Source organism: Magnolia sinica, chromosome 2, assembly GCF_029962835.1.
Source record: "Magnolia sinica isolate HGM2019 chromosome 2, MsV1, whole genome shotgun sequence".
Taxonomy (NCBI): Eukaryota; Viridiplantae; Streptophyta; class Magnoliopsida; order Magnoliales; family Magnoliaceae; genus Magnolia; species Magnolia sinica.
This window is the reverse complement of record NC_080574.1, coordinates 115,153,332-115,225,420: the sequence shown is the minus strand read 5'-3', so window position 1 is coordinate 115,225,420 and position 72,089 is coordinate 115,153,332. Positions and strand designations below refer to the sequence as shown.

At 38.2% G+C, this 72,089-nt stretch overlaps 1 protein-coding gene across 1 annotated transcript; it reads right to left on the bottom strand.

Moving 5' to 3' along the window:
• Positions 1–36,584: 36,584 nt before the first annotated feature.
• LOC131237428 (uncharacterized) lies at positions 36,585–51,972 on the bottom strand. Its single transcript, XM_058235175.1, has 7 exons — positions 51,597–51,972; positions 50,194–51,000; positions 46,095–46,450; positions 38,827–39,038; positions 38,181–38,437; positions 37,385–37,563; positions 36,585–36,941 (listed from the first exon to the last, which is right to left on the bottom strand). The coding sequence occupies exons 1-7, from the start codon at positions 51,862–51,864 to the stop codon at positions 36,861–36,863; spliced, it is 2,160 nt and encodes a 719-aa protein (XP_058091158.1). The 5' UTR covers positions 51,865–51,972; the 3' UTR covers positions 36,585–36,860.
• Positions 51,973–72,089: the final 20,117 nt, after the last annotated feature.

Sequence of the window (72,089 nt, the reverse complement as noted above, 5' to 3'; positions counted from 1 at the left end):
AACCCATCCATAAGGCAGTAGAGGTGTACCTGAGTCGAACTAAGTCGAGCTTGGCACAACTCGATTCGGCTCGGCCACTAACTAACCCTAGCTTAAACTCGGCTCAGCTTGGCTCGGTTCAGTCAACAGCTAGAGCTAGTTCGAGCCAAGATGGAGCCTCTATGGCATTTTCTCAAACACTTGGAGTGCACCTTCAATTTCTCATGGAATGTAAAGCAGCAACATTGGTTTACTGGTATTTCATCAAACACTCAGTAGGCAACATAAAAATCAAGATACGAGGGTATTTGTTTCATATCCATACCTTCCTTGCCACCAGCTGACACTTAGTTGAGTCATTTCATCAAACACTTGCTGAGCAACATCAATATCAAAATAACTGAGTCACTGAACTGGTTTGATCCGGGTTCGAATCGAGTTGGGGTTCCATCTAAGTCGAGTCTAGCTCGAGCAAGCTCAAACTCGGCTAGAAATTTTTTCAAGCTCAAAAAATCGGCTCGGCTCGACTCGGCTCAAACTCAGTTTCGAGCTGAGTCGAATTGAGCTTTTTCGAGTCGAGTCAAGCGAGCTAACCGAGCTAACTCGATTTGTGTACAACTTTATAACGTAGGTCACCCTTTTTTGGGCTTGATCTCAAAAATCAGGATGGTTGAACACTGCACTACACCATAAAATTATACATGAAGACATCTAAATTCATAAGGTATGGACCTCATACATTTTAGAATACTGCAATTTTTTAGGTAATTATTTCATCATGAGGAACATCACACGAATGGATTCGATTGCATGTGAGATTGTAACGCCCCGGATTTTGGGGGTCGAGTAAATACTCAAATCTTGATATCCCGGGTGACACTTATGCTTTGTGGAAGCGAGATTATATAGTTCGTTTCACCTAGCATTTGAATAGTTCATAGAATTAAAACATACTATGCGATGTACCCTAGAATAAATATAAATTTTAACGCAAGTATATCAGTTAGCAAGTAAAATATGTCTATCCAGAGTATGAGACTATGGTTAAGAAAAATTTACAGTTTCAAAAGTACAAAATGTGTCAACTCTAAAATCTCATCGACGTCATGCAGATGTTCAACATCGGCCCACCCAGAAGCTAAAAGTCCGAGGACTACTCCTCGAGTCTATGTGCGCCTCCTCCCATGCATCAGACTCTATAGTACTTGCATTTATAACAATGTCTGGTTGGTATTTTAAAATACTATTTCAGAGTGGGAGTGAGTGATCAACTCAGTGATTCCATTAACTTTAAGTTACACATGTTATCGATTCCGCTAGCACAAGTAATGATAAAACAACTTAAACACCTAGTTCCTAAATACTATTATTAATGCACATATATGATGTATGAGATGATGCATGCCCTCATAATCCAATACTCCCTCCTAAGTAACTCTGACACCACATTCGCAAGTGCCAACACTCCCTCAACATGCGACCACAACTCCCAAGTCACCACAGCCTGAACTAATGCGATGTGATGAATGTTCGTGTTAGCCAAGTGAATTAATTAAGCTCATTTATCCAACAAAATTGGGGAAGCTGGAACATCTCCATATAATCAATGACCTTATCCAGATTACTAGCCCCAGGATGGCCGTAGCAACTTTGTGCCTGCAATACTCGATCCATATTAGGGTTTACCCCCCAGACGACAACTCCTCAATCAATGTGAGGCAAACACTAGCCCGACCAATTGGCCCGACCGATCACTCAAGACGACATAGCTCGGACGCACAAGGTTAAGCCGCCCATCGACAGGTGGAGGGCGCCTATAAATGATGTAAGGGTCGTCACTCAAACACAATTGTGGAATGGTCGCAACATCTTTACAATTTGATGTACTAGGTTCATAGCCTTATTTGTTGCTCATTGGTCACTACAGGGAGGCTCGTCACTCTAGCGTAGGCCGCTGCACGAACAAAGTGTCTCATACCACCATGCCCGGCTCTTGAGACTTGGGGATTGTATCACTAACGGTTATCAGTAGTCCTCTCCACGGTATGAGGGTGCTTCATATTTGAGCAGACGTGATCATACATGGCGGACACACATGGTTGGTCAGCTAGTAGACTAGTTCGGTGGACTCGGCGAAACCAGCACTGGCTGCAAGCATCCCATGTAGTCCAATTAATGTCGGTTGTCCGTGTTCAGCCCGGGTCAATTGGACTAGTCTAGGGCGGCTGACTTAATTATGATTGCCCTCATAAATTTATGGTTTTCTGGCTAACCCAATTAACCAAATAGCCGCAATTAATCAATATACTAATAAATTAATTATCACATCTACAAGGAAGTGTACAAACAGCAAATCAGGAAAATTCTACTTTGTTTGGGTATTTTATCGAACATGCAGGTGAATAATAAGAAGCATGAACAACAATCTAGCAATTTCAACTTATTCTAACATCCAATCAAACATATAGGTTTCATTACACATGGATAGCAATTCATGGAAAGTAAACAAGCCATACGAGTACACACAGGTGAGCATGCATTCATCCATTCATAGCAAAAATTATTAATCATGACATGGGGTTCGATAAATAGCAACCTATGGGTAATGGTCCGCACCTTGAAGTGGTACGTTGACCTTCGGATCTGCTCCTAGGGCTAAGGTACCGCGGATCAGCTTATCGGTGCCCTACACCAGCACGTTTAGCTGGTAAATGTACATGCAACTGGCCCTCAAGGCCCAAATCTCAAAAAAAAGGCTTGTTAGTTACCTTTGATTGTCGTCGAGGCAATTTCGGCAGTGCGGCGTGGTTGCGGCTACATCACAAGCTAGCAGGGATGAGGTGAATGCTCCAAATCTAACCCTTCCTACACCTTCTCCTCTTCTCCTCCTTTCTCTCCCCTCTTTTTGCAAGTAAAAATTCATATGGGAGTGGGAGAGTGAGAAATGGGGGCTATTTATAGTGTCAGATGTGCACAAATAGCCCCAGTGCCCCTTTTTTCATTAAACTTGCCCCAGGGAGGATCTTTTTAACTTAAAGGGTCTTTAGGCCCACTGGCTCATCCACACCAGGGGGTAGGTGCCCCACTATGTGGTTTATGGTTTCTCAAAATAGGGCAGCAATCGAACGCTTCGATTAATCGTGGGGACCCCACATGCGATGGATGATCATCGATGATCGATCGGGGACGCAGCTATACAGATGCAATTGGATAAGTATCATTGCCTCGTACCTCGAGTTTGGTCGTAAACTAACGGTCAGAAGGTCATAACTTTGTGAAACAGTGAGGAGTCTATTTCACTTAAGTTTTTCAATTTCAGCCTAGGGGATTCGCACGTTTTAAGCACTTGGCTTCCTGTCCAAGTTAAGCAATTCTAGGAACTTCTTTGATTCACCAACCGCGATGGACGTCAAGCCCACTTAGACAAACCTCTTTCATAGCCTCGGGTTTAGTAGCACACTTGTAAGACCCTAACCCGTGTGTGTATGTCATTCCTTTAGGTCTCACGGTCCTATCGGTCGAATCCCGGTGACCCGCGACCTAAGGATAGTGTTTGCAGTCATCCTCAAGTTTGGTCATGTCGACCCGACTCAGATTGGCCCGAAACCTATGCCATTACGTCCGCATCGGCATCGCGGTTCCAACGATGCATCCTGTGCATGAATCTGACGTGTACATCACAAGTTATGGGCCACGCTCGATATATGGACCATTGATGTGTGGTTGGTGGACCCCACCCTTGCTCCACACATTTTCTCATGTGATGGGTGATGTCATACCTAAGTGTAGGTTTCTAGAAACCCTATAGCTAGAGCCTACAACGCTATCAGCTTTGGTTGTATCTCCCTAGCCCTCCTGATTGTATTTCTCTAACATAGGAGCCTCTTTTAGAGAGAGCAATGATTACTTTCCTACAACCCTCCTAACTCTCTCTTTCCCACTCATTTTTCTCTTTCTCTTTTCATTCTCTCCCTTGCTAGAGAGCTAAGACGTCCAACCCCTCCATATCCTCTAGCCCTTCTCTCCCAAATACCCTTCAATCCAACCCTTCCTAACTCATCTCACCCTTAGAATCATCTTCATTGGAACTTCTAGATCAAGGTGGTGTAGTTTTGAAGCTTGATCCTTAGGTGGGTGTGCATGTATTTTACAATTTCATATTCTTTAGTCTCTTAGTTGTTCTTCATCTTTCTTCCATGTTAGAGCTTGTGGGGCCCATCAAATGATGGCGGTGGCCCTCAAGACTTCATGGATGTGGCTTGTAGCCCATCCTATATTGCATGCATGTTCCATGCAAGGGGCCATTTTTCATGGACCCCTTCATGGATTTTTCTTCCTTTGATCAGGGATCTTTGGGTCATGTAAACCCTTGATCCTTGGTGGAGATTGCATCTCCACCATAGATCCTAAGTAGAAAGCCTTTGATCATGTAGATCCTTGCATGTTTTGCCATAGTGGATTGTGCATATTTGTGTGATAAGGGGAAGGCCTCAATGTGGCAGAGACCCTTCCTTTGTGGCTGAATCTTTATTTTCCTTTGTTGATAACCTTCTGATCATGAGTGTGTGACCCACCTTGTGGACCAAAAATATCCAAACCATCCATGGAAGGTGGATGTCCATGACAGTCCACACTTGGACATTGGAGCCCCCTAATCCACCTATAAGGGGCATATGCAAAGGGTATTTTGTAATGGGAAGGGTCTGGATGTTTGTGGGGCCCACTGGGGTGGTCCATACCATAATTTTCTTGGATTAAATCCCCCTTTGAATAGTGTTTATATTTATTTATTTTTAGTTATATGTTGCTGTCCAAAACTGTCTGGACAGATTTTTAGGTCATCTTGAGGCCAGTTTTTTGGATTTTTGGTGGGGTGTTTGGTTCCATGTAATATATGTTTCTTGAAGGTGTGGATCCCACCTATAAGCTTGCCAAATTTCAGCCTCAACTGACCTCATTCGAGCCTCTAAAAGGCTAGGCCAACATGATTGGACTGCTAAATTTTCTGCTGTACAGTCCAGCAACATTGCCTCATGAAAACCTTAATTCTTAAATTTTTCTGGCATAGATGGGTCATTTTTCTGAACTCCCTCTTGTTGTATACATGATGAGGGACCTTGGCCCTCAATTTTCAGAATTTTAGAGGCCATGGACCTACTCCAATTGAGTGCCCAAATTTAGGACAACAACATGCATTCCAGAATTTTCTTGTACATTGTTGTCCCCTTTGTTATTGTAGAACTTTTTGGGCCCCAGCCCATTGAGCTTTGTATATGATTATTGGGGACCTGTCTCTGATGTTCTAGGGCCCATTGGGGCCATGATTGTGAGGCCCATTGAGCTGGACCAGCGGTCCATGCTGGACATCCAGCTAGGGACGTCCAGCATGGGGCTGGCCGTCCAGCGTGCAAGCCCACCATGTATATGTGTTTCATTTAGCCATCCCTCATGATGGGTGGCCCATGTGGGAGGGTCCACCCTAGGTGGACATCCCCTGTGGGGCCCACCTTGATGTATGCCTTGGGCTGGACCGTCCAGGCCTTGGACCACCCAAGCCTCATGGGACGCCCATTGCTAGTGGGCTGCTGCTGGACTTGCAATCCAGTAGCAGGCCCACTTGATTTTATGACAAATCTCATTCTCCAATTTGGTGGGGCCTCCCTCTAAGTGTTGCTAGCCCTCATGACTTAAATTTCTATATAGTTTGGCACATTTCTGGACTTCAGCGGGCCCAGGAAGTTGGGTGGGATGAAAGTCCAGCAAGGGGGCCCAAAAGTACATGGTTATGGTTGAATTTGTGTTGGTTGTGGGGCACACCACATTGTGAGATTTGGGTACATGTTGCATGCCTTCATTCTAGATATTCGTAGGCTTAATTAATGCATAGTTGGGCCTCCATTGATGATCATTTGTGGGACCCAAATATAGACCAGATTTTGGGACTTTCTAGTCGACCCAATTGGGCTGGAATGTCCCAGCTTGGCCCAGCAATATGTAATGGCTGCTTCCACCATTTTGTTGGACTTATGGGCTGAGGTGAGGGTGGAATTGGGCCCTTGAGTGCACTTAAATTACCAGTTATTGGGCTGATGTTGTGAGGCCCATTTCACCTAACTTAGACTTGTTTTTGAGCCATGTATTTGTATACATGGGCTGCCCACCAATTCCAACCTAATGCATGGATTCTATGGCCATTAGGACTTAGGCCTTGGGCCTTGATTCCCCTCTTTGGCCCATGTTGTTGAAGGTAGTACTGGACCCTTTTTCTTATGCCTTTATGTGGGGCTTATGTATGTGGTTTGGATGTAGGCCTTGGGCCTTGAAGCTATATGGATTATGATTGGTTATGCTTTTTGGGAAATGGTAGTTGCATGTCCCCATTATGGACCCCTCTAGGCCCGTTTGTATCTAAGTGTGGTTGAATGCCTACCTTAGACTCTTGCTAGGGCCATCTCTATATTATTTAGGCTTGTAGCTTGTATGTTTAGTCTCATAGGCTACCTCAAGTAAATGGGCCCCCAGAAGAGGTTGTATTCCTTATGAGGAATTGGTTAAGTACCTAAACCCTTAATGGTTAGGTAGAGAGTTCATCTTCATCTCATTGGCACTCCTATTCATCTTCATAGCCCACTCCCATATGCATCATATGCATGCTTGGTTGAGGTATGATTGGCCATGGTTGTGTTATTGTGTAAGACATGTTAGTATCTCCTCGAGGGATAGAGTTTCCCCTCTTGAGCACGATGGATACTTGGGATTGATGCATGGGTGATTGTGTGATTCATGCATCTGGCATTGCATAGTATGTAGATAATCCTCCTTGCTTCGTCAGGGCCATAGCCTCCACAGATATATCGTGGATGGCCATGTGTAGACACTGGAAATAATACTTGAGCATTTGGGGCACATAGGATGTCCCTGGGTGAAAACCCTTAAACCTTCATGTTACCAAAGAAACACCTCAACGCCGAGACAGAGTAGAAAACATGAGTGTCCGAGTGCCTTATACCATTAGGTCGTGACTCCCACTACTGCGAAGTCAGTTGAGATGGGGTTTAGACTTACCCACCTGAGTGAGAGGGGCATAGCTAGGCTGAGTTTGACCAGCTCATGAAATGGGTCCACTACCGTCGAGTCTCGCTGGTGATTGGCTGTCCACATGCGGGTAGTGAGGTCTACTACGCTAGTTTGACTATGCAGGTCTTAGAAAGCAGCAGTCATCCTGCAGTGTACTTGACCCCGGTGGATTCCTTATGATGGAACTGTACTTGATGTGTGGATTGGATACGAGGACTGGCATTACTTCGCATTACATTGGCATCGACTATATAAGCCTTATGTTGCATTGCCTTGGTATGGCGCCCAGTACTCATGTATTGCATTGCATAGCCCTGGGTATGGCTTATTGCCTTCATAGCTTAGCCTCGGTATAGCTAGTGGTATTGGTATCATTCATGGTTCCCTCTACATCCTCTTATTTCTTCTGAGCACCATTGTCACATACCTTCACCGCCCTCTAAGCTTTCTATAAGCTTATGCACGATTGATACATGCAGGAGATCCTAGGTCGGCGTAGTAGCGGTGGAGCATTAGATTAGAGCGTGCTGAGGACCCGTTGTAGACTTTTCTCTTCCCTTCTTACCTTATGTATTTCCTTTTGAGCCATATGTACCTGTAAAAGTTTAAATTTCTAGTGGATTTTGCAATGTGTTCTTATGATTACTTTCTGAGATTTACTTGCTATGATCTTAGGTATGCTCGATTGAATCGAATTTATGATATAGAAATCCTCCTTGTAGGACCTGTCTCAAGAGCCGATAATGGGGTACTACGAAGGATATTGTAGCCAGAACCGGCTATTAGGTTCCTTGTGAGTCTGGTCACCGAGTCCGGGGCGTGACACCACTAATGAGCGATCTAGAGCTAGTTTAGATAATCGGGGCATTTATGGAATGAATTGGATAGGGAGATTTCTTGTGCGCAACTATTAGGGTCTCGATTAGCTAAGTCAATAGTATGGCCTATTCGCAATTAGCGAATATGACGATTCGGTCATAATCACTCTAAACTGTTAGTTCTTTAGCTAAAAGGATAATTTGGTCACTTTGGTTCGTTAATTAAGATCCGACCCCTAGTTGTCTCGGCTTTGGGTATATCTTTATTTAGTTGTGGTTGTCTTGATTACTTAGTGATATGTCGACTAAATTTGGGCCCTATGTGAAGAAATCACGGGGCTAAACTCGATGTTTAAGTGATCGGTCAAATTCGTTGGCTTTCTATGATTGATTAATCAAATTTGTGCGGTTCTTTACCGGTATCACCCGCGTATAGCCTCACTTGAAGCATAAAAGGTCAATAAGTAATAATGTAGGCTAGTTATATATATATAAATTCAAGGATTTTTATTTATTTTTGGAAATCCAAAATAAAGAAAATCCAGGACATTACAGAGACCATGGTGGGCCCAAAATAGAACTAATGGTTAACATCCCAAACCAAATCTTTCCTATGGCGAGTCCCACCTGACTTCTGGATAGTCATGATTTTAGGATTCCAAGGGGAACATCATGCAACGTACCTGATGAACATTTTGGATCGCATGAAATTCCACCTGCGTGGCTCTCAATGCACGAGTTAACGCTACCGTAACATAATATAAAACTCGAGGATCGCTGGAATTAAGACATTCGACACACATCAATCAGATATATCACATAATCTAGCCATTGATTTGGGTTTTTCCCAATGACTCAAATCATTTATTTGATTGGGGATGCTAGAAAAATAAAAGTGATTGAATATTACAACCCTTCTATTATGCAGAGTTACGGTGATAGTTTATATTCAAGCTGTGCACAAGCTATCGTCGGAATATAACCTTCAGTGTACAGTTCTCTTTATAGGAAAACCTAACATCATATTGATCAAACCCACTCTCCTTCAATTGCCATGGAATGAAAAAATATATATATATTTGAAAATGAGTTATTCTCGTTAAGAACTCTGACAATGGGAAAAATCGCTTTTTAAGAACCTTAAACAAGCTGTTACTATAACGATTTCAGATTGTTGAGGTGACTAGAAAATTTGGAGACAGTTCTCGCAGTGGAAGCTGAATGAGTAAGTGGGCCACATTTAACCTTTGTAAAAATGGGTTAAAATGATATTTAAAAAAAATAATAATATGTGTTTTCCCTTCATCCAAGTTTATGTGACCCTATCAAAAGGCTTAATGGCAATTATAGAGAAATTTTCTACTGTAAACTTCACTTTTAACCAATCAGTTTTTTTAAACCTCTAAAAGTTGACTTTCCATTTCTAAACATATGTCATACGGATTGAATTTTTTTGGACGAAAATACCCTTATTTTTTGTAACACCCCGAATTTCGAGGGTCGTGCATAGCTCAACTCCCGAGATCCAACGCATCACTTATGCAGCATAGATAATCATGTTTAAATGTTGTCCATGTTAGTGTATTAAACATGAGGGGGATTATACTAAAACGGCATATCATACTTCAGAGACAATTTAATTTAGCAAGCGGAAGACCGAAACACATATAAGTACGTGAGGGTGTCGCAACCTCTAGAGTATGCGTATGATACCGAGCTCCATATAAACATGTATTGTTTTAAAATTTACAAAATATCAAAATGTACGTGTCCGACTAATCCATATAATCCCTATGATCCCGTTGATCAGCGCATGGTCTACATAGACCCGCCTGATAGCTGTACATAGGAGAACTCCTCCTCCTCGTCAAAGAAGTCCATCTCAGATGTATAGACTTCGTCATCACCTGCATTTGGTTGGTGTTTTAAAACACTGTCCAAGAGTGGGAGTGAGTGATCAACTCAGTGGTACTCTAAGGCAAAGGTTAACATGTTATCAATTCAATCAATCAGTAATGATAAAGCAGTATGACAATCATATCCTAAGTATTCTTGTTAATGCAAAGATGGTATGATGTAATGATGCATGCACTCATACGAAGCTCCCTCACAAGCGACTCCGTCAACCATTCGTGCATGAAAAACTCCCTAAACATGTCTTTCATCGCCAAAGCACATGCAATGCGGTGCATGGTCGTATTAGCCAAGTACTTAATTGGGCTTATTCATACAGCAGATTTAGGAAGCTAAGGTACCTCATTTTAAATTATTTACCCAAACAAAGGATCCATCTAGGGTCATCAATCCTAGTTAACCACATACGATAGGTAACTTGTAGGGCATCACCCTTTAATGAAGAACAGTGGATGAGCAAGTTCAAGAGTTTATACTCGAGGTCACTACGGGGAGGCTCGTCACCTCAGCACAGGCCGACAGCTTGAATACAGTGTCCCATACCACCGTATTCGGCTCACGAGTTTTGGGTTGCTCACTGGTACTACGGAGAGGCTTGTCACACCAGCGTAGGCTGATAGCTCGACCACAGTGTCCCATACCACCCTGCCCGACTCATGAGTCTTAGCGAATCGTGGTACCATAGTAAAATTGGGTCTTTTCATTGGTAGGTGGTACCTTAGATTTAAGCAGGAATGTCCATACATGGTAAACACACAATAGGCCAATCGGTTTTGTTAGATAAGTTCGGTTGGTACAAGCACACACTGAATTAATCAACATGGAGCGCATAAGCACTCCATGTGACCTAACCACTGTCGACAATGGTCGTACAACGTGGATTCACCGAACGTATCGAATGTGACGAGACTAATTCCGCCACTCAAACAAGAATTGTTACTGATTGCCTGGGCCAGGTTATGGCCCCAATCTTACTCAAGTGCAACAGGCAGACACATGTGATAATCATATGAGCATTTAACGAACAATCCAAATACAACACTCATTTGAGCATTTTGTGAACACATTGAACATGTTACCAAATATTTGCATTTCCTCCATAAATTTCGTAATCAAAACTATAATTACATGAAGGAAGCTATACATATAGATAAGGTAATTAAGAATCCTATCTTAATACCCTTACTAAACACAATCCATCAATAATTTCTCATTCAGATATTTTATCAAACACTTGAACTACACATTACTAAATACATAGACTAGATTAGTTACGACAAGAACTATAGCAAAACCTTACACAAATTAGGTTATAAAGCATATGACAAACATTAACCTTAGTTTAGAAATCATGGCAAGCATAAATCACAATTTCACGTTCAATCAAATATTTCAACAAACACATGGAATGCACCTTATATTCTACATAGTTCACATGTGTATAGTATATCGAAAATGTTGTAACTAAGATCATATGGCAGCAATCAAGTCAGACATAAATCATTGCTGACATTGAAAGCCTTGAAAACCATAACCTAAATGTTTATAGTCTGCACCTTCCGTCAGAATCCTCATTTCGAATGTGGTTCGAATCCTACGTTCCCGAATACAGAACAACGAGTACCTAAATCACGAAATAGGTTAGCTATTTCATTGATTACTCTATTTGGATTCCTAAATCAAGACTAGGGTTAGGATTTCTTACCAAAATCATAGTTGAAACGATTCACGTAGCGATAGTGGGGAGGTGAATCAGCACGTGGAGTAGTGGGAGTGAATCCCGACAACGATCTCCCGAATTATCTCTCTTCTCCTCACTCTTTTCTCTTCTTTTATCTCTTCTCTCTCCTAGGGTTATAGAAATTCGTATGGAATGAGAATGGGGTGGTTTAAGGGCATTATATAGGCCCAGAACTGATGTCAATGGCCCTAGGGCCATGGTATACATAGTTTATAGCCAAAGGGTGTCTGTTTCGGGCAAACGGGACACGTTTGGAGGTCCATTACCTATTTATGCCATAGAGTAAGTTCCCTGACAATGGATCTAGGCCAGGATGCGATTTCAGCGCGTTTGGATAGGCCGATCAACCGTGACAGACCTGTATCAGATCAACGGTCGTTGTCACTCGATTAGGGCCACAAGTATACCGATATGTGCAGGGAAATTTCCCTGATCCATGGGTGAAGTTCAGTCAGAAACTAATGGTCTAAAATCTTCAATTTCACCCATAAGCCAATGGCCCAATTTACTTAAGTTCTGGTTCATTTTTTAAAGATATTCGCATTTCTCACATACTTTGCTCAGGGCTCAAGTTGTGCGTTTCTTGATACTATCTGGGCTAATTCCCGCATTGGTTGTCAAACCCAATAAGACAGTCATAACCCTATAGTTTCGTGGTCATCAGACTTTCGACGTGCAGTCGAGGTCCGATACGGAGTTTCAATGTGTTACCAAGAGCAACCGGCTTTGGAATTTCTCCTAGGCTTTTAAGTAGTGTTGAGTCAGTGATTTTGACGGGTTTGGGTCTTACCATTCGTATATATAGTGGTTCAAGCTAATTCACCAATTAATTCAGTTTAGTACTTAATTAATTTTCGTCTAATTTCTACAGAATACAGTACTTAGGGATTTCTGCCTGAGGTGGTACTCGGGCCTTTGTATGGATTTTTTCGAGACATTACATTTTTTTGGTTATATTACTTTCATTCTACTTACCCAAAAAACCAAAAACCCATATTCTTCTCAGCATTTTTCTTCCTAAAATCTCTGGTTAAATCTTCAATTACCATCATTTTACATCTGCAATCTTCCATAGGGTTCTATTCATTACTTCAAACCGATCGCATTGATAAACTTAGAATCTTCGAGGTTTTGTCCATAAGAGTTTTTTGCAATATTTCTCAAGAACCTATTTTGAAATCGTGATTCACTTCACCACACTCTTCTTCTTCTTCTTCTTGAACTCACTAGAACGGCGACTGTGGGAGGTAAGAATAAAGAATGAATATGCAAATTCATGGAGTACAAGTGATTGACCAAGTACAAGTGAAAATTCACTGAGTACTCGATCAAATTAACTGAGTACATGTGCAAATTCACAAAGTACAGGTGATTGACCGAGTATAAGTAAAAATTCACCAAGTAATCGGTCAAATTCACTGAGTGCAGGTGATCGACTATGTACATGTGCAAATTCACTGAGTACTCGGTCAAATTCACCAAGTATAAGTGAAAATTAACCGAGTGTAGGTGAATATTGACCGAGTACATGTGCAAATTCACGGAGTACAGGTGATTGACCAAGTACAAGTGAAATTTCACTGAGTACTCATGAATATTGACAGGGTACAGGTAAAAATTCACCGAGTACAGGTGAATATTGACTGAGTTCTCACCTATGCTATGCTCTTATTGTGTAACTATTCACTGAGAATATTTTTACGTGTTTGTTTTCAGTTAATGGCTGCAATAATCATCGTATACTGTTATGGTGGGGAGTTAATATATGAAAATAATGGATACACGTATGAGGGTGGAAAATCCAAAAATATTGCCTTGAGTGTCGGGACTACATATGAGGAGCTTCTATCTAAAATGTACAGAATTATTAAGAGTATACCAAATGATTATGATATTATGATGAAAGTATTGTACCCATGTTCAAACTTATCAATCCATCCATCTAAAATAGAAGACGATGAAGATGTGCGAATGTTCCTGGTAGCACAGTCGAAGTATTCAAATACATACATGCATTTAATCATAAAGACAGTGCAGCACATTAATGAGACAATACACGAAGACCCCGTCGGTTGTGGTGGTGTTAAACATGATGCCCCTACAGTTGGAAATCCATGTGAGAAACATGGCATTAGCTAGACAGTTGACCTTAACGTGAAATATGAATATATGGCATCACCTTTAAGAGTATGTCTAAGTGAAACTCCACTGCTCGAGCTGCCTCAAACATCAAACTACATGACTGGTCAAGTTAGTGTCCCTTTTAAGGATGAAAATCTGGGTGAGGAATGTGGTGTTAGCTGGCTAGCTGACCTTAACCCCAAATGTGAATATATGACATCACTTTTATCTATAAGAGTACATGTGTAACATCCTGAATTTTCACGGCCAGAGTTTATACTCGTGCTCGAGAAAACCAAGTGTTAATCATGTAAAACTTGGATGCATTAGAAATCGCACCTTATTTATTTTTATTTTTTAAATCGCATCTGGATACACTCATGAAGGTAACATTCACAAGAATAAAATCGACTGAATTGATTATTTCATTAGAGTAAAGAAATTCAATAAATAATCAAATGCCTTCTCAATGGAAGCTTATTACATTAATTGAATTCGTAATGGAAGTATAAAACTAAATCATAAAATTGTCTTCTTATTCTTTCAGTATAGTCTTCCATAGGGAGATGGTCTTCTAGGTCTTCAATCTATACATCACATACATCATCTGTACGGTTGGAGAGGGTCAACGCCCTACTCATAATGATGGTTATCCTTTAAGATTGACAATAATTCAATAGATTCAAAAAAGTAATGTAAGGGTTCTGATACGTCCCGTACTCCGCTAATATGAGGGTATCAGCATGCGCAAATAACCTACATGAGATGCATGCCTAGCAAAGCGTGTGTGGGTCATCATACATAGTGATCATTACAATGTGGAATACATTTCATAGGAAACCTGGATTACCCCGCATTCTCACGCTACAGAGATTCACCAGAATGTCCGACACTATCATGGAATTACGTGAACACCTCAAGGCGCACATACATGAGTCGGATGAATTACATGATACGATTTGTTCGTTAAGCGACTATTTGTAACATCCAATCCTGAAAGTGATGTGACACTGCATTTACAAATTACACATATCGATTTGTGCACCACTATCCAAAACTCATGGAATTACATGACAACCAAGAGGGTCACTACCCAGAGCGCATTACGTCCATTATAAATTATTTGAATCAATAGTTGTGATACATCTTAACACATCACTTACACTTATAGATAATATAAACTAATTCATGGGAACTTTGAAATATCAAGACACATACTCAAGCCTTAAAGATAAATAGCAAAAGGCCAATATAATAATGAGAAGAGTGACAATGGTCAACTCAACAAAGATAAAAGTGGCAATGGCCAACATAACAAAGAGGAGAGTGACAATGCTCAACTCAATAAAAGAAGAGTAGCAATGGCAAACTCAACAAATAGACGAGTGGCAATGGCCAACTCAATAATAAGGAGAGTGGTAATGACCAACTCAATAACGAGGAGAGTAGCAAGGGCCAACTCAATAAATTGATAAAGGCAAGGGCAAGGCTTGTATCCATCGCCCCACATAAATTCATAAAGATCTCATGAAATCAACATTATACTATAATCTCAAAGGGAAAATAATTGATGGTAAAACATATAATTATAGAAAAAATTCACAATAACATAAAACATAGTATGTAAAAGACAAGATAATAACATATCAACTTAAATTACTGTAAGCTTAAAGGATAAAACCCTTACCTTAAGGTCAACTCACCCTCCTCTCTTTCTTTCATTCTCTCTTTCTCTTTCTCTTTCCTTTTCCATTCTTTTCTTTACTTTCTTTTCTTCTCTTTTCTTTTCTTTATTTCTTTCTCTCTCTTTCCTTCTCTTTTCTTTTCCTTTCCTTTCCTTTCCTTTCCTTTCTTTACTTTTCTTTTTCCTTTGCTTCTTTCTTTCTTTCTTGCTGATACGTCCAGCAGGGAGCTAGACGTTGCTCTCTCTCTCTCTCTCACGTTTTTCCTTCTTGTTTCTTTTCTTGTTGTAAGTTTTCTTAAATCGTGGGACGTGAGGGCCTTTTATAGGCCAAGGGATTTGTTTGATCCCTCCTGTGAAACCTTACGCAAGCCTGTGCGGAACTTTCATATGCACTCTGCTTCTACGTAGCAGAAATCGAAATGGAGACATACGATCTCCCTTCTGATCCTTTCAATCAGCGTGGGAGGCGTCAGATCGCTTCTCGGAGGGCTTAAATGGGTAGGATGGGTTGATAGGTGCGATCCGTTTCCCCCGCTACGAACGTGTTTTTCGCATGGTGCGGATACTGTACATGCCAAAACAGTGGAACAATCCTTCCTGTTTCCATTTTCCTCTTTCAACATCTACGGGATGGTCAGTTTTGGTCCCTCTATAGGACGAACGGCTTGGATCTTCCGGGTCAGTCGTGATGGTGGCCCACAATCATGTCAAACATGGGAAGTTTCTTTTTTCGGAACCCATCGCATATACCCTTGTTGGCATGTGTTTGTACACAGGCACATGTGCATGGGTTCGTCTGGATGACATGGTTCTACTCGAACCGAGTCCCTAAACAGGATGGGCGGCTCAAATCATCCTGAAGGACAATCATGATGGGCCACGACTCATCCTAGTGGACACTGTCTGTTTAAATTTCCAACGTTGGGAAACCATGTGCGGTTTGAGATCAATTGGGCCTTGATTGGCGATGAGACCTATGTGGTTTCGGTTGGATTCTCCCTCCGGATAAGATGGACGGTCTGGATCTCCCATCACAATCACAAGGGGTGGGCCACGATGCATTCCAATGGACGATCGTCCGTCGGATGCGGAAGGAAGGAAGCTTCCTTTCTTTTTCAGGTTTTCGTCGGGTCAAAATATGTTTGACCCGATCTCTGTTTGGGTGCACGGCTAGTGCACATGCGTGTGCACCCTCGCGATCATATGTGGGGCTCATAGTGATGCTCCTGGGAAATCTGCACCGTCCATTCATTTTTTTCATTTAATTTAAGGGGTTGAGCCCAAATTGGAAGCATATCTAAAGATCAGATGGGCCATACTACATGAAACGGTTAAGGGGCTGATCTGTCAATTGGGTCACTTTTACAATGATTCGAGGGCTAAAATTTTATGTGTATGGTTAATTTAGGATTCATAGGCATAGTATAAAATTTCACATTAAACGGATAGTGAGAACTATGTGATCTAGAATTCAGGGATATGGGTTTGTGGCATTTTCGTATTTATTGTCAATCTAAGAGTTTTGAGAAATCTAAGGGTTCTATAGGGTTGTATGCGCCTTTCTAAACAATTCTTACAAATGGACTTATATCTAGATCATTACGGAGGAGTTATTCACCAATTCATTTAAGGAAAGGTAAATACGTTAAATCACATGATGGAGGGTCTTGTCTTGAAATCAATGGTCAGATGGCTTGATCTATTGAATGAAGGTCATTCCCAATAGTTAGATTCATGTCAAAGAATAGATTTAAGGTTAGGATAGTTGGTTTGGTATCGTACACATGTACGTATTACATTAAATTTTATGGTAACACTCAAGAACTTTCAATACTCGGGTATTAAAATGTTCGAGGTGTTACAACATGTGCCGTCATCCTCCACCACCGGTGATGAATGTATACGTCTAAGATACATTCCACTACCTAAGCTACCTCAAATATCAAACTTTACAACTAATTAAGTTAATGTGCCTTTCAAGGATGGTACATTTATCAATGCATATCTGTCAGAATATTTGGATTCATTGGATGACCCATTGAGATAGTCGTTGGATAATCGTTTAAGGATAAGAGCTAGTACCAGTATGTTATGAGTTAATTTGCAATTCGCAAAAACTTCCAATATAGGGTCTTGTACTCATCATTTAAGAGATTCACCATGGTCGAAGAAAATTGTAAAGTAGGGTGAATGATGCGAGGATATTCAAGATAAGGACTTATACGTTCAAACACACATGTGGCGTGTCTGAATGAAGAGCGATCACCGACAAGAAAGTATTAAGTTAACCAGTGAATTGGTTATTAGTCGTATTGAGCAACGCATGGGATTAAGGCCGAGTGACATTATATTGGCTATGTATGAAAAATATAATATTCTTATCAGTTATAAGACGGCATGACGGGCTAAGGAGATCGTAATCAAGCACGTAATGTGATCCTGTAAAGACTCTTACAATGAACTTCCAGTCTATTTACATGAGCTGAGTGCCAACCCAAGGACTGTGACTGCCATGCTTGTTAACCCACAATGAGTTGGTTCGAGAGATGTTTTACTACTCTTGGACAATACTTTAAAAGTTTTCAAAATTCTTTACGAAGGATATTAGCCATCGACGGGACGTACCTAAAAGATAAATACAAGGGTTTTCTATACATAGCTACAACTTTGGATGAAGACAATCATATCCTACCAGAAGCATTTGATATCGGGGAATTGGAAAACAGTAGCAATTGGAATTGATTCCTTGCCCACATCAATTGTACGTTAGGTCATCTTCCGAGTCTTGTCATTATATCAGATCGACATAAAGGTTTAATGAAAGAAGTCCTCGAAATCTTCCAATATACAATCTATGGCTACTACGCCTACCATATATACAAAAACTTAGTTGATACATTTAAAGATAAGTCGTTGGAAAAGTATTATTAGCAGGCTATAAAGATGTGCAAGAAGGCTACCTTTGAAAAATTAATGCACGATATCGAAATGGCTAACCCACTAGTACATGCATAGTTGACAGAAATAAGATACAAAAGATGGGCATCTTCGCATTTTGCTAAAAAAATATTCAACTTGGTCACTACTAATATATTGGAGTGTGTTAATGCTTTGTTCAAAGAAGCAAGAGAATACCCTGTGACTATACTGATAAAGACAGTTAGATTTAAGATATAAGAAATGTTATACAAGAGAAGAGAATCTCCATAATCATTTATTGAACCGTTGACAACATGAGTGGAGGAACAACTAAAGGGTCTTATACCAAAGGCACGAGATGTCCGTTGTCATGCAATTTCTCAAGACGAGTATTATATATTGTGGGAGATTATAATGACACAGTTAAGCTTAATGAGCTTTCGTGTGCATGTCGCGAGTTTGACTTCAAAGGATTCTCTTGTTGCATGTTCTATCAGTATGTATAAAGTATAATATTCCTCATTATACCTATTGTTCCCATTATATACAGCGCAAAATGACCAAATCACATATAACAAATCCGTGTACCCAGTACGTGATAAGAGCTAATAGAAAATATCAATCAAATTCAGGGAGTATTGTGCCAAAATTAAACCCCCACGACAGAAGAAGTCAGTCAGAAGGCCGAAGAAGATAAGAATTCCTTCACGTAGAGAGGAATGAAAAACAATTAAGTGCGGAAGGTGCAAACAAACAGAGCATAATTAATGAAGGTGCAAGTTTCCAATACCAAAGGAATAATATATTTTTTAATGTATTTTTTGTTTGAATGTAATGTGACGGTGAATGATTTAATTGTAAGACGTCTTTAAATATTATTGAAATTACGGATTTACTACTACAATTGAGACTTGGAAATATGTCTAATGTTACAAATTTAATTAAAATTTGCCTTTAAGTTCATTGTCACCAAGTATAGGTCAAAATTCACCGAGTATAGGTCAAATTTTGACTGAGTACAGGTGAAAATTCACCTAGTAAAGGTACAAGTGAAAATTCACCGAGCAAAGGTCAAAATTCATCAAGTGAAGGTATATGTGAAAATTTAACGAGTATAGGTCAAAAAATTGACCAAGTACAGGTGAAAATTCACCAAGTATAGGTAAAAAAAATTGATCGAGTATAAGTCAAAAATTGACCAAGTACAGATTAAAATTCACCAAGTAAAGGTACAAGTGAAAATTCACCCAGTATAAGTCAAAAATTGACTGAGTATAGGTGAAAATTCACCGAGTGCATGTGAAAATTCACCAAGTACCAATTACAGGTGAAAAATCACCGAGTATAGGTCAAAAATTAACATGACAAAATTCACCGAGTATAGGTAAAAAATTGATAGGTCAAAATTCATCGAGTACAAGTGAAAATTCACCCAATATATGTCATTAATTGATAGGTCAAAATTCGCCTAATACAGGTGAAAATTCACCAAGTACAGGTAGAAGTAGACCGCGCATTAGGGGTCCGCAAGATCTGAAACTATAGAATAATGTTTGTCTTACCGGGCTCAGTCAAGTTCCATGTTATGTGCATCATAATTGATAAATTGATGACTTATAGAGTAGTTCCATGTTATGTTCTTATTGGGATATGTATATATATAAGTGTCAAGTTGCTAAAATAACTGCACAAATTTACTAGCCTTCGGTCCCACCTCGGTTAAACTTCCTATACTCAGTGAATTTTCACCTGTACTCGATCAAATTGGACCTATACTTGGTCAAATTTCACTTGTACTTAGTGAATTTTCACTTGTACTTGGTGAATTTTCACTTGTGCTCGGTAAATTTTCCCCTATACTCGGTGAAAATTCACAAAGTACAAGTGAAAATTGACCGAATACAGGTGAAAATTCAGAGTACAGGTATTGAGATGGTTTTCAACCATCGTAAATTCACCGAGTATAGGTGAAAATTGACCCGAGTACATACATGAAAATTGAGAGGGCATTTGATAATTTGTTAAATTCTTGTACTCAAATGAAATAATAAATACAGTCAATTTTATTCTCATGAATGGTTAGCTTCATGAATGTAACTGGATGTGATCTCAATGGAAAAAAAAATATGGTGCAATTTTTAAATCATCCAATTTATACATTGTTAACACTCGGAATTCTTGGGCATGAGTATGTACTCAGGCCGCGAAAATTTGGGATGTTACACAACCTTCATGACATCTTCATGCTTATTGGTGTCAAATATCTTATCAAACATGTCCTAAATGTTTCTTTAATATAAGATAATGTTTATTGAAGTACTTCTCTCTTATTGACTTCTTAATAGTCCTTATTTTAGGTATAAAAAGGTCTCTAGTCTTAAGCCATGTTATAAGGGCGAAGTGCATCTCCGTAAAATTTAAAAGTTTCCCCTATATCTCAAATATAATATCACATTTGTATCTAAAAAGAGTACGTGCGATAGAGCTCTTATAAATCTAAATGATGGAATGTCTAACAAGAAAGAAAATAAGGATTACCTAAATAGATTTAACCTACTCTCATTCTTCTCTAAACTACTCTTAACATGATCAAACTACCATATTAATGAACATTTTACGAACGGGTTTGGGATCCCGAAATCATTTCCCTTCTTTGGAGACTCTTCAATTTCTACAAGGATAAATTACAAAAAAAAAAAAAAAAATCACAAATAAAGTTCAATGAGTATAGTTGCAAATTCACAAATAGTTCAAAATATAAAGTTCACCTTGTCCAAATTGACTGAGTACAGATGAAAATTGATAGAGTAGTGAAAATTAACTGAGTACAAGGTGAAAATTGACCGAGTATAGGGTGAAAATTGATTGAGTACAAGGTGAAAATTGACCGAGTACTTGTGGAAATTGACCAAGCACTAGGTGAAATTGACCAAGTAATCGTGGAAATTGACCTAGTACTCAAGCAAATTGACCGAGTACTCGTGGAAATTGACCGAGTACTTGGTGAAATTGACCAAGTACTAGTGTAAATTGACCAAGTACTCATGGAAATTGACCGAGTACTAAGTGAAATTGACCGAGTAAATGGTAAAAATTTATGAGTAAAGGGTGAAAATTCACTGAGTATTCATGTAAATTAACCGAGTACTGGGTGAAAATTGACCGAGTACTTGTAATCATAGTTTAGGGTTTTAGAGTTTAGGGTTTATAGAGGGAAATTTCTTCGATTATACCTGCAATGCGTGGCTTCTTGGACAGAGGCATTATTTTCTTCATCTTCTATATCCCAAATCCCTCTTCAATGTAATAGCTTTCAAGTAATGAAGAAAACGAGGTGGAGATTTCAGGAAGAAAAAGGATGAGACTATTTGAGGAAGAAATATAAAGAGATGAGACAATTTCAAGAAGAAATACAAAGAGAGGATACGATTTCAGGATGATTTTAGGAAGATGGGTTTTTTGGTATAGCAAGTGTATTTTCATCTGAAAAAAGTCTAAAGTTTAGAAATGGAAAGTAAAGTGTTGGAGGTTTAGAAAGAGCACTCAGTTAAAAGTGAAATTTATAGAGGAAAATTTCTCATATATAAACATTATGGTAGGCTTTAGGAATGTTTTAATGACGAGTGTTAATCATTACTGTTTCTTGTGGTGTACTCCACCTGAGATTTGGATTTGCTTCATTTTGGGCTTACGCCCTAAAAGGAGCTTGCAAAATGGATGGACAAAATGAATATAATGCATACATCAAAATAGGCCCACGATTACATCCTGACCAAACTCCTTATTACCTCATCTGGACTAAATCAAAGAGCGTCTCAAATCAAAAGGGGTTGTGTTGAGTGTGAAATATTGTATATTTTTTCTATTTATGCCTTGATTTTATAAACATGATAGTGCTCAATCGATCTAATTATGCATGTTTTCATGTACGAGGTGATTTCAAGAGCTTAAGGTAAAATTGATGCTAAAAGGAATATTTATACTCAAAAGATTACTAAATAAGAATTTGAAGATTTGGAAGTCATTAATGAAGAATTCACATGCTAAAGATCCAAGAAAATCAAGTGAGGAATGAAGAGAATTAAAGATTTGAAGTGAAGAAAAGGAATCCTGAAAATTGGCCAGAAAAAATATATTTTTAAACTCCGAGTCTAAAAAGTGAAAGTTCTTAAATAATTTTCGAAATAGACTTCGTGCTAAACTTGTTGGACGGTTCTGGAAGATTTTTCAATGACATCAAAGACCTTCAATGACATCGAAGTTTACCATTGAAGATGCGCAGAATACGTAAATTTGAGGCGGTTTGCAAACTTTTCTGAGGCAGTACAAAAGTTTGAGTTGCAAAACTATTTAAAGGAGTCCATAAGCTACTCCAAATCATATTCTAGGGTTTGGAAAGGAAGAAAAGGCTTAGGTAGAGCACCGACAATGTTCTTCCACTTCGATTTATTCATGGATTCTAGTATATCTTTTAGTTTTTCTTTTGTTTTTAAGTTAGCTATGACCGGCTAATCTCTTAGATAGGGCTAAGAGGTGAAGTTGTAGTTTACTTTGATGTTTACTTTACTTTTATTTAGGTACATGTTGGATTTTCATTAATTTTTAGTTTAAATAAAATAACATTTTCAGTTTTCTATGGTTTATTGTGACTGAAATTACAGTAGATGTTGTGAAAGCTTTTGATATCTTTTTATCTGTTTTGGAAGTGTGTGATTTGTAAAATTCGTGATTCACCATCGTCTATAGGTACGGTGAATAGTTAAATTCCATACGATTATCACATTGATGCTTCATGAGAGAACTATGTTAATGGAAAATTCATTATTTTTGAGTTTTTACTGCTCTATCATCCAACTGGATAGGATAGGACTCTAATTCCAATTGTATCTCTTTGAATCAAGTAAGGTGGCATCTTAATAGCTACAAGTGGATCCTTGGTGCTCTAATGTCCCTTTTCTTATTGATAGTTTATTCATAATTGATCTCTCTTATTCTAGATTTTAGTTTAAATCTTACTCTAGTTCTAGTTCTAGTTTATTTTCAGAATACGTACAAGTCAAGTCCCTGTGGATTCAACCTTAGTCTCACCGAGTTATTACTACATCACGACCCTGCACTCGGGGTTGTGAACAGGTGGGCCCCGTGGGGTGGGACCACTATGCTGTGTTTCGAAAATCCACTTGGACAATTAGGTGTGTGACCCAGTTTTAGGTGTTAGGATATATATATATATATATATATATATATATATATATATATATATATATATATATATATATATATATATATATATATATAAAAGAACCAAACCCATCCGTGATTTAAGTGTACCATACCATTCAAAACAGTGTACAAGATGATGTCTACCCTCCAAACCATATCCCTCGGCCTAAATGTTTTAGTGGCATCTAATGTGTCTAGTGGATTTGGCATAATCATCACAATGGACCCTATAAAAATATTAATGGTGGATGTCTCTCTCCACTCTTTCCTTTGGTTTAGCCCCATCTAAATCATATGTGTAATGACCCTGAAAATTTTGTGCTAATCTTTCCTTAGTAGCTTTTTGGGGTAATTAGCGCTATACTCGATTGCTTGTGAAATTTGCATCAATCACTTTAAATTGTATTTGCATGACTCAAAACCTGTAGATTAGTTAGCGCTATGTTACTCTGAAATCTGAGATTCATCGCTAAAGCAAGTTGCTCTTGAGATTTTTTGAAAGTTCTGGATCGGACCTGGACCGCACGTCGAAAGTCCGATAGCGATGATCTTAGGCTGTTGCGGTCACCATGTTGGGCTTGACCATCACCTCGAAAATCAAGTCCATGTGATGTTCTGGGTCGATTTGTTTGAGTTCGGAGTGAAGAGTGTGAGAACGGTTGGAAACTTAAATAAGATTTTATGAAATCTGAGTCGTGTCGCTTGCACGACGATTTTAAGCAATCTGGCCGTTGGATTCTGACCCAATTTCACCCTCTGATCAGGGAAGATGGCCCAGGCATGTCCTTGTGATTGTGGACCTGATCGAGATTCGGTGACCGTTGATTTGAGTATGGTCCGCCACGGCTAATCTGAAGATCTGGTCGGTACGAAAACTCAGCTTGACCTAGATCCATGGTCAGTGAGCTTAAGTCCGACGTTTCGTGGTAATAGGCCCACCGGAAGTGCTTCGTTGGATCGTGAGAGGCCGATTTTGATTATAGCCTAAGTATACCTTGGCCCTGGGGTTATTTTCATCAATATTAGGCCTATTTATAGACCTTAAAACCCTAGCTCTCTTTTCCATACGAATTTCCTAACCCTAGCTATGAAAGAGAAAGGAAAAGAGAGAGAAAGTGAGAGAGAAGTTGGTGAATCATCTTAGATTCTTTCCTGCTCTTCTTCATCCTTAAACCTTCACTTTTGAATCGTTATTCCGGCGATTCTGAGTTCATCTTTGGGTAAGTTAACCTAATCCTAATCTGTGTTAGAGCTTAGAATAGTCTTTGTGTGTCGTAGCTCATTTCTATTCTTGCTTTAGGTTATCTTGTCGCCGTTGACGAAGACATCATCTGAAATCAGTTCGGTATTCTTTTCTTGCTTAAGATGCGGACTTTAAGCGTTTAGGTTATGGTTTTCAAGGCTTTCAATGCCAGTTAATGGTTTATTCTTGCTATGGATGAGATTTCACATGCCAAATGTTATGTTTATTTTGCGTTCCTGATATGCATGTGTTATGTTGAGATTTGTGTATTCTATGTGTATGTATAAAGTACTGTATGCGTATAAAATATGAACCTGTGTTTGCCATGATTATTTACCGTGTACTTATGCTAATTGTATGTGCGACAACTCCTTGGTAAAAGGAATTGTCCAAAGGTGTGTATTTCAACATACGTCATGTATGTTGTAATATGTATTCTAAGTGTTTGTAGAAATGTCTGAATGATCCAAAGTGTGATGTACCAACCTACTATGGGCGTTGAGAAGCGATTCCCAACTCTCCCACTAGTGTGTATGATTTCCATGATTTCCTTCATGTAAGTTACATTCCTTGTTGTTTAAATTCAAGTATTACTTATGCTTACATTCATGTTAAGTTGATATTCTTCAAATGCTTGTGTACCACATGATTTGAGTTGTTGTTCCTTTACTGTTATACATTCAATACGAATATCTGTGGTAGTGTAATGTGTGTGGGACTATGCATTAGTCCAAAAAATTGGTAATTGGCCTTAAGATCGTGGCTGAGGTTGCTTTCACCACGTAGGACGTGATTAGATGAACCCGAGACGTATTAGAGTTGTCGGCAGTGGTTTGGCCACGCGGGGTGTTTGCACACTCTATGTTGTTCAACCCAACGTGCGCTCATGCTAGTCGAGTTCGTCAAGTAACCTGATTGTCCGATGTATGTTCACCATGTATGGACGCTACTGTTTGAATTTAGGGTACCCAACTTACCAATGAAATCCTATTAACCATGGTACCTTGATCCGCTAAGACTCATGAGTCGGACATGGTGGTATGGGACACCGTGGTCGAGCTATCGGCCTACGCTGGGGTGACGAGCCTCCCCGTAGTGACCAGTGAGCAACCAAACTCGTGAGCCGATTATGGTGGTATGGGACACTATATTCGTGCTGTCAGCCTACATTAATTGGTGACGAGCCCTTTGTAGTGACCTCGAGCATACCTGGATATCGCATTGAGGTGACGAGCCTTAGTGTAGTAACGAAGGTATAATGGGCATGCATTGATTGGTGACGAGCCCTTTACAATGACCTAAAACCATATGATCGTATGAGATGTCTAGGACTGACGACCCTAGAATAGATCACTGTTTGGATGGTGATATAAGGAAGGTACCTTAGCTTCCCAATCCTGCTGTATGAAAAGGACTAATAACCACTTGGTAATCATGTTCATGCACTGCATTTACATGTGCTTTATAGACGTGGCGCACTTTGAGGCGATGTCATGCGTAACGTAAGATGAAGACGCTGAGGGTGTACGCGTGAGGGGATGCATCATTCTGCATACATCCTTGCATTAACAAGAGTACTTAGGACATGTTTAATTGTTCTGCTTTATCATTACTGCTTGATTAAACTGATAACATGTTAACCTGTGCTTTATTATTCCACTAAGTTGATCACTCACTCCCACGTTCTAGGGCGGTGTTAAACACCCACCAGACTCTGTCTTAGTTGCTGATGTTGCAGATGTTGATGCGACTTCTGAGGCAGAGCGGGAGATTGATGATGATGAGGCTGCTTTCTCTTTTATGCAGTTTTCAGACGGGTTCTAGTGAGCCTCGTTCTGATGCGCGGGATGCTGGGATTTCTTTTGGGAATTAAATGATGTAATTTGATACTTGTAATTTTGATAGCAACACTTACATTACAACCTGGTATGTGTATGTATTTTGGGGATTCGCACATGTACACACATATAGTTCTTAAGTCTTCCGCTTGCTTTCTTCACTTATCCCTGAATTATATCTGCACTTTGGCTTAATCTATTCCATGTTTTATGCACTAATACAGTCAACATACATCCATCATTAAATATGTTGCATAAGTGATGTTTTGAAACTCGAGAGCTGAGTTATGCTCGACCCCCGAATTTCAGGGCGTTACAATATGGCAGCTTGATTTTTTAGCCTTATGCCTAACATGGGATTACACATCTAATGGTTAGAAAGGATTTTACATACACATCACGGCGAGCTTGGTTGTGCATCCCATAAAAAAATAAATAAAATAAAATAACACGGAAAAGTTAAAATCTCTTCAAAATGATGTCATGAAGGTTCTGCAAAAATTTGGTGGGGCCCACTGTAATGTGTACATGAAATCCACTCAGACAAATTAGATGTGTAATCAGGCCCACAGACAAAAAATAAGGCAAACTTGTGATTCGAATGGGCCACACTAGAGGAAACAATTCGGAGAGAGACGTCCACCATTGATTTTTTACAGGGCCCACCGTGATGATTATGTGAAATCCACTTGAACCATTAGATGCCATAAAAACATTTAAGCTTGGAGCACAAAAGTCAGGACAAATTGTGATTTAGATGGGCCACACCGAGGGTAATAATTTGGAGGATGTGCATCGCCTTGTATACTTTTTCCAATTGTATGGTCCACCTGAATCACGGATGAGGCTGGTTTTTTTTATACTAATACCTAAAATTAGGTCACACAACCGGCGGTCAAATTAGATTTCAAGCAGCCCATAGAGTAGGAAATAACTGAGATCGAATACGGAGCATAGAATCACCAATTGCCACTAACCCAAGTTTCAAATCAGCCCAAGTTTTTTATATGTTCACCCAAAGTGAGGGGCTGCATCTAATGAACAAAGTAGATGCCAAACAAATGATATAGTGAGCCCTAAATAGATTGGATGTTGTGCTTTTTATAAAATCATCATAATCCACCATATAGCTGATAAACACATTATATACAATCTAAAATCATTATAATCCACTATTTTTTCATTTTTAAATCAAATAAAATATAATACAATTTGAGTTTCTAATGCAAGGTAAATGAACCATTAGTATCATTTCTAGGTGTTAGTTTAACAAATAACTATGGCTCATAGGTCAATAGTCAAATACACTTGTGAAAGGAGGAGGTAAAGTAAAACTTAATCATTACATTTTTTACCTTACAAACCATTAGTTTTTAGGTGATTTCAAGGTGAAACAAACAATGTAACAAAATCATTGTTTAGTCAAACAAGTCCTAAATATAAAGCATCCAACAATGAGAATGCTCAAGTAATTATAATTTGGTAATTTTTACAAATTAAGTCAATTCAATCTAAACAATACACTCAAATACAACCGTAAAAACAAGTGATTTCACCTTATGAACAGTAAAATTAGATTGTTAACATTTTACAATCAGAGCATCAAGATCCCCAAGAATATGTCTCATCCTAGCCAAATATTCTACGGAAAGAAAAACTAAAATGAATGAAAATCCATGAACACAAAATTTCAACATAAACAATAGAAAGATGAAATCATATGCATGTCCCCAATTACCTTGAGCAGGAGGCAACTTGAATCTGATTTATTAGTTGTCACTGGATCCTGACCATCATCGTTGGCCTCACCGAATTCAGCTGCCCCAAGTCCCAGATCCCCCAAATGCTCCCCCTTGAACTATTGTGCGAGCCCCACCAAGGGTCACTGCATAGGGCATCAATCCCACCAAAATCAAGCTAATATTTGTGTTTTCCCTTTATCCGGGTTTGTTTGACCTTATGAACATGTTGGATTGGCAACATTATCCCCAATGCTTTGTAACTTGTTATTAAGACGTATACTAGCATTGTAACTAGTTCATAATGAGGGTTTCAATTTATTTTTTTATTTATTTTTTATTTTTGACTGAACTCTCCGTAAGAAATGAGAGAGCTACCTACATACTTATTGCCGTTATAAGATCATGTCATTGTACTCCATGTCTTTTTCTCAATTGACAACATGAAACTACGTTCGAGTCTGAATTGTTCTACGGTCTTGAAAACTACAAGATCGATGAAAGCCAGCATACAAGCTCAAATGATGTAGTGGTTGAGAGTCAAAGATGTAATTTTTTCAGACTTTCCTCTCGGGAATTTTTGGTAGTCGATTCAAAACTAATTACAAATCTAGTAACCGACTTCAAATCATTAGACGAAAACCCAAGAGGCTCGTCTGGAGAAACTCCATCATCAACTCCCTCTACACCATTTGAGCTCATATGTAAGCTCTCATTGATCTTGCAGTTTTCAAGACAAGAGAACCATTCAAAGTTGAAAGCATTTTTTTCTTGTCGCCTAAGGAAAAGAGATGAACTATAATGACCAGATCTTAATGATAAGATCAGGTCACTGTAGTTTGTCTTTCTCTTTTACCAAACGTCACTCCATAATTTTCAGATGCCGATTCAAAGCCGATTATGGTTGATAGCGTGGTGGATCCGCAATGGAGGACTTTGATTATCTTCCATACGATAAGTAGTATTATCATCTATTCCATCAACGAGATGATCCATGTTATCCGCCGTAAATAGACCATCGATATTAACTATACCCGACTTCTAATCAATAGCCCGAATCTCGAAGTCACGTCTTATAAAAGAGAAAGCAAAAAATCTAAACATACCTAATCAACATTTGCAAAAAAAAAAAAAAAAAAAATCATCCACGAAAAAATGAACAAAACCATTCAGATTCAAACATGCAATCCCAATTCACAATGTCAAAAAAATTTATATATATATATATATATATATATATATATATATATATATATCTCCAACCATTAAGTATAAAAAATTTAAAGATAAGTTAAAAAATTATCATTTTCCAATCACATGAATCACATTCAGAGGCCACCTAGTAACAGATCCAATATCAACAACTGCAAAGATCATTCCCTCAGGTAGATCCCTATCTTGCAACTCTGGACTACAGTCAAAAATCTCCTCAATGCGGATGTGAGCGTAAGTTGGATCAGGGGCTTCTCTCCCAACCAGATATCCCATAGCAAAAGTCTTAGTCATACGAAAGTTCTTCAACAAGCACCTATTGCCAATCTGTAGTTGGGGGGAGGGAATGGATGTTGGTTATTTGCCTGCTCGCCTTTCGGGAATAGACTCTTTGGTTCTATTTTGAGAAGACTTCATGGTTGGCATAACAAAAGACCCCATGGACAACTACTTCATTGATGCCATCTCCTCAGGCATCATTTGCACTTATTGATTCAAATGCAAGAACTGATTCTTCTTCATCACTAGTTCACCCCAGAGAGGAGTTGTATGACGCAATATACTTAATGTGCTCCCCCTCCCAAACCCCTAACTTGTCCCTTGGCACCTTTCCCTAAGACCATTGCAATGATATCATGCTCTAAATCCGGTTGTCCAAACGCGGGATCAGCCACAATGATGTTTCTTATTTGTGCATGAAAAAATCATTAAAAATATAAAGAATTGGATAAATATGCAAGGATTTCACTGAAACGAATTTATGACCACCCACAATCACATTGTTCCCCTCAGGTGTCAAAGCTTGACCGTCTGACCTCGTATGGTTGTTGATGTATAGTTCGGTCCTAATGACTACCATTCATCTTGCACTTTTTCTGCATAATAAAAAGCAAACATATAAGCCCTAATTTACAATCAAGTGTATATTAGTAATTAATAACTATTGTGTCTTAAAATTTTACCAACTCTTCAACTCTGATCGCCACACCCTTCTTTCCCATGGTGTGTGGGGAGTTCATCATGTACAAAGGTCCTTGAACTTCGCACTCATATCCTGGGACTCTGGCATCGATTTCATGTCGACAAACTTCTTACAATCCTCTTGCATCACTCACTTATTTCATTTATTCTCTTTCTGCTCTGCGTTAGTATTACTGGATTCCTAGTAATCCTTGCCTAATCTAAATTTCTAGTCTTTTCAAGCTTTACCAACTTTCATTAACACAAATTCTCGGTGTTCCTCTTACACATCATAGTGGGACTAATAAAATACGAGGAATAAGGCAAATTAAACACATTTCACATTTGTTAAATAAAAAGTGATTCTTTGATTCAAAACAAATACTTTAAAGACCCTAATAGAGTGTTTTAATGTTACCTGAATAAGACACCAAATTAAATCAAATGCGCAATCAAAAACTTTTTTCTATGATGGGTACAATGGAGAGATATTGCCCATTGTGTGCCGACTAATTTGCATCGCAAACTCCAATGTATTCTCCCCAACTGGCTGCCCAAGCGAATTAAACTAATACAATGACGTGTCCCGTTAGATGAAGTGGTGTAAGAGGATGCGGGTCCGGATTGGGAAGAAGAGGCAGTAGGTGCCGACTTTGGAGTAGATGTCATAGGTATCATCGATGACACAGGAATGTCTTCCAATCCCGAATGGTAGAAGGGGATTTTTGTGAATCATCCTGAGACACGGTGTCTTTATACGTGTAGATTAATAGATTGTAATGTCTGAACACTGATGCGGAACTTAACCAATTGAGATTTTTCATGCACTGTAATGTCTTGTAGTGGAGCATGATCTATTAAATTGTAATGCATATTAGTATATCTACCTAACTAACTAAATCAGTCACCAATCCACGACCGGATAGATTGTAATGCTCTCATGTTTCCATTTAAATTAGAGCTAAAAGTTGGGCAGGTTCAACCTGACCGACCCGTGACCGACCGGACATTAGGTTGAGCTCAAGCAGGATGTATCGCATTCAGCCTTGGGCTTGGGCTATACGAACACCAACTTGATAAAACTTGGGTCAGGCTTGGGTTAAGGTCTCGGGTTGCCCAACCCGACCCAACCCAAACCCGATCAATCTATAAGCTAGTTATAAATTATAATTGAGTGTGGATTGTTTGTGTTGAAGGCACAGGAAATTCCAGTGTTGCTGGTTCTCATTAGTCCATGTCATTTCCAATGACTTAAGCTAATAAGATACGCTGGATTTCTCTCCCAAATAGATTGTGTTTTACACAACACGACTTTTAAAGTAGTTGTCCTATATTTTAGCTTATTTGTTTAAAAAAAAATGAAGTTATTTACAATAAATAATGCATATATAATTAATAAAATCATAGGTACAAAAAATAAGACATGTAATTTAAATATAATAGACTAAGGGCGTGTTTGGATCGCAAGCCCAAAATGTATTGCATTATTTTATTTTAAAATAATACATTAACGCCCGTTTGAATTGGAATTGATATCCGCCATACACGCGCTACCTGTGTACGTCGCCGAACCAGAAAATGAAGGCCACGCGTCTTTGTGCAGTTGTCTCTTCACATCGTGTAGTGCAACCCCTTCGTTGCATTGCACCGCCTTCGAAAAAAAAAAAGCTTTTTCTCTCTGGTGTTTCGAGAGACTATAGCGCACACAGAACCTCCAACAGCACAACCCCAAAAGTGTAGACATCGGATTTCTCCATCAACTACAACCCATTTCTCATCCAACAGGATGTTTGTGGCCTTGAAGTCGCGGTGGATGATGGTGTGTTTGGCCCTAGTATGGAGCTAATGCAGGCCATGGGCTGCACCAATGCAGATCTCGAGCCGCTGCTTCCATGGCAGCGGCGGCTTCTGGGTCTTGTAGAGGTGCTCGCGGAGGGTCCCATGGGCCATGTAATCATAGACCAGGATCATCTTACAATTCTCCTCACAATAGCCAATCAGGGAGACGAGGTGGCGATGGCGGAGCTTAGAGAGTATCTCGATCTCGGTTTGGAACTCATGGACACCCTGCTCGGAGAGTAGGTGATGGCAACCTTCATGGTGCCACCATCAATGTCACCCTTGTAGACCTTACCGAATCCACCTACCCCAAGGAGAAGAGCCTCATCGAAGTCGTTCGTCGCTGCTTTAATCTCAGCGAAGGAAAAGTGGCGGCAGAGGTTTGATGGTGTCGATTGATTGAACACTGTTTCCTATAACCTGGTCCACCTTAGATGTCGAATATACCTCATTTTGGGTATCATACCGTATATTGATGTGTATAAGTAGATGGACAGTTTGGATGAAACACATACATCATGGTAGGCCCCCAGAGCATCGAACACCATCCATTAGGTGGTGTCAGGTTTTAGTAGCCAATCCGTGGTCCATAGCAAGTATTGTACGTGGTATGTGTTATAGACACTTTCTCATTACAGAGTCTGATCCTTCAACAAATATTGAATTGGGTATATCCGCTGATTACATTTCCAAGGTCACTCCATACCAAACATTCTACTGATGAAGGATAAACCACATGGATACAGTGTACAATGTCCAGAGTATACGCATTGTACAGTATTACATCGCAATACAGTACTATACATGAATCCAAACACACCCTAATGTAATAACGAAAATATTAGTATGTGTCCATCCGACCAACCAGACCAAGCCTACTTGGGTTGGGCTTGGGTTGAGAATTCCCAACCCGAGGTTGGGTTAAGGTTGAGGTACAGGAACTTTGAGTTGGGCTAGGGTTAAGCACCAACCCGACCTTACCCGCCCGACTTTCAACCCTAATTTAAATGCCCATGCCAAAATTTCAGCAATATCTCCCCATGTCTCTCTAGATACGTTGATCTTGCATTTGAATTCCCCGTCAAGTATCCGCACAAAGTGTGGATTTTTTACACTGGAAATGAATGTAAGAAACATATCCAGAGAGAAAAAGAGAGATACGACACAAAATAAGCATATGCATTTAAATCATGAAATCGAGAGTATTCGAATCTATCCAACCTTGAACTGTCCAAATGGACAATTTGAGAATTTCTATGCCTCCGAAAGTACATTATATTTATGTCTAGCAGCATAGAAAATCTCAAATGAGCAACTGATTGGACTGTACTAAAAAAAAAAAAAAATCGTACACGAAGACAAGTACAATTCGTCATCCAAGCAATATTGGACTATAGTAAAACAAATAACCATTAATATCTACTACATACTAATAATATACAAATAATACTGGGGCATCATATCATAAGAATATCATGTCCCCTAGAAAATGAATCCTCCGGGATAACACACGCGGCATAATTAGCTTATCTTACATAACTTAAGATCTAAACGTCCTCCTTAGGACCCATTTGGATACCACCAAATAAGTGACACCTTTTAAAAATGTGTCAACACATGACCAAAGTGGATACATTTGTACATCGCCAAGCTTGCGAAAATGAAACATACACATTTATTAAAGTCCTTCAAATGGGTTAGTTTCAAGGTTGCTTTAGAGATTTTTTTCATTTTTAAAAAAAAAAATTTAGATGTGGACAGATCTAAAGTTCAATCATGCTGTCCAAAATGGACAAACCATTTTGTGTCACCCCATAAAGCCTCTAGGATAGATCTCAACTACACACCAGTTCTCACGAAAACTCGTGGACACTTTTTGATACGTGATATGAACGCAAAATCCGAACCGTCCATGTGATGTGGCACCCCATAGGCCTCTAGGGCCCAACTTTCAGCCTGATCCAAAACTCTGGTGTGCAATGGCAAAAGGAAATAGTTACCTCCCTTGATTTGACTCTCTTTACTATGGCCCACCAGAGTTTTGGATCAAGCTGAAAGTTAGGCCTTAAAGGTTTCATGGGGTGCCACATCACATGAATAGTTCGGATTTTGTGCCCATTACACATGCAAAGGTGCGCATGGGTGCTCACAAAGCTGCGTAGGTGAGCATAACTCTCTCTCTCTCTCTCTCTCTCTCTCTCTCTCTATACACACACACACACACACACAACACAATAGATGAAATATATACGTTTATCTTCCATGATGTCAGGCTTGATGGGTCTTACCACGATGTGTGAGGAACATTTATCCTATTAATCAGATGCAACCTTCAATGATGAGCTATGTACAAAAAAATAAGTTAATCTATGACTTAGGTGGGCCAGACCAAATGCAATAGTTGAGAGTGTGTGCCTGTCCATTAAAACCTTTCATATTGTATATAGGGCCCAGATGTGGTTTTGACATCTAGCCCATACATTGTGTGACCCACTTGGATGAGGGGTCACACCAAATTTTAGCCATTTCAAAACTTAAGTAGCCCCACCAAGTGCTTTTAGATATTTTAGGCATGATTTTTCATGTTTTCAGATGATATGGCTCACCTGAGTTTCAGATGCAAGTGATTTTTGGCACCTTAGAACTCAAAATGATTAATTAGAATAAATTTTCATGATTTGCAGGCAAAAATTTGTAGCTAAAATGCATTATTTGTAAACAACAATCAATACATAGAAAGCATAATATGTACATATTTAAGCTAGACAAATTACATGAAATCCAAAATAGTATACATATTACATAAAATCTAACAGTGGACAGATTACATGAACTCCAAAATAGTACTAGATTACATAAAATTCAAAATAATGCACATATTACATGAAATCTAAATTAGTGGACATATTACATTAAATCCAAAAGTAGACAAATTACATGAAATCCAAAAGTGGACAGTACATGAACTCTAAAATAGTTTACCGAATACATGAAATCCAACAGTGGACATATTACATGAACTCCAAATAGTGTATAGAATACATAAAATCCATCCAAAAGTGGACCAATTACATTAAATCCAAAAGTGGACAGATTATATGAACTCAAAAATAGTATATATATTACATAAAATCCAATAGTGGATGGATTACATGATCTCTAAAATAATGTATAGATTATATGAAATCAATCCAAAAGTGGACAAATTACATGAAATCCACACGTGACAGATTACATGGAATTCAAAACAGTGTACAAATTATATGAAATCCAATAGTGAACAGATTACATGAACTCCAAAATAGTGTACAGATTACATGAAATTCAATAGTGGACAGATTACATGAAATCCAAAATAGTGTATAAATTACATGAACTCTAAAATAGTATATAAATTACATGAAATTCAAAATAGTGTACAGATTACCTGAAATTCAAAATAGTTTACAGATTACATGAAATCCAAAATAGTAAACAAATTACATATATAATTAAACAAAGCTTCAAACTTTCCGCAACAATAAACAAGTTAATTTAACATCACAATGAGACTCACAGTAGACCCCACATACATTATAATAGTTCCCACCTGCTAGGGTTAAGGCTTACCGTGATACACACACACACACACACACACACACACACACACAGAGCTAACAAAGCACCGAGAGCAAACACATCGAGAGTTCCGAGAGAGAGAGAGAGAGAGAGAGAGAGAGAGAGAGGCAGCGCCGGGCTGGGGTTCGAATTGAGGGCAAAACAGAGAGATGGCGAGATGTAGAAATGAGGGTTTTCTTGCCTGAATTTTTTTTATACCCAATTTCAAATTATCGATAGAAAATGCCGTCGAAGAACTAAAAATGCACTCGACGGAAGTTGCCATCGAATTTTTTAGTCATTTTCCCGTGTTTTCCCCCTGCTGCTCACGTTATATATAGTATAGATTATTGATTTTTTGTAGCCTGTAATATACAATTCATTTCATAACAATATGATCAAATGGTTGACATGTAATGCAAGTACATCCAGTCCAGTGGCTATTAACGAATTTCATAAGCAAAATAAATGGTCCCTGGTAACAAATTTGTTGAATGCCCAATTAGGGAAGCCAAAATGAAAACAAAAGTGGGAAATTTACAAGTCCTGGCAGAACAATTTTAGTACAGATACAGCAGCTGCGTACAGGGCTCCAGGGGAAAAAAGAAGAGGAAAAAAAAACTATGTGAGCCCTGCATTTTATATATATATATATATATATATATATATATATATAGATATATATATATATATATATATATATATATATATATATATATATATATATATATATGAAGCGATCAAAAGGCATGAAAGAGATGAAAGAATGCAGATTCTCGACCAACTAGAATTTTCAGTGCCAAAGAAAACATGGCATATGTGCACATGACCTTCCTTCAGTTTCCAACTTGTATGGTGATGGGAAGCAATTCTGCTCTGCACCGGACTGTATAGATTATAGCCGCATTTGGAAGGGACATGAATGGATATGATCAAGCTTGAAATACAAACATATTTCACCCGGTGGCTTGAATAGGATTCCACTTCACCTCTGTCCTGTGACGGTATAGCTTTGCAATTGATCGCCTTTCACAGTCCTGCAATAGAAATGAAGAGAGAAGATTATTAAACAAGAAAGATGTGAATGGGACTCATGCCTATGGATGTGCCATGGGTTTCATGGCTCACATGTGACAATGTCACATCCAGGCACTCATCAGCCAGGCCCCAACATGTGGAAGACGGCATCCAAATTTTGGGTCGGTCCATTCATCGGGTGAGCTCAACATGTGCATTGAATGCGAAGAGTCCATCCCATTCTTACATACACACCACCTAATGGGCAGGCAAGCACGACTTTTGGGCCAGGGCATCTGAGTAGAGTAACCTGCCTGATGACCGCCTTGGATCTCACGCATTCGTCATGATGGCACACGTGTGCTGCTAATCCCTTGGCAAGTCCAAATGAGTGTGTCCCACTAGCATGGCTTCACAATGTGTTTGTTTATTGTCTTCGTGACAACATGAGTTGTAACTGCACCTTGAACATATTCAGATGAAAAGGTTTCCCGGGATTCATCCTTCTTAGCTTCATGTATGTATATGCAAAACTCAGCTGGTCACGAGGGGTGAAACGTTCAACTTCGTTGAACCAAAGACAGGAGAACAAGTTTGACATCGGCGTGTGTGCTCTCATAATGAACGATCCTTCTGGAACATCTGTTCACAACATGAAAACAGGTATTTAGGAGAATAGTTGAGATTTGAATCATGGTTTTTCTACTTGGCGACTCAAACTGGCTCATTCAGTCCTGAGTCAAGTCATGACTCACCGAGTTGGGGGTGACTCATCCAAGTCAAGTCAAGTTGGTCATAATTGGGGGGTGACTCACAGTACCAAACCAGATCGGATTCGACCAAGTCTGAGTTGACTCAGACAAGATGGCAATCCAAGATTTGGATTGCATGGAACTTAGAAGAGGTATCATATTATGATGCTTGGTGGAACAAATGGTATTTTTGTTCTTCCCAGAAACCTTACAGGTGGTCCAGCTTTTAGCAATAAAGACTGTTCATCTGGGTGGCCTCGTCATGGATGGGCAGCACGCCAAAATTCTCCTCCATTGAATGGTCTCAAATACCCAATTGGCAGCCAGCAAATGGATATGAAGTCAGTGGTTCATATTCCCATCCCTCGATAACATGGGCAGGTAATATTTTCCAATAGTGGAAAATTTTGGGGCATGGGCCATACATGATGGTTCACAAGATGAATGGCTAATGTCCGAGCCAGACATCACATATTTCCTCAATTAAGAATTCAATAAAATACATACAGCTAGGCAGAAGTCTGTTGGGATCTGAAGCATTGAATCTTTTCAACCCATCAGTCTGGTAGAATGTGAATTGCTGATCGATCACAGTGTGGTTGTATTTGTTCAGCCTCTTGTTTTGCATCACTTCCTCCCACACACAGTGTCGGTGGTAGTGATTGGAAATTGCATACTCATAGCCTTTCCGCCACAGGAAATATTCCAGAATGAGGTGCGGGTCGCTTTGGAGCCGCAATTTGCTGTCCAGCCAGATTGAATACCTGAAAAGGAATTTATCTGGAGGTTCTCAATTAAGTAATACATAACATCATTCAGAAAATGAAAACCATCCTCCTTTTCCACCTTCCTTTAAATGTATATGAGAAACAACATCAAAACAGAGCTTGTGATTTAAGCTTCATCAGTATCCTGTGCGGCTAAGTACTCATCAGTGTCATGTGCAGCTACATATATTATTCTATCTGCAAGAGTGTCAACTTATACCGTAGGGAAGTTTCACAAATTAACATTTAAACATAGATTCCAAAAGACCTGACAAGCAACATGTATACTAACTTGTACCAAATTATCATTTTTACCCCATTCTCTAATTGTTTCATCCTTTGCGATTAAAAAAAGAAGAAGAAAAAAAAAAAGGCTTTGTCCTTACCTAGCAGAAGGAAAAAGTCTGTGGGTCAAAAACTTCGGTATCTTTCCCACCCTCCGCATGTCAGTGTAAGGTAAGTTCTTTATAACTACAATCTTCCATAAACCAATAAAACCCATTTGATCTCGTTCTTGACCTTCTAACTTCAATGTTTGCAATGTCTTCTCATCCATAAACATAACAAAGCAGACATTCTTCCTTGACAAGCGGGTGACCTGCAACAAATAGAACACTGAACATTTCAGCCACAAATTGCAAATTCAAATGATGTATTTCTGTGGAAGTTTCCCATACACATCCAAACAATTTTTTATTTTTTTTGCAGATTCATTCAGTGATGCATTGCGATGGAAAGAAAGAAAGCACAAAAAAAAAAGAAAAGAAAAAAATCTATTAAATGAAAAATGATTCCTCCAACCACATGAGTTATTGAACAAATTCCATGCATTATTGAAGTATCTAGAGGAGAAACAATGTCACTATGCATAATTCAATAATTTTCCATGTCACAAACCTCTGCTGCTGCATTAGTACAAGCACATTGCAAATGCTAGAGAAGGTACGGGACAAGGTTGATTTTATCAAATTATTTTAAAATAAGAATCCATGTGAGGCATTAAATATCCTCCTTTTTTTCTTTTTCTTATCTTTTCTTTTTTCTTTTTTCTTTTTTTTCTTTTTTTTGTCTTTTTAAGCATCAAATATCCTAGCAAAGAAACAAGAGAGTTTGTATATAATATTAATGATGGGTGAAACAAGATGCCCCAGCTGAAACTAAAAATGAGAGGTTAATCAATTTGAAGATATACAATCAGAGCGTTAAACACTTGAAGGGATGAGAAATTAGGTCATGATGGTTATGAATTGATGTTTTCCTACCAATCTATGACATGATGGCCTCCACTTTGGTGTACAGTACACTCCATGCTTCATGTTTCAGGCATACATTTCTTTCCTTTCCCTCAATTCTTTATTATATTTACAGTTAGTGACTATAATGCACTTATAAATTGACTAGCTATCATCATATATTTGAAACATCCATTCTTTAAAAGAGAAAAAATTGCCTTGGCCATGAAACAGGTGTACCTATTAAGAACTCAAGCAATTAGGTTTTGTTCTTTTGTCAACTGCATTCAACCATCACGCCATTCCCCAACTTCATACAACTTGTTCAAGTGGTAAGCAGAAACAGCTGGCAAACAAAAACCAGAGAGTGACATTTAAGATCGTCCTTTCAGATTTTCTTTTTATTTTTCTCCAAAAAAAAAAAATCAATTGGATAAGAGGATTCTTTTTGTTAGTTGTCAATGATGAGGTCATTTTAAATAATTTTTCAGAGGTCTGCGCCTTTCATCTTTTCATCACTCCTTATAAGCACTACTTGGAATGAAAGAGGAGGCCTTGTCTATGATGGTATACTTGACTCAAAAGATTGCTTCTACCATAAAACTCTAAAATGTGACTCGGCAAGAACTAGATTGAATTCTGCATCATTGGACTCGATCCCTCATGGAACCTGAATTTCATATACTTAGAACCAACTGCAAATATCAACAGATAGTAGATAACTTTCTTCTATAAGAAGTTAATGCAGCACCTAACATCAGAACTGCATTCTTATGTACAAAGGTGGAAGCGTATATGTGGCAAATGCAGCTTTCAAAATAACCCGCATCCTGAATGAAGCTATTTATTGGCTAAAAAATGCCACAAGCTTCAAAGTTTCAATGGAGCTAATTAAAACGGAAGCATGCGCAGAAAACAAGGCAGCACTATCCATAAAGCTTCAAGAATTTCCAAACAATTTCTGGATTTTGAAATCAAAGTACCGTAAGATGCACACAAGGCATCTATGACTCAAAAAATAAAAAATAAATAAATAAGTCCATTTACACCAGTTCCTTCTCTAACTTATCCAAAAAATCTTAAAAGAAGTTGATGTTAGATGCTTTTGGAAACCATCTAAGCAGATGTCTTTGAAATTCCTTTCTACAGTGATCTACCCAGGCTACCAGTCAATTAAAAACTCCAGGAAAGAGCTCAGATCTAAATAAATTTCATCTATGAAAGATCAAAGACATTTATGTGGAAGATCTTTCTACTAGTAACAGAGTAATACACAGAAAACATCTGGATGTATTTGCAATAGAAGATTTTATACAGAGTTCAAGCATTGAAAATGGAGAAAAAAATTTAGTAGATTTTATATCATAAATATTACATTGGAATTTAAATTTGTCGCAAATAGTTCAAGTTGTACATAAAGCTCATATCCGTAATATACGTCTATCCAAGCCCCTGGCTCTAAAAATGTAGTGATGCCACAAGCTACTATAGTTTAATTTTCCAGCTTGTTCCCTTCCCCAATGGGTTTGAATCCATAATAATCATCATTGGAACTAAATAAAATAAATAAATAAATAAAACCACGATCTTGTCAAAGGTAGCCTGAGACCAACGGTGAGGCCCCTATATACTGGCCCAATCAATTGTATTAAGTGAATCCCCCAGTACTTGCACTTGACAATTACGTATCTGAATGATTAAGCTCACAAAACAGACACATGAGCTCTTGAGAAGAATTATAGGATCTCCTCAATCTTGAGTCATTGCACAGTATACTCGGGATTTCAGTGCAAGACACATTAGTTTGTTGTGTGCCCACCATAAATGTAACATGCCCCAAAAATCTTCCAGATTGGAAGATTCTAACCAATAATCTTTGGGAATTTCTTTTCAGTGGAATGTGGACTATTGCCTCATTTCTCAGAAGCGTAAGCTCCACACTACTTCTAGATTTTTAATCAAGGCTGTGATTGGTTGCACCAATTTCATGATATTTAGCACCAGATTAGACTAATTAATAATGATATTTGATGCAACCAAATGCAACCTAAAGTAATAGGAAAGGGCAAGGATTAAGTATAAAGGTAAAAAAGAGCAACAAAGCAGTAACAAAACAGATTTGATATTGTTACTTAATATTGTTTCACTAAGGGCCTGTTTGGTTGGATGTATTTACATGCATTTTCATGTAAAACCTCTCAAATCAGCAATGAATGTGGGGAATTGTAATTACCAAAGGCATCTGAAAGTGAGGAGGAGTTGCCCCTCATGAAATAACACCTTTATGGAAGCCAAAACTTCGTGGACCCCACCATGATATATGTGTTACATCCTTGCCATCCGTTCATTAGTAAGGATCATTTTAGGGGATGGGCCCAAAAATGAGGCAGATTCAAAGCTCAAGTGGACCACACATCAGAAAACAGTGGAGATTAAATGCTAACCATTTAAATTTTATTCTTGTGGTGTGGTCCACTTGATCTTTGGATTTGCCTCATTTTTGGGGGCATACCTTAGAATCATCTGGCCAATTGAATGGATGGCATGGATAAAACACATACATCATGGTGGGACCCATAGAGTCCATCTCGTTTTCCGTACGTAAAAGAGGTTGTTGGCGCAGTCATACTGCATCCCTTCCCTTAGAAAATTGTGTGGTAAGTAATTACTGCTAAAAAGGGTAAACTACACCACAAATCCCATGAATTACATGGTTTCAAACAGGCCCTAAAAGCATTGAAAAGATTAACTAATTTTTTATTAAAAATAGAAAAATGTAACAAATTATTGAAAACATTAATTGATTTAAATGGTGCAGTGAAAATAACTTCTAATGTGAGTTGGATAGCATGTAATATATGCAAATTATCATGATCTAGGCAACATGTGACTTGAGCTATTTTCATGAGCTACATGGTATTAAGGCTAAGCTATGCTACACTGGGATGGATTGACATAAAAAATCTATGTCTATGCATGAATGCCATGCATTGACATGTATTTGTTGTGAGTATTTCAACATTTGAGTGAAAAAATGGTGGAAATTGGGGAAATTCCATTTTGACCCCTCAAATTAAGGATAGATGTGCGAAAATTTGATATGTTCATCAGTTAATGAGAGAATTTTACATATTTGTGACTGTCGACCAATCTATCTATTGGATGCAGCTAAAAAAAATCCAAAATATTTTTATTTTTTATTATTTTAAATTAGGAAAAATTAAAGAAAAATCGTTTATTTTCATAAATAATAATTAAGTTGTTTTTATTAATTTATCATGTATCATGTGTGATGTATGCATGGATGGATGCATGTATGTATGTTGTATTATGGATCATGGATGATGATGTATGCATGTATGTGTCCATGGCTGGATGGATGGATGTATATATGTATGTCTGGATGAAACATGTATATGTGTGGATGGATGGATGCATGCATGTACATTATGTACATATGCATGGATGGATGATGCGTGTATATAAAACATGAATAGATGCGTGTATCTGCGTATGCATGTATGGATCATGTATATGTGGATGGATGGATCATGGATGTATGAAGTATGAGGGATATGTATCAATGTATGTACGCATGTATTGTGTGTATGTATGTATGTATCTATGGGTATATGGATGGATGATTGTATGCATGTACGGATGGATGGATGCATGCCTAGATGGATCATGTATATGTGCATGGATGGATTGTTGATGTATCATGTACGTGTATCAATGTATGCATGCATCATGCATGGATGGATCACATATGTGTATGGATGGATGGTTCGATGGATCCTAATGATATTACTATTCTCTTTCTATAAAGGTAGTATAAAATGTCAAAAAAAAAGGAGCAAGGGATGGGTTTCTAGATTGAAGAAGCACTTGGCCAAGGGGGGAATAGAAGAATGTGAAGGATTGCTCAAGTTTTCTAAAGTGAAATGAATACAAGGAAGGTATTGGGCATCGGTAAGGCACACAGGCGGTTACAGCATGGATGGGAATGGGAGATTAGGGACGAGTTATGTGTTCCTAGATAGGGTCTAGGGATTGTTGAGGAGTTCCTGAATGATGAGAAAAATGACGACGATGTGGTTCTGACACACCTTGAGGATTGTGTCACTGAGTGGGAGAGGATAAAGTACAGACAAATTACAGGTGAAATGAGGACCAGAAATGACGACTCAAGGAGACTAGACCAGTGTGTAAGATATCGAGACGCGAGATTGGTGAGAACGGTAGGGGGTGAGAGCAGCAGTCGATGTTGTCAGATCGCATATAATCACATGAGCCATCAGCCTGGGCTGATCACTTATGCAACCACATAATCGCATAAGCCAACACTCAGGCTGATGGCTTTTTTTTTCTCTTTGTCAAAAAAAAAAAAAAAAAAAAAAGGTAAAAAGGTAAAAAGGAAATTTTTCTAAAAAATTAAGAAAAACTACATCTAATTACTACGAGTGATTAGATTGGTTGTTTGTTTACGTATTTCATTGTAGTTTGACTATTTAGACCATTTATAAGTTATATTATACCATAGCAAAACAAATTTAAATAATCAACATGTTACACTAAGAAAAAAATAATTATTAAAAACTATAAACAGAGAAATTTTATTGATAACTTGAATTTTAATGAGTTGATGCATACAATACAAGTTACAAGTACAGCTCTGAAAGTTACAACTTATTACAATCTATGAGAAATATGACTATTGGCCATTATGCCATTGCATACTAGAATATGCCATGGTTATGCGATTATGCCATTGCATAACCATTAAGTATGATATGGCATACTTCCTGCATGGCATATGCGACCATCGCATATGCAATCTGAGCCCATGTATGCGATTGTGCAATCACACATGACAATACTGGCAATAGTAGGGATGGCAATTCTGCTTGGGCACTCAGGTTCAAGATGCACCCATTGCAGGTGATAAGCAAAAGAGGTTGAAAGATATATTGAGTGGCAACAGATTCAGGGAGAGAAGCACTTTGCCAAGTGGTTATTTATACCAACACATGGTATTTAGACTGCAATTCCATAACATGAATGGGAATGTCTAGCGCATTGGCCAAGGAGTGAAGCCTTCAATGCCAAAGGAGATTTTGGGGGTCTACCTAAATTGAGATTATATGATATGATGTAGTCTTATATACATGACTTGAAGCTGAACTAGGAGACGAAAAAGTTGACAATTGTGTATGATGAGTGGATGGGGCCCACAAAGTTGTCCATTGTCTGCTTCATGGTCTACTGCAGAGAGTAGACTATTTTTTAGGTCGATTGATACTTCCTCTCATATCAAGGACCACCCATATAATCATACACTCATTTGATCTTCTAAAGGGAGTGATATGAGAGGTCGGCCTTAAAAATATCGTGCATGATATGACGAACAATGGCAGCGCGTTTGTTAAAGGCAAGGAAGAAGATGAAGAAGTACAGTTTGTACTAGACTCCGTGTGCGGCTCATTGCATATACCTTATGCTAGAGTTGATAGGAAAAAGGGAGTTAGTGAGGTCCACCATCAAGAGTGGGAGGAGTGATCAACTTCATATATGGCCACTCTCGGTTGTTGACCGCAATGCACCAAGAAGGTAAAGGGGATATAGTTCGGCCAAGGGCAACACAGTGCGCCACGACGAATTTCATTGCATTGGCACAGTATTGTCGAGATATGGAGCAATATACTATAACCAGCCTAGTGGAGTCAGAGATGATGACTTTAAAAAGCCTCATAACTCCATGTGAGTTTGAAGCATATGTATTTTTTTTTAATGCTCTTTGGTTTCTAGATATGTTGCTTGTGTTTTATTACTTGCACTGCATGGTATTTGAATAAAATGAACTCATTTTTGTTATAATTGCACTACTTTTTTCCAATAGCACATGGTTTAAGCCCCGATTAAATGGAAACTTATGATGCATTTTTTTCACATATTCTGATTCTTAAATATGAAAACATGTATTTTAGCATCACTTAAAGTTCCACTGAAAATTTCCACCTTTTTCCCAACATGTCCCCAATGTATCCCTCAATGAGTGACATTTTTTTCCAAGTATCAGAGAAAATATCAGCAAAATCAACACATTCTGTATCCTCAGTCATCAATACACGTAATGATACCAATACTACAGACATAATTATACCCCATCTTATTTCTTGTAAAGTCTGTAATGCTTCATGTGTCTTTCAAACTGTAAATTACCAGTAACCAAGACTAGCATTTGAATTGCATATTATATAATTGTAAACCAGTTGTTTAGAAAATGATAATCCCAGCTAATTGCAAATGACACTTCAGACAGCAAACAAACCTTTCTAGAGGGATATATTGATTGATTTAATCACACTTGAAGAAATCCAATTGGTACGAATGACAATATGAAAACGCAACTTGCACCTTACCACTTTATCAGTAGGTGTTCTCAAGTTGTCCGAGTTTCCAAAGATGCACGAAGATACAGCTATGTGGCAACTGCTCATGAATCTCACATCATCCTCTGCCAAGTCAAATCCAGTGCTTGGGGTTCCCTTGGGACCCTTGATAAAACCACAATTTATTTTTTTGTCATGAGCATAAAATGATTCTTCCCTTTCTTGGAGACTCTGATGCCCAGCAAATCTGGGTTCCCAATTTTCAGATCCATCGGGCCGGTCTTCCACTTCCGTATACTGCAATGAAAACCTTGAAAATTTCTTATTCTCTATGGGCTCTACAATTTGTGCAATAGAGTCCAAGAACTTGATGCCACAGGAGGAACCTGAAAAAATTAAAAGTTTATCAATTTTGTCAGAGAAGTGCTATGAAAACAGGTGAGGAAAGAAATGGTAACCATTAAACAAGCATCTTATTGATAATAAACAAACATCGAAAACAGCAAAGTTGGGACAGAGCACGGTGACACTCCGAAATCATATACATTAATGCATACCACCTCTCAAACTTCATATTACCCAAATATTAACACTCCACATTTTCAAATACCATTTGTACAAACACGAGGAAGTTCTTAGAGAAATATCTAATAAAATGTCAATATAAACAGATATACAAAGAAACACAACCTATGATACCCGGATACTTGTATAAGCACATTGCATTATGCTCGATACGATATGAAGCTGATAATATTTGTAGTCTATGTTTCAATCAATTCCTATTGTATCATATTCATCTTTTAATATATTCTAATCACAATATATACACACATACAAAAAAATCCTATAAAAGAACTGTGGAAACATAAAATAGTTGCACTATATTTTGCATGCTACAAAAACTGAAAAACAGTACCTTGTTTAATAAAACTAAATTCCAATAGAAGGGTTCAAATGTTTTTAAGTAACAAACACTCAAGTATAAAAGGCATCTTGCGAATCAGATACCAATATATGTAACTGCATCCTGAGATTTAGAAATCGAGAGTCGTATCAAGTGGACTGGCACTACTTATGCAATGGTAATTGCCATCATGAAACCAAAACAGGAAAAAGGAAAAATGGAAATTGTCAAGCCACACGAGAGAATAACTGCTGCTTTACCTGAAAACAGCATTATCTACCATTACATGAGGGCTGTTTGGACACACCAACAAAATGGCGGTTCATAGACAAAAACCTCGTTTCAAATCGAAAAGAGGGTTTTGTGGCCCATTTGGATAAACCCAACAAAACGTCAATTTCAAAACCAACTGAAGAAATGGGCACTAAAAAATGTCACTTTTTGTGGTAAAGCCCTTCTGCACCTGCGTAGATAATAGCAGTTATTTAGTAATATGACAGCTATTTTTTTTAAAGGCTGTTACTTAACAGTTGTTTTCTGTCACATAACACCTCAGAGAGTGACTCTTCCTTTTACAAAAGCTGTCACAATGGCAACATGTCACAATATAAAAGCTTGGCTCATATACACACTTGCATACTTACATGCATATTTGTATACATGCATGGCTGCGTGTATAAGGAAATGGCCAAAATGCTACTGCTTTAGTAGAAATGAAAGGCTGATTACCTTCAACCACTTACAAAGATCTAAATGCCCTGGTAATGTTATGCACCCGACGCCAATGACATAGTTGATTTTCCTTCAAGCAATAGTTACTGGGTACAGTTACTGTAGGGTTGGAAGGTTTATGAAAGAAAGGTTTGAAAAAGAGTGTCATGATGCAAGAAACAGGGTTTTGGAAGGGATTGGAAAGATGCACTTGTTGGTGATATGATGCCTGAGACAGGCTTGTTCCTAAATCATGAAGTCCTCTTTGGAGCAACCATATTCCTCATTACTTGCTATAAAGGCACAGCATATACAAACAATGCTTAAATAAATACAATTCTGCCAGTAGAGAACTGTTGCAGTTCTGAGCCCTTTAGAGCATGGATGACAGATCCAGCATTTCCAGTATGATGATGATTCAATACTTCCATAAAAGGCCTCTAGTCTAATTCTTAGATCTTTTGGACATTGTTCTTACTCCTAAGCAACAGCCAGACTATTAGACGAATCCAAATAGTTGGGAGAAGGCTAGGATGATGATTATAATGATGATGATGGGCCAGACTACAACCTGTACAAGACTGAACTGAGTGGGCAAACCTCAAGACATGAGCAGACTTAGAAGATTGAGGGGTTCATGGGTTGTCCTAAGCAGATCTTGCCACAACCCACGAGTAGATGTGCATCCATTCTGTACAAGTGAAGCTATGCTTCAATAATCCAGAGTAGGCGTCCTAAAAATATTCCAGAATAGTCCTCAAAAGAAGTTTGAGATTAGCAATCCAATCTACAGCTTTATCTAGACTGTTGCTTTATCATTATTTCCTATCTATTCACAGGCATCTGATTGAAGGTTAGGATATTCCAATCCAGAAGAGTTTTATGCATCCTCATACCAGTTCCATCAGAATCAAACATGGAAGCCATGCCTATTTGTACAGAATCTGGCGTCATGACCAAGGTATTACGCAACTTTATCGGTCGATGCAGTCCTGCGATGGCCTTGAATACCGTTTGTAGGAGGGTTAGATTGACCTGCTAAAAGACGGCCAAATAGGCCCTAATCAAACACAAAATGAAGCATGATTTGGTGGATTAGGACCGTTTACATATATATACAATAAAAGGAAAATGGAAATATGAAAAAGCTGATGGTCTACACCTTCCAATATTTCCCAAAATGGTCTACTCCGCTTTGATTCATTAAATCCTACTCAAATTTTGTGTTTCAATCTAAAAATAGTCCTAGGTCTAGTTTAAAACCTTCTAAGGTTACTTCATGGTTGAAATGAAGAGCAGAAAATGAAAGAGGTAAAAAACAAAAAACAAAATCGGCCATTTATTACTGTATTGGCCTGTGACAGCTGAATCGGCCCCATAACGGTGCCAATACGACCCATTTTGTTCCTAACAGACTGATTCACGCCTGCATAGCATAACAGGGATAGGCGTCTCCTTAACAAACTGGCCAAACGAAATGCTTGAAATTTAAGCTACCTAGAGATCGCCGTTGTAACAAAACATTAAATTTCAAATATGGAAATTTAAGCGACCTAGATATTGTCATTATGACATCAGAATTACAGGTCAGGAGATGGAAAGGGCTATAAATAGTGCAAAATAGGTGAAGTTAAAGGCTGTCGTGGTTTACTCATGGTAACAGTGCCTAGTGGGAGGATAAACCTAACATTCCAAAGCATGACCAGCAGCACCTAACAAAACGGAATTAGCAATTAGCACATAGATGATGAAGTTCCAATGACGGTAAATGATGAAAAGATAGAAGTGGCTCCATACCACCACAGCATTACAGTTTATTTAACATTGCAAGCATTGGAGATAGATTATGGATGATAGTGATTACATAAAATTTTGTTTGGCATCATCAATATAATAAGTATTGGGACATACATGTTTTCATTTAGTTTGACACGGGACTTTGAGAAGTACCAAGAAGAAAAAAGAAAAACAGAAAAGCAACAAAGGACCTATATGTGGTGCAGATGATTCATAAACAGATTCTTATGCTGGAACACGCTAATGTAATGTGATTAGTATCTCGCACAGACAACACCAAAATCTATCTTTGAATAAAAAATAATTATAACAATAACACAAAATCATAAATATTTAGTACATCTATAACTTTATGCTTTCACACAATTGAGATAGTTCGCTGGTCAACAATTATAAACAGTGTAGCAGATAACAACTAGGACAATCTCAATAATCAAGTTTTAATTGGATCAGTCGCTCCACAATTGTTTTCTATTAGTGAAGTTCATCTAATTGCAAGCAAGGCTTGAGAACATGTATTATCATCCCATCTGAGAGGTGAAATGCAAAGAAATAGATGCAAGGAAGAACATAAACAGCATACAGAAAAGCTAAGTACATAATAAAGAAGGGTTAGAACTTTTTTTTTTTTTTTTTGCTCATTCAAACTCAAAAACAAGCCAAACAAAACATAAATGAGCAATGAAAATCTGGTTAATGAGATTGAAACCTTACCCGAAACTCTGCGATGCCTCCCCCTCCTTCTCGACTTCTTCCTTGATCTAGACCTTTTCCTAGACTCATCCTCAACAGCACTGCGACGCCTGGTTTCTGTTTCAGCACTATCAGAACCCCGAGATAACAAAGAGGTGTCAATCTCAAATGAATTAGTCAAAGTTTCATCAGTGTTCTCGGTCTTGTTCAAAGAACTTGAGTGTGCACTTCGACCATCAAGGGCATCTGAGGACTCTTCACTATCATCATCTATGTCTTCCATTTCACCATCAAAGTCCACATTGTCATTTTTCGTATCATTGTGTTCCTCCATCCAATCATCCTGAGAATCAATACCATCATCATATTCATCCTCTAAATCAACCTCTTCCTCCTGTGATTTACCTCCATTTTCTTCTCCCAATTGCCTGATATTCTTTAGAGAGGCCTCAAACTCAGCTTCATAAAGCTTCAACTCATCACGGCCCGCTTCATTATACAATCCTGTGCTTCTTTGATCCCTACCATCCTTCACATTGGACTTCGCACCAATCAAAGGAAGTTGCTTCCTTCCATTCCGATTCGACACTATACGATCTTTATTTGCAGATGGATCAGTATCAGCAATGTTATTGTGCTCAGAGGCATCTTCATCATATTCACTGTCCCTTCTCCTATCATCCCTGTCCCAATACCTCGAATCACGTCCCATCGTGACAGATCCCTGACCGAACTTGAGAACTTTATGCCCCTCCGTCCGAGTCACATTCGACAGAAAATCCACATCGTTCATCCGATCATCACCCTGCTGACCAAACCTGTCATCTTCTGCACATCCCATCACTAAATAGTCATTTACCAAGATCACCAAACTACTCAAAATTCACAATCTAAACCTCTCCCTTACAGCATCAATCAAAAAATCTGAAACTCAAACCTCGACCAGATTCTTACTAGACTATAGATTCAACTGCTGAAGAGTTAGAAATGCAGATGTGAAGTACCCTGCATAGTATAGTTGGTCCCACCTTAAGGACTGTTGGATAGGTGGGGCCCACTGGATTGCATTAGTACAAAACCACCTTGATCAGATGATCACATCCATCTGACCAGGAGCCTGCAAATCAGACAGTCAGAATGAGCTAACCATCCATTCCGCGGACAGCTGACGTCAGGGATCATCCGATCAATGCAATTGTTGGACCTAATGCAATCCACGTTCTGATACACCAATTGAACGGTCCAGACGCATCAAAGGTGGGCCGACAAGATTTGCCAGATACAACACGAATTTTCGGCAAATGCAGCGCAAGATTGAGAACGTTTTCTTCTCACCATCAAATCTATCTGAGAAGAAGAAGATGAAAAAAAAAAACGAATTTACAGAAATGCCATTGGAATTGCAGAAAGAGGGAGAAACCAACCTTTGCTGTCGGAGAGGTAATTGTAGATGAAGAAGGTGACGGAGAGGATGAACAACAGAATCAAAAGGACAGCCACGATAGAAATCTTCCAGTTCTTTTCAAGGCGTCCAGACCTTCGGATTTTTCCCTGCTTTTGATGGGGAATCCGTATGGCGATCTGGTCAGAAGAGTTAGCGGTGGAGGTGGCGCCGTTTGTGACGGGGTGGAGATGATCGTGGGACCCACGCGTTGAGAATCTATCGGCGCCTGATTGCCTGTACTGGGCCATCCCAACATGTTTTTGCTTCTTCTCCGTAGAATGGAAGAGAGAATCGTAAGCTTCAAGGATTTGAACTTTCAAGGGTGGAGTGAGAAGAGAACTGTCTCTCTCTCTCTCTCTCTAATCTCTATATCTCTCTCTCTGTCTGTTTTTCTTGGGACGTTTTTATTATTTTATTGTTTTTTTTCTATGGGAGCGGATTAGCTGTTACCCGGCTAACACCTCAGTGGGTGTTACTCTAACCATGTGGGGCCTACTTTGATGTTTTTATTGTATATCCAATCCGTACATCTATTTTTCCATCTCATTTTAAGACTCTATAAGAAAATTACTAAGATTAAAAATTTTAGGTGCACCATATCACTAGAAACAGTGATGAATGATAATTAAAAACTTTTTGTGGGCCAAAAGAGTTTTTAATCAATATTATATTAGTATTTTAGATTTATACATGTCTTATTGACATTATAAACAGGTTTGATAGAAAATAAACATTAAAATAACCTTACGATGGGCCCTTTCGAATTTTTAATGGTGAGGGACTTAATAACAACTGTTTCCCGTGGTGTGGTCCACTTGAGATTTTAATCTGCTTCATTTTTGGAATTATATACTAAAATTATCTAGATAAACGTATGGACGGCGTGGATATAATAAAATCATCAAGTTGTGCCCAACGGTAAATAAACCGCTCGCTTTTTGTACTGGGTGCTTGAAATGATGGGAATCATCTTGACCACCTGAAACACTCAAGCTTTTGTGGGGCTCACCATGTTTTTATATGATAATCTACTCCGTCCATCATGTGATAAAAATTATTTTAACCGTATAGAAAAAACAATTAAATTGTATAAAAGCCTCTTGTGGGCCAAACCGGTGGTAATAATGTCAAAATGCTCCTAAAACGTTCAAGTTCACACGGGGCCTGCCTGTTATTTTGAGCAATCTTTGTTTTTTAAATTTGCACTTCAGGCTAGTGAATTACACCTGATTAACGGGTTTGATGAAAGATACACACCACTGTAACTCCACACACAAACCTATGGTTGGCATTCCATCCCTACTGTCCCCTGTGGTGTGACCCCCATGAGTTATATATCTGGATTCTTGTTTCCCAGATGCAATGATCGAGGATAAAACATTTATGGACGGAGTGGATTTCACATATACAACATGATGGACGCCACAAGCTTGGTGTTTTACACACTGTGTTGTAGAGAATTTCGGTGGCGGGCAATGCATCATACCACGAGTAGAAAACCAAGAGGGTAGCCTGTTACACACGTGTCATTTTCTTCAAAATCAGAACCGTTTAAAATGTTTAAATAATTATTAAACTAAAGGTATGAAACTAACCAGAAGATTGGTTAAAAGCGGTGAAGGGTCCAGATTCAACCAACAACTTTGCATTAATAGGAGGTCAGGACTGTTAGAATAATCTGAACTTTGGGGTATGAATCATCTACAGTGGACCCCATCATTTGTGCGGTTTTGATTTAAATTGCAAGTGTGAAGTCAGGGAGGTGGTATAGTGCCCAACACGCTATCATTCCTCTTTCTCGTGAAATTGGGATGATCCGCGGCTAAATGCAGGTGTTGCGGAGGAATTTAAGGAGACATGATCAAATACAACGGTTGGATTATAGATTTTATTAAATCCATCTATTTCCAGACAATTTCGTGTCCCTAGAATATTATATCCGTACATAAGATAATTTACACAATGATTTTCACTTTGTGATAAAATTAGGTTCATCCCTTCATTAGGTGGGCCACACTAGTACACTGAGTAATACCATCGGCTGTCCATCGATATTGGCATTGTATCCCGATCTACGGCCTGATTTTCACCATTTTTACTGATAGGATATTATGCATATGGGGAAAAAATTTAGGAAAATTATGCTGTATGATAACTTAGATACAGCGGTTGTATCTGATCATTCGTCATGTTGTGTTAACGGGAATATGGTACATTCATCTCTCTACAGTACACATGTTAGAGTGATATGCAAATCGGGTCCACCCAATTGCATGACCATAGCATGGATGGCTTTTTCCTCAAAGATAAAACCTATTAGGAAATCCTATCCATCTGATCTACGTCCATTAAAATGACGGTGGGAAATGAAAAATGTTAATGGTTAAATATGCATTGGGACAAACAATAGAAAAATCAATGGATAGGATTATATGGTATTTTATTCTAATATATGAGTCATCTATCTGGTGCTATTTCATGGGTGGACCAGATTGATACGACACCATGCCACCTATCATGCGGAGAGATGGCTGTATTATATTACCGTTCCTGGATCTCCTGCATAATCTCCTAACAAGGCTTGTTTGTCCAAGTGGCCCTCCCGGGGACATGGTTGTGGCAATAGATTGTACGGATAAAAAAATAAGAAACTATCAATGATTATACATTTTTACTTCATTGATAACTAAAATGCCTCTCCGCCAGAGCTGAGTACCTCGCCCATCTCTCATCTGGAAATACGGAAAGGTCCTCTCAAAGAGGAAGTGGACCAAGCTCAAGATTAAAATTTGGTTGACCCTTTGACTAATATCCGATATATTCATTTTAATCAGAGAGCCATGAACTCACGAAATGATCTTCTCAAATCTATATTTAAAGATGTTTGTGGCCAACAATTACATTAACGTTATACATTAATTTTGAATTATTTTCTTTGGTGTGATTTATCTGTGATGAGTTTTACCATCAAATTTGGGCCGATGATATAAAATTAAAATTCCGTGTGAATGGGTTAAATTTGTCTCAAGAAAACCCAGTTGGCCACATATTAGATGTGGATGAGTTCAAAACGTAGTGCCCTTGTCGCATGATAACATTTTGTTGTTTCATTTTTCTGTGTCTTCTTCTTTTTTTTCACTTCTTGGGACTACATGAAGCTTCAATAGTTCTTCGACAATTGGTAGTTGGATGACTATAGCCTGTAGTCTCCTCGACAATAACCAAAAACTCCAATCAAACTTTGAAAAGTTCTAACAACTCTCTAGCTTCTTTTTTTTTTTTTTTTGGTCAAGTTTTCCTGCCACAATCTTTAAAATATAAGTTATAGTGAGTAAAAGTAAGTTTTTTGTACTTCTTTATTTTGTCTTTGTTGGTGGGCACAAATAGTGGGAGTTGGTGAAAAAGATAAGGGGTGTAACGGGATTTTACGAAAGGGGAGAGATTGTGGGGTCCTAAATTTTATTTTTATTTTTTTGATGAATGGTAGGATCACATGAATTGTGAATTTTCACGACTATTCACTATGAATCACGAATATTCATATAGGACTATTGATATTCAATGTGAATTGTGTATATTCACACAGAAATGTTGATATTTGCCATATTCAAGTATTAATAAAGGACCTCTAATATTCAATGTGGTTCACGGATATTAACAAAGGACCATTGATATTCACTATGGTTCGCGGATATTAATAGAGGACCACTAATATTCACAGACAATATCAGTGGTCCTCTGTTAATATCTGCTAACCATAGTGAATATCAGCGGTCCTCTCTTAACATCCGCGTACCACAATAAATATCAGCGATTCATAGTGAATATCTACAGTTCTTTGTAAATATCTGCGATTCACATTGAATAGCAGCGGTCCTCTTTAAATATGATTAATTTTTAATTTAATACTTTATCTTTCATATACTACAAAATCCTTTTGTAAGGTGAATGTAACATGTCCCTTGCTTAGAATACTCTAATACAAATATCACCTCAAATGCTTAGTATATTTTCTACCTACTTTGAAGGATGAATTCAATAAGTTCCCTGTTAGGAAGGAGATGTTTAAAAGAACTCAATATAGATATCTGCGTGATTTTGATGAACGAAAGTGAAGGGGAAATGGACAATTACTTCAATGCCTCATGTAGAGACACCTTGATGACCTCTACTTTGACTTCATTGGCACCATTATCCAATTCAATGAGATGGACTTTACTTTGATTATGAGTCTGAAGTAGAGAACACTAGACGAATCAAAGCAGACCGATCAAGGATCATCAATAAGGAGTATTAGGAATCAATTTTTTAAAGATCAGTCTCATATTACAAAGAAGAATTTGCTGAAGATATATCGATTTCTCCAATGAAGGAGTAGCAAATGACGCGGTCGTCATACAGTTGGCAATGTTGATATGCATTGAGAATTTACTTGTTAGATCGCCCAAAAATAACGTCTGCGTAGAAAAGTATATAGATTTAGTAAATAATTATGATGCATTTGATAATTACCCATATGAGAGTGTGAGTACCTGATCTTAAAAGAAGAAGGAATATTGTGATTAAGAAACACATTTCGAACTCTTACAACTTTCGTGGATGCCCATATACCCTATACATAAATTTTGTTCCTATAAATTTCTATAAGCTATTATGCCACTATAATGTTCCTTATTTTAATATTCCTTATTTCTCTCATCCAACAAGTTTTGCCATATGAGGTCATCCCTAGTCTCTACCACCCAAAGGGTTGGGCCACCAGACGTAGTCCGATCAGAATCCCACGATTTTTGAATGGGAAGGCTATTAAGGTGAGAAAATATGAGACTCTAACAAAATTGTTTACGAATGTGTGAGTTAGTTGAAATATCACCTCAAACTTAGTTACGTGTTGTATCCCATTATTTTTTTTACATTGCATACATATTGTTGTATATCTCATCCCCATATTAGATGAGGAAAATATTGTCATTCTTGTACGAAAGGATAGTGGAATGAGATAGTCAACAGAAAAGGGCCGGGAAGAAGAATAGAGTCACAAGTAAAGATGTTATCGAAAAATTTAAAGGATGTGAAAAATGAAAATATATACATATGCAACGAAGTGAACTTTCTACGAACTGAGGTGGAGTTGCTGAAGGTATTTAAAATTTTAATTGTTATCATGTGCAAGTCTTGTTTATTACGATATAATCAATATATGGTATACTCATATTACCAGGTGCCATTGTGTAGGTCCAGGAAAGGGACTCAGCCCATCACAAGTTTGTATTTATAAACCCATTAAGAAGGCTTACATCCCCAAGAAATATGAAATGTTAAGGTAAGGCGACCTATATTAACGATGGTCATGTTTAACTAAAATGCCTATGGGAGAATTGATGGGTTGATGACAAGGTAAAATTTTAGCACGAAAATCTTTTATGTACTTATTTTATATTATACATGTTTACTGATAATTCGAAGCTTGCACAAGAAATCGACCTATATATTGATTTTATTTAATGATTGACGTATGTTATACCTTGACATGTATCATCAGGAATGCATGTTTGTAACAACATTGTTCTGGATAATGTCCATTTACTGATATGTATATTTAACTTATATTAGAACCAATCTAACTTGTAGTATTTTGATTAATTCATAATAACAACTTTTTAAGGGTAATATCGAGCTATTACAAAAATATGGTGCCGAAATGAATGTTTATAAAGCTAAAGATGACAGATGACATCTTGAAGGATATTAATCCTCAGCTTTTAACTATTATTAGAGGAGAGAGCTTCTAAACAAAGATGTGGAAATTCGATTGTGTAAGTTTGTCATGGTACTTCCATGTGACTTACTTGGCTCGTGTTTAGTTTATATATACTTATAGTAATGCTAATGTGTTTTGTATGTATATTTTTTACACAATGTTCGAAACTAACACTGGATTTTGATTATCGTGTACCCGAAAAGAATACCAGTTCAATTGCTCATTAGCATGCATACCAGATGGGGGAGGACGTATGATGAGTTTATAACTAACTTCACGGAGGGGTTGAGATGGTTGTTCTATCTATGTGACAGTGACAATAAACATTATGAAGTTGAATGGCTTTTCGAAATAATAAGTGGGATTTCAAAACAAACTGGTGGAAGCGAATATGGGGTTTTCACGATAAAATACATCGATGTCTTATATAGCAACTGGGAGATTGTATTCAACCCAATAAGATTCTTTTGAAATCTTTCTCGGTCTAATTCGTTATTACTAACTGGTCATATTATGAATAATATTAACTTGTAAGTTAACGTGCAAGACGAAGTCTCCTATTTTAGAGAAACATTGTCTTTTGACTATCTTCAACAGTTTAGAAAGACTATAAGACAAATATCAGAATTGGTTGAGGCTAAAGAAAAGAAAGACTAGGTAGAATTTATAAATTCAAGCTCCCCCAATAGGACACCAACCACTCATAGATACTCATTCCGAGAGAAGAAGCAAACAAATAATAATATACAGTACATTCACTTTTTGTATGAGGGTTTATGGATTTAATTAGTAAATATATGCATGGTTGTTATAAGATGACACGGAGTTCGGAGCAATGATGTATGTATGCTTTTGTAATTAGTGAATGCAACGATTGGTGTAACGTAACAATTGGTGTAATGGATGAACGTGATGATACTTGTAATAAAAAATATTGAAATGAAGGAATGGAGAAATGTTTAAATGAAAGAATATTGGAGTGGAGGACTGTTGATATTAACAGTGGACTGTGAATATACATTGTAGACCACGGATATTAATAGTGGCTCATTGATATTATCTGCGGTCTGTTGTTAATATCAATGATCCATAGTAAATTCCATTAATATTCATTGTGGACCGTAGATATTAATAGTAGCTCGCTAATATTATCTACGATCCACTGTGAATATCGGTGGTTCCTTGTTAATATCGGCGGTCCACTGTAAATATCAATAATGCATAGTGAATTTCATTGATATTCACTGTGACACAACGGATATTAACGTTGGCCTGTTGATATTATACGTTTTCCATTGTTAATATCGGTGATCCACAATGAATGTTAGCGATCCATGATGAATTACAATGAAATCAGTCGGAACATTAATCCATATACTCTACCATATGATGATATTTGACTTTTTGAGCATTTGGTCTAAGTATTTTGTCTTTTGTGGACCTGACGGCATACCTTGGACGAAATCTAATTGCATTAAATTTCATACCGCATAAAATATTTGTATTGATTATATATTTTCGTTTCTTATAAGAACTTAAAGAGACTTCTTCGAAAAACCAAACACCTCTTATTTTAATAAATGCATGATTATTTCCTTAGAAAAAATGAGTTTATAAATAATTGCCTTCAGATTTCAAACCTTATTACTTCAAACTTCTCTGAAAATGGCTTCTGAAGTAATTTCTTTAGCCAGAACCCTCCTAAAAGATATCTTCGAATTTAGTCTGCAAGATCTACGTGAAGCAGTCATGTTTGACGAAATTTCACTCCTCAAAGAGCTTTGACCCTTTAAATCGTCCAACAAGATTGCATGAGAATGCGGGGACACCCTTTGCAGAGTGCAGACCATCCTTCATGATTAAAACGAAGCTTGGTATACCTACTGTGCTTCGAATACATTTCTTAAAAACCGCCAAATTGCTGCAAGATGGCTCTTCTGACTTCAACGAACTTGGGATTTTGACCTTACTACTATAGAAACTCTTCACATAGAAGTTCAGGAAGTTCAGACTTCTGTTCGTGAACTCTCTGAACAATTCTTCAAACAACAACTCTGAGGGATGATGGTCCTGATGCGAAGCTAGAAGAAGAGAATGCTACCACAAAGACTCAACTCCAAGCAACTAAACATCAGAGATCATTAAGAGAAACATAATTAGTCATTGACGAAATGTTCCTTAAGAGTAGAGTAACAATCTTGCCAATGCTACAACCCTTCATGACTCACATTCCTAGAAGTCTGTTGTTTGGGAAGACTGGAGAACCGTGAAGCAAATCATATATGACATCATATATCAATACCAACAACACTATTGGCTATTTTGAGAATATATATATATTGTAATGGCCATTTATAACCACTTATTGTAAAATAATGTTCAACAAGTTAGATATCATCATATTATAAAGTATATGGATTAATGTTCCTACTAATCTCATTATAATTCACTGTGGATCACTGACATTTATTATGAATTACCGATATTAACAGTAGACAACAGATAATATCAATGGGCCAATGTTAATATCCGCAGTCCATAATGAATATCAATGGAATTACTGTAGACCACTAATATTAACAGGGGACCACAGATAATATCAATGGACCAGTACTGTTAATATCCACAGTCCGCAGTGTATATTTGTGGTCCACTGTTAATATTAACTGTTATCTACTTCAATATTAACCCATTTAAAAATTTCTCCACTCATTCATTTAAGCATTCTTCTATTACAAATATCAATCATCATAGTGATCAATTGCACCAATCGTCACATTCATTCATTACACTAATTGTCACATTACGCCAAATGTCACATTCACTAATTACAAAAAATCATCCGTTACTCTTATGAAAAGAAGAATTACAAAAAACATTTATCACCCTCATGAAAAATACATTTGATGTATTCGAGTGTAAAAAATTAAAAATGATTCATCTTCCTTTTGAATTGGGGAGGGGGGGGAGAATTCTACTTGGTCTTCCACCTTTTCAGCCTTACTTGGATAATGCGAACTATGGCCATACAACTACCAATTGTCGAAGAAACTTTGGGTTCATGTGGTCCCGGAAGTGGAAAAAAAAAAGAGTAAAAAAGTAAAAAAGAATAAAGAATAAAAAGAAAAAAGGAAAATGACAAGGAAAAATGAAATGGCCAGGTGACCTCATGCGACAAGGGCATCATGTTGTGAACCCATTCACATTCAATGTAGGGCTCACTGAGTTTTCTTGAGGCTGAACTAACCTGTCCACAAATAAGGGATTTTAATTTCATGTCATCGGCCTACGTTTGATGGCAAAACTCATTACAGATATGTCACACCAAAGAAAATAGTTCAAAATTAATGTATAACATTAGTGTAATTGCAAGCTATAGGCATATTCAAACATAAAACTGAAAAGACCGTTCTGTAAGGTCATGTCTATCCATTTAAAATGAACAGATTAGATTAGTCAAAGGGGGAGCTGAATTTCAATTTTAAATCGGCCACGTTCATTTTAAAAGTGATCTTTTAGTTTTCAAGACAAAACCCACCATATGAAGCTCAGCTGTGATATTTTGGTCATCCATCCGGGCTACCTGACAAATAACCCCCTAAATAGACAAAGCATTTGCAATTTTGAGCAACTATACAATCCTTTGCTCGAGGATAGTATTGTCCTCAGGCCTTGAGTTTGTACAAGTGGGGTCTTTATTCGGTAATCCAAACCGTTGATCACATATTTAATGGACCATGCGACAACCATTCACATGTGGTTCCAGTAGAAATCTCACGTGGTTGTTTTCTTCGCTTCCAAGAAAAGAAATAGTATGTGTATCTCATACACATCAAGACAATTTCTACGGTTTAGATTGTGCACATGCTTGTATATGCAGATACGTGCAGGCGTGCGATTTCATCCATACGCCTGCCAAAATAGCATGATTCCGCCTGTGTTTATTAAAGACAGCGTGGTATTACAAAATCACTATTTGGATCATCTTCTCTTTCTTAGGAACGTGGCTTTAATGAAACAAGATGAGATCTCTCATTTCTCTCTCATCTGCGGTTTGCTGAAGGTAGCTGTTGTAGCTAAGATACAAGGGGATTATATCTTTTAGATCTTGGCTAATTTTCAATGATCAAAATCGTTTATTCGATTGGCCATGCTGTGGATAACCAAACCCAGAAAGAAATCTTGTATTGGAATATTCTCAACCCTTTGATCATGTAACTATTTTCTTTTAATATAGGCCGTTTCTTTGTGGGGGTACAGATGGGAAGTTAAGAAGCTTCAAGTATTTGAAGATTTTCAATGTAGGTACATCAAGTTTACATCTCGCCAGATCAATGGTTTGGATCACCAAAAACCACTCCAGATCCAACCGAAATAGTCGTGCAAACCTCCTTACATATTGTTGATGATTTCATTTTTATTTTTTTTATATTTAAATAAATAACGATTATTTAAGCTCATCACATTCTTTAATTGATGATGATCGTGTAAGTTGTGTAGTGATTGATTTCATATTGTCGTTATTATAATTTTTTGTAATGGTTGATCTTTAGGAGGAAATAATAATGGGTACACGTGGAAACATCTGATCGGGACCGTTGATTTGCTGGGCCACGGGAGAGATGAGACATGGGCCAAAAATACATTGATTGGATAGTTCTGATCATCGAATTGGTGTGAGAGGGTTTTGGGCTGAATATAGACCGTTGAGCTAACTGTTGCTTCTGAGGACATTGAGGAAATGGGTACAGCGGTCCAGTTTCCCACCCTCTTTTCAGAAATCGGATTGCGTACTGAGCTTGAAGGAATCAGATTGCGTACTGAGTCACTCAGTAGGCTGTTCTCGTACCGAGTAAACTCTGTTGGGACCACCGTGAATGCATGTGGGTTATCCACGCCATTCATTCGTTTTTCCATATCATTTTAAGGGTCGAATTCAAAATCGATGCATATCCAAATCTCAAGTGGACCATACCACAGGAAAAAGTAGAATTAATTTCTACGGTTGAAAACTTTCTAAGGACTTGAGTGATGTTTATTTGTCATCCATCCTGTTCATGAGATCAGACAGACATGGATGAAGTGAAAACACAAATATCAGCTTGATCTAAAACTTCTTTGGCCCCCGATAATTTTTCAACGGTAGATGTTCAATTCACACTGTTCCGGTGGTATGTTCCATTTGAAGATGGGATACACTTCATTTTTGGGTTAAACTAAAATTATTTGTTAAAAGAGATGGACGGAGTGGATAAAATGTATAAATGACATTTGGGCCCACAGAGTTTACTCAGCATGCTTAGCATACTGAGTTCCTCAGTACGCAATCCGCTTCCCCTTTTTAAAGTGTGGCCAGTTCACGTCCTGACCCACCGGGATCGCGGATTAGCTGCGACCAGGATCCAGAAAAGGTAAGTGCGACCCTGACCGTGGGGCTCACCTCAATGTATGTGCTGTATATCCACGCCGTCCATCAGTTTTTCCAGCTCATTTTAGGACGTTGTCCTATAAATGAAGCATATACAAATCTCAGGTGGGGTATAGTGTAAGGATTGGATTTCCACCATTAATTCTTGAGGCGCCACAAAAGTTTTGGATCAAGCTGTTATTTGTGCCTTCCCTTCATCCAGGTACTTGTGATCTTATCAACAGGTTGGATGGCAAGTGAACATTAAAGCGGACCTTAGGAAGTTTTTAACGGTGGGCGTTCAATGATCCCTATTTCACGTGGTGTGGTCCACCTGAGATTTTCGCCTACTTCATTTTTGTAACCATGCCCTAAAATGAGCTTTAAAAAAAGAAAAGTAAAAAAAAGAAAAGAAAAACGAATGGACGAGATGATATACAACACATACATCTAGGTTGCCCCATGGTCAGGGCCCCACCCACCTGGCTTTTTTAAGATGGTCCCCGTAGCATAGACTCCTGAACATTAACGGTTGACATTTTAAGGTGAAATCTAGGCTGTGAGTCCTGACACTGATAAGTCAGTGGTCTGGTAGCTGGAAATTGCATCGATTGCACAATCCCACCCGTCCAATTGGTGGGCTTTTCCATAGCTGGGTGAGAAATGCCATTATTATTTTCTACCATGCCTTTCTTTTTCCCATTTCTCTCTCTCTCTCCCTCTCTCTTTTTTTTTTATAAGCCATTTAATGGATAAGGCCGTCCAATCAGTGGGAATTTTTATATTCACCCATTTACAGTAGGGCCCACTGAATGTGTGGTTCAACGTTGGAATTCATGCATCCGTATTTTCGTAATCCGAGATAATTTAATCTTTTAAGATTTCTTACCAGGACCGTTGTCGATCTTGTCACATCCAATGGGGAAGTTCATTTGGGTTGGGTGAATTGAGCTGTTTAAGAAATGGATGAGATCATACATGGTTGGTAAGTGGACCCCCCATATGAGTGGTGTTTGGGATGTATTCTGATCAAATGGACCCATTTTCCTGTCTTCCCTGTCACCTATAGGGGTGATGAACAGTCACCTATAGCAAAAGTTATAGCTATGGTCATCATTCACAATCATGTCCTATTTAGATCATTTATCTTAAAAATAAAGCCATTTCATATATTAGGTGGGCCACACATTAAACCAATGGATGGCAATAAAAGGTTTTAACAGTCGGTTTATTTGGTACATTCTGGTGAAGTAAAATAGCGTATCTTTGTAAGGGGAGGAGGCATGTGCATGGCATAGATATAGTGCATATGAGCGACAACAGGGGTGGAAATCCTAGAGCAGGAAAGAAAATTAGAAATTAAAGAAAAGGTGTGTGCCACAAGAATCCAGGGTAACACCTTGGTGTGTGAGTCCCTGATCACCGTGGGGCCCACCTTGATGCATATATTGTAGATCACTTCTGACCATCGGTTTTTCCAGCTCATTTCATGTTGTGATCTCAAAAATAAAGCAAATAATGTTGACAATGGGCCAGGCTCAGGTAAGGCAAAATCAAAATTTTGAATAGACCAGACCCATCAGGCCTGCCTTAAACAGATCAAAATCCGAGCTAAAGCCAACCCAGGCCCAGCCTGTTGACAGCCTTAGAGCTGGATCCAAATCTCAAGTGGATCACAGCATAAGAAACCGGTTCAATGTGTGGTCCACCTGAGATTTTTGAATCTGCTTCATTTTTCAGACCATGTCCTAAAATATGGGAAAAAAACTGATTGACAAAGTTGATATACAACACATACATCATGCTGGGTCCTACAGTCTAAGACTCACCCACCAAGCTATTAGTCAGGACTAACCTAATCTGCTGTGCCCTTAATGTTAGAAAGAGAGAGAGAGAGAGATTAATGATAAGTGAACCACCCCTAGGCTTTTCCTATACCGTGGCTTGCTTAGTTTTGAATCTACATCATATATTGTCCTAGCATGGAGCAGCGCCATAGATGTATGAAATAAATGTGAAATAAATGTTACAGTGATTATGACGAGCCTCACATATTCCTATGTTATAGCTTACTCAAGAGTTTTGGATCAGCATCATATATTGTTTTATTAGGAACAGTAAAATATGTATATCTTATAGTCTTATTAAAAGGAGAGCTACAGATGTATGAAGTAAATGTCATATAGTCATGATATATTGTCTTGTTAAAAACAAAGCAACAGATGTATGGAATAAATGCCACATAGTCATCGTAGCATAATTCACGTAGTTTTTATTTTCAGGCTCCCTCATGTAAACTACACGAAAAGGAAGGGAGCTACATAAAAGAAAAAGAACTTTGACCAGGCAATGTTAACCCTGACCAACATTGGAGATCCTTTAAGCTACTTTATAAAAACTAATTATGCCGGTAGACGTCCAAAATTAATGTCACCGTCCAAAATTAATGTCACCGTGTAAGAAGATAGCAACATTCGGGAAATAATAGTTTACTTCTTTTTAGGGGTTTAAGCTCATTGTTAGAGACTAAGTGGGAATTTTCATTTTAAGCATGGAGTTTGTACATATGGTGGCCATTGCCTGGTGATGGAGACTATGGAGCTTGTGGCTCCCATCATCGATGGACCATGGCCTAAGAAACAACCTTTTAATTACTGATGCAAATACACGATTATTTATTTATTTATTTATTTTTTTAAAAAAAAACACAAGTCTACATTCAATGAGGAAAGACCATGTATTGGTGACTGAGATCTTCTGGATTTGGGCACATCGTTCATCCATGATGGGTGCCACAGATAAATGGCTTGGATAGCTCAACCATGGCCCCACATGATAAAGGGTGCTTTTGGTTACACCTAATATCATGATATTTTGAGCCAACTTAGATTGACTAATAATGAAATATAATGAAATTTATTGACATTTTGTGACACCAAACTGACCCTAATTAATAAAACGTGATAAACTTTTTTTAAGTAAATTATTTCCACGATAAAACTTTCCTTCAAGGCCTGTTAGATTGTTTGGGCAAAACTAGCACTTTGCTAACCATAAATGCATGTGCGGAGTATGTTAACTTCAATGTCTAAATTCTTTTTTCGGCTGATGGTTTGTTTAAATGGAACATCAGATCCATGAAAGGGTGAGATGATCCCATGAAGGTCGCCTGGAGCAAAAATTCGTACAATCCACTCATTTGGTACGCCACACATAGTGCATTAAGCTAGGCAATAATTTCCATAGCCGGTTGTACATTCAGTGAAGAAAATTGATGGATAGGATTATCTATTAGAAATGAGCGTTTTTACCGAAGTCATCTTGACATGGCCCAATAGATGCGTAGATCAGATTGATTCATTACTTCTTATATAAAATGCCAGTAGCTATGACTTTTTAGGACCTATCTAATATCTAATACGAGGAATGCACACCCGCGCAACTTCTTAACTTAGCGCCTTTGTACATATGTCATGGGCACGGAACTTAAACAGTCCACGTGAAGCGGCACCCCTTGAAACTCTACGAGACTACTTTTCAGCTTGATCTAAGGGAGGAAACTATTTTCCTTTGCCATGGCCATCGGAGTTTTGTATTGGGTTAAGAATTAGGCTTGTGAGATTTAAAGGGTGCCGCATCATATTGATTGTTCAGATTTTATGCCTAACACACATGCGCAAATTAAGGTGCTCACTGATGCGCACGTATAAAGGTCATTACTCTTGACTAATAGTATCACACTATTAATTAACCTAGGATAAATTAATTGTGAAAAATATAGCTGATTGGCAATGAATGATTGAATTATTAGTGCAGAATTGACGGCAACCTCTGTAGCCCGCAGCAGCTTTCTTTTCTAAGTGGTATAACCCACATGAAGACATTTATGCAACCCTCTGTATGGTCCACAACATTGTATATGTTAAGTCCATTGTCAATTAGGTGAGAAATATTATTGGAATTGTATAAAAGATAGGCCCGAACAAAACTCACACGGTCTACAACAATGAAAACACAAGTGTAAAATTGCTCAAAAAAATGCTTAATTCATACGGTGTGGCCCACCTTGGGTTTTTATCAGGCTGATTTTGTATCTTTTTTTTCCTCAGTGTTAAGTTAGACCCAATTATTTATTTATCTTGTTAAGTTAGACCCAATTAATGGATTTAATGAAAGTTACACTACATGGTGGCCCACACAGAAACTTATGGTCCACATCCCATTCCCAGTTTCCCACTGTTCCACTTAGCGCAGGCCATTTGAGTTGTGGATCTATCTGATTTTTCACCTCCAAAACTTGATGAACATGATGGGTTTTGTTGAAATTGGGTGCCTTTTATCTATGCTGAAATAAGGGTTTTTATTGGGACTCATGGAAGCACACAGAGAGAAACAAACAAGATAATCGCGATCGCATAAACACATCCAACTAGAAAACAATCCAAATTTACGTGAAAAAATCACAACACAAAATAAGAATGCACTATGAAAAATGAAGTTACAAGAAATAAAATCTTACCGATCAAAGACCCAGGAGAAAAAGCCCTAGCCTTTGTCCTTCAAAACTTTCTCAAACCATTAAGCACATTTAGAGAACCCTAATCCTTGTCCTAATCTAGATTACACCTTATATATATATATATATATATATATATATATATATATATATATATATATATATATATATATATATATATATATTACCGCAATCAGAATAGGAAACAAATTGCACACTTAGGCGGTTCTGCGAGCGGCTTTGATGGCATCGATAGCCATCGAGGGCCAGTCGGTGGCATTGAAAAACCTTCGATGTCATCGAGTTGCAACTTTCAAAACTGTCCAGTAATCAACAAGGAATTTTATTTTTTTGGATTTTCTCGATGGGACTAAGCCTCTGTCGATGACATCAACGGGTGCTCGATGGAATCAAGCGGTCTGTCGATGTCATTGATACACTCTATTACAAACAGATTTAAGAAATTAGACAACAATCCCCACCATGTCTTTAATCTTCATACTTCATTGCTCTTTTGTTGTACTCGATTCTCCATCTCTACTTCGTCCCCATCATAGCTCCACAGTCATTGCTTCTTATGCACACTTCGTCTTCACTCTATCTTTGCCAGACTTAAAGAAGTTGTACAAAACTTAAACTTCTCCATAAGAACCACCTTCGCAATCATGTCAGCTGGATTCACGCTTATATGTATCTTCTCAAGAGTCACACATCCTTCCTTAAGCATCTATCAGATAAAATGATGACGAATATCAATATGTTTAGTATATGAGTGATAAAACAGAGTTCTTCGCAAAATTAATCGTGCTTTCGTTGTCACAAGTAACTAGCATGACCTCCTGGTGAAACCCCAACTGACTTATCATTTCCCTCAACTAAACTGCTTTTTCAAATACTTCCGTCACTTCTATATACTCAACTTTGGTTGTGGCAATAGCCCTCATAGACTAAAGCTTCGACATTCAACTGATTGCTCCACCTGCTAACACAAATGAGTAACAGAAAGTCAATCATCTATTATCCACACAGCACACGTAATCTGAATTCACATATCCTACTAACTTTTTTCCTGATTTTCTGAATGTCAAGACGTAGTCTTATGCACCTTGAATGTATTGAAGTAACTATTTCATTGCTTCTTAGTGTTGCTTGCTGGGGTTAAACATGTATCTGTTAACAACACCTACCGCATATGAAATATCTGATCTTATATTGACCATGACATACATCAAGCTGTACGACCTAAACTCATAAACCGAGCTCATAGAATTCTCAATCGCCAAATCCAGTGCTGACAGCCTCCGTAATACCCCATTCTCGGCGCCCAGCGCCCATACACCAGATTCTAATCCTGAGATCTTATAATGAGGATTTTTTCAACATAGATTTATCTCGTAAGAAGCATAACCATAAGTTTACCAAAATCACAAAGATAACATCATCATCACATATCCACTAATATAAACATTTGAATACAATGCTGAAAGAAAAATACATATATCGATAATCAAAGCTCCAAAAGACAGCTGCATGCTTCAAGCTCAACGCTGCTGCGACCTAACACCACCTGCACGCATCTATCGTGCATAAGCTTATAGAAAGCTTAAAGGGCGGTGTAAGTGTGTGCACAAGATAAGTGCCAAGCACACAAATATCAGAGTAATGCAGAAACATGCTGATAAGTTCATAAATACCATCAGCCTTATCCAGGCTATGCGATGCAAAAACATATTAAGCCAATATCATATACTGAAGAAGTAATGTAGATCGATTATGCAATGCAGAGATATAGTAAGCCAAATATCATATACTGAGGATGCAATGTAATATACAAATCTTAACGAGTCTACGAATATCGTCAACCTCATTTAGGTCATATAAATGGAGAAACATAACAACCCAAAATGTCATATGCCTCAGATATACTGCAATATGCAGTGTGAATGAAATGATCAAGTTGGAGTATGAAGTCGGGATGATAGTACGTAGTATCATAGGTTATGGAGTCCATCACGAGGGACTTCTATCCAAATCAGTCTCATACCTAAATTTGGATAACTAGACTCAATGTGGTAAACTCCTGATCTCAGTTTGGTCGAGCGCCCCAACCAAAATCCTTGCCATTATGAAGGTACACATAACAATTAGTTGCGCACCACCAGCCCGAGTAGATAGTGAATGAATGAATGAATGAGTAAAATGCTGAGTATGCAATTCCTAATCAATAAATCCACATATCAGTACTGTACATCTTTGGGATCATCACCGGGGTCTAGTACACTCCACACGCGATCGCCGCCCACTAGACACGTAACCATGCAAGTGAAAGAGACCTCACTATCCGCCTAGCCAATAATTAGCCAATATCTACCCGACACGTCGATAGTGGACCGATTCACGATCTGGTCAAACTCAGCCTAGCTATGTCTCCTACCCTCGAGCGGGTAAGGTCATATCCCCTTTCAACCGACGACGATACAGTGGGAGACGCAGCCTACTGGTATTCGACACTCGGGTGCTCATGTATCTACTTGGTCTAGACGTTGGAGCCTCTCTTGGTCACGGAGGTTTACGGACTTTCACCTAGGGACATCTATGGTACCTCATGTAGAAAAAGATTTTCGGTGTCCCATCTAGCCATACATGATATGCCTGTGGAGGCTACAGCCATAATATCGCTAGGGCATATAGTAGTCATATCCCAAAATGCGAGACGCATGAGTTATACCATCCAGTCATGCATCAAACCAGCACGTATCGCGCACTCATGTGAGGATTTGGTATCGATTGCCTGGACTACATAGTAGTCCCAATCATACTCAAATGCAACATATGGAGACATGTGATAATCATATAGGGATTTAACAAACAATCCAAGTACAACACTCATTTGAGCATTTTATCAAACACATAGTGCACATGTTAACATACATAGGCATTTCATCCATAAATCACGAAATAGCGAGATAGGTTACATGAGGGAAACTGTAACTATAGATAAGGCAATTGAGAATCCTATCTCAACACCCTCATTAAATACATCTCAACAAGCATTTTCTCATTCAGGCATTTTATCAAACACTTAGACTACACATATCAACATACATATAATAAATTAGTTATATCATATATTGTAGCAAATTCTTTCACAAGGAGTTGCCACAAGTACAACAATCATGTATTCTTAATCAAATAATCATAGCAAGCACAAATCCTAATTTCATATTCATCCAAACATTTCAACAAACACATGGAATGCATTATATTCAACATAGTTCATATATATATATGTAATATATGAAAATCATTGCATCTAAGCACATGTGATAGCAATCAAGTCAGTCATAAATCATTAACTGACATTGAAAGCCTTAAAAACCATAATCTAAACGTTTATAGTCCGCACCTTTCATCGGTAGACTCGTATCGAACTCAGTTTGAACACAACGCCTTTGTCTATGACACAACGACCACCTATTGTATGAAATAAGTTAGCTTTTTCATCACTTACTCTATTTGAATCCCTAAAACAGATTAGGATTAGGATTTCTTACCCAAAAATGAAATCAAAATTGCCGGTGTAGCGACATGGAAGCAGCGATTCAGCAACTGGAGCGGCAGGGAAGAATCCCAGCAACTAACCTCTCTGCCTCTCACTTTCTCCTTTTCTTTTCCCTCTCTTCTCTCTCCTAGGGTTTGAAATTCGTATGGAATGAGAGAGGGGTGGGTTTAAGTCCTTATATAAGCCCAGAACTGGTCTCAATGGCCCCAGGGCCATGGTATACTTAGGTTATAGCCAAAGAGTGGTTGTTTCGGTCCAGCGGAGCCTATCTGGAGGCCCCTTTTCTGCATACGATCCGGAGTAAGTTCCCTGACGATGGATCTACTTCAAGTTAAGTTTTTGGTCCGATCGGATTTGTGGATCGACCGCAGAGGACCTGTTTCAGTTCAACGGTCATCGTTACTCGATCAGGGCCACAAGTACACTGACATGTGTTAAAAATTTTCTTTGATTTGAGGGTGTAGTTGGGTCAGAATCTAACGGTCTGAAACCTTAGATTTGGCCTGCAAGAGAACGGCCCAATTCACTTAAGTTTAAGTTCATTTTCTAAAGATATTCGCGTTTCTTACACACTTTACTTAGGGCTCTAGTTGTGCGTTTCTGGATACTATTAGGGCTCAATTCCCACGATGGTCTTCAAGCCCAGTAAAGTGGTTATAGCCGTATAGTTTCACGGTTATTGGACTTTCGATGCGCGGTCCAGGTCCGATACGGAGTTCTAATATGCTCCTGAGAGCAACTGGGTTTTGAGATTTCTCCTAGGTTTTTAGGTAATGTAGAGTTAGCGATTCTAATGGTTTTGGATCTTGCAGTTAGTATAGAAAGTGGTTCAAGATAATTCCACTGATTATTTAGTTTATTACTTAATTAATTTTCATCTAATTTCTACATAATTTGACCCTTATTGATTTCTGCCCGAAGTGGTACTCGGGTCTTTGTACGGATTTTTTCGGAACGTTAAAGAACCCCTCTAGGCCCATTGTATCTAAGTGTGGCTGAATGCCTACCTTAGTCTCTTACTAGACCCTCTCCTTTATTACCATTTAGGCCCATAGCATCGTCTTCTTAACCTAGTGGGCCACCCCAAACTTTTGGGCCCCCACTAGTAGTGTGTATCCTCTACATTTTGAGAAATTGTCTACGTATCTAGACTTAACCTTATTAGAACAGAATACAACATCACCGCATGGCATACTTGGTTATCTTTATGACCCATTCCCATGTGCA

Bases quoted from the DNA above. Each gene is read 5' to 3' on its own strand.
- LOC131237428 (XM_058235175.1), bottom strand. From the start codon at position 51,864: ATGGCCCAGTACAGGCAATCAGGCGCCGATAGATTCTCAACGCGTGGG. The intron at 51,001-51,596 runs GTTGGTTTCTCC...TGGGATGTGCAG, and splicing joins TTACCTCTCCGACAGCAAAG to AAGATGACAGGTTTGGTCAG. The intron at 39,039-46,094 runs GTAAGGTGCAAG...TATTTGTTGCAG, and splicing joins GAACACCTACTGATAAAGTG to GTCACCCGCTTGTCAAGGAA.